This window comes from Anser anser (genome assembly GCF_964211835.1).
Source record: "Anser anser genome assembly, chromosome: 16".
Classification (NCBI taxonomy): Eukaryota; Metazoa; Chordata; class Aves; order Anseriformes; family Anatidae; genus Anser; species Anser anser.
This window is the reverse complement of record NC_139737.1, coordinates 3465294-3526241: the sequence shown is the minus strand read 5'-3', so window position 1 is coordinate 3526241 and position 60948 is coordinate 3465294. Positions and strand designations below refer to the sequence as shown.

General features: G+C 51.1%; 1 protein-coding gene and 1 long non-coding RNA gene across 4 annotated transcripts; one reads left to right on the top strand and one right to left on the bottom strand.

The window, feature by feature from the left end:
- Positions 1-1823: 1823 nt before the first annotated feature.
- Positions 1824-14442, bottom strand: GATA5 (GATA binding protein 5). 3 transcript variants are annotated; one of them, XM_083801581.1, is made up of 7 exons: positions 14117-14442; positions 12754-13404; positions 10549-10715; positions 5007-5132; positions 4045-4132; positions 3403-3527; positions 1824-2643 (listed from the first exon to the last, which is right to left on the bottom strand). In XM_083801581.1, the coding sequence occupies exons 2-7, from the start codon at positions 13319-13321 to the stop codon at positions 2488-2490; spliced, it is 1230 nt and encodes a 409-aa protein (XP_083657707.1). In that variant the 5' UTR covers positions 13322-13404; positions 14117-14442; the 3' UTR covers positions 1824-2487. The 3 variants fall into 3 exon arrangements, with proteins under 3 accessions (XP_083657707.1, XP_083657709.1, XP_083657708.1); XM_083801583.1 differs by having other exon boundaries at positions 12802-13404; positions 14117-14434; XM_083801582.1 differs by lacking the exon at positions 14117-14442 and having other exon boundaries at positions 12754-14029.
- Positions 13044-27296, top strand: LOC310882611. Its single transcript, XR_014573045.1, has 3 exons — positions 13044-13177; positions 26389-27032; positions 27122-27296. It is a non-coding gene; the product is annotated as an uncharacterized lncRNA (long non-coding RNA).
- Positions 27297-60948: the final 33652 nt, after the last annotated feature.

Genomic DNA, 60948 nt, shown 5'->3' with positions numbered 1-60948 from the left:
CACATCCCGATTGTTTCACTTCTTGTCGCTCTGCCTCGTTTTGTCAGCCACCAGGCCCCGGCGTATCCCGACGGCCAGCCAACGGTTACCAACAGGCAATAAATAAAACTGCTGGAGCCACTGGTGTCAACATCTTGGCATTGTTTGGGTCTTCTTGTTTGCCTTTAAAATAACTCTCCCCTTCGGGGTCGTGCAGACGAGAAAGTGAGGACCCCTTGCCATCGTCCACAGAAATCATCTTGTCGTGACTTTGAGCTGCTTTTTTGTGACGGCAAATATGGGATTTGGGAAGGTGCCCGGGAATGCTGCTCACGATGCACAGGGGGCTCCCGCTCCCTCCATCCCATGCCCCGGCACATCAAGCTGGGCACCCAACGTTTCCCGATGCTCGGGGCACAGCACCCATTTCCCTGACTCCCAGGGGCACTGTTAGATTCGGATTTGGGGTCAGTGTCACCCTGTTCACCCCGCAGAGACTCAGCTCCGCAGTGCAAAGCCCAAGGGCTTTCCCTTTTGTGAGGGCACAGCGCTGCCGGGAGCTGGCAAAGCTGGGGAGCTGGGAGAAGGCTGCAGGCTTGTTCACTGCAGGGCTGCACGTGGCTGTGCTGTGGGTATTGGCAACCCAAGGAGTGGAAAAACAAACGGTGGGGACACAGAGCAGCACCAAGAGCCCGCCGTGCAAACACACAGTGCCGCCACCGAGCCTGCCACTGCGGGCAGCGGGTCTGGGTGCTCCTCCGTGACATCCGCAGGCTTGGCGTGGTGCAAGCCGCTAATGAGACTCTGGAGGCACAAGGAAACCCCTCAAAAGTAGTTTCATCCATGGGCTTTGCTGAAAGTATGGGTTGAACCCCCTGTGCCTACACAGAGACACAGTGTGGCCGTGGAGGTCACCACCGAGCTCCAGTGGCGTCAGAGGGGACTGATCCTGCCCGGTGCCTGGAGCTTCTGCTCTCCCCCAGCGAGGGCTGATGGGGGCAAGCACCATCCTCCATCTCGGTTGAGTTGCGACCCGATGCCAGATTTCACTCTCCCCGATCGTCTTTAGCTGTTTATAATAAAAATCAAGCGATCCATCTCTTCTGACAAGAGGAAGAGTTGCTCCAGGAAGCCCTGGACAGGTCAACTTCTATATTAAGGAACTATTACTTGACAGCTTCCTGGCCATAAATAGCTGTCCAGCCAGGCTGGGGTTTTTATTTAGAAATAACAAATAAAGCAGGCCTCAGACGTAACTCCATGACCTCACTCCCCCTTCATTTCCCACCCATCTCCCCTATTGCTGCCGTCCTCTCCTCACCCCGAGCTGCTCAGGGCCCCCAGCAGAGCATTTCTCCCATTGCCCACCTCCCCGGGGCAGCTGAGAGACCCCTGTCCTCTCACCAACCCCAAAACCCTCGCCAAGCCCTCGGCAGCACTGATGTGATCCCAGCAATAAATGCTCAGAAAGAGGGGGCTCGGGGCAGGTGAGACAACCCCCGTGTGCCCAGCACCACTGCAGGCACGTGCCGGTGCCAGCTTTTGGAAGTGTGGAAGTGGGTTTTGCATCACTGATCATGTTCTGCTGTAGGTCAGCTCCAAGAAATTAATTCCTGCTATGCTTTCCTTAAAAAGTGGAAGAGGAATCTGACCTGCACAGCTGAAGTGGAAATTTTTCATTCAAAACATGCCTGAAACTGGATGCAAACAGAAAGTACGTCCAACACAGCGTTTATTTTTCAGTTCCTCAAGCCTTTCTCTTAACTTTTAGAAGACCGATGTTGATGTTCTAATGCTTGGAGTTGGCAATATTGAAAACAATCAGGAAATACAAAAGAAAAACAACATTTCAGTATTCTTTTATTACTGGGAGGTTTTGACCATTTTTGTCATGTGGTTTGCCTAAAATAATAATAAAAAAAATCCTTGTTTGGAACCGGGACGGGAAGAGCGGCGTGTTTATTTCATGTATGACTCATCAGCTCGGTGTTGATACACTAAATGCTTCAGAAGCTAACACTCTATAGAGATGATCATTTTTAATATAAAACAGTAAATGTTCAAAACAACCATTGCTTTTTTTTTTTTTTTTTCTTCTCCCCATTGTGGCCAATAAAACAGAAGGGAGGCCACACAGTTTACATTTTAATAAAATTAAGTTATTTGGTGCCACGTTATTACAGTCTTTATTGGAAAGTGGAATAAATTGCACACAGAGGAGTCATAGGAGGGAGAAATCACTGCGAATAAACATAGATTCTGGGATGCATTTATTTGCTGGTTGCATCTCAAAGGAGGAAGGCTTTCCCGGGTAACACGGAGGCGGCCTCGGGGAGGCCGCTCAGGGTCGCTTCAGCCGAGGAAGAGCTCTCTGGGTGCCTCATCCAGCTGGCGTTTTCCACCCATGTCCTCTGAGAGAAACCTGTCCCGCGGCGGCCGGGGCAGCCGGTGTCCTCCTGGCGGGGCGAGCCACACACGTGGTGCCCGGGCTGGTGGCCCCAAGGGGGTTTAGGCGAGCGCCAGGGCGCACCAGGAGTCCTGCCGCAGTGGCACGCTCAGCCCCGGCTGCGGGGCCATGCTGCTGGGGGAGAAGGGGTAGTCCTCGGGCTCGAATTTGAACTCGCCGTGGCCGCCGGCCAACGCTTCGTCCGACTGGCTCTGCGCCTGCCCCGGGAGGGAAGAGGGAAGCCATTAGAAAGCCTGTTACGAGCTAAGGATAATTCTCCTGCTTATCCTGACACAGTGGTAGGATGGTGACAGGTCATGGACACAGTGCCTTATCCCTGAGGCTCGCCCCGTGCGTCGGAGGCTGGCCAGGAGGAGTGCTCCCTCCCCAGCCCTGCAAGCAGCAGGCAGGGAGAAGGCATCCCGTCTGTTATTTATTGACTGAATGTGTCCGGCTCAGACATCTCTAGGCACATGTCTATTTTTTAAGAGCACGGCGCAAATCATTTACCCGTTTCAGCCAAAAAATCTCTCACATGGCACAGTGCCTGGCGCTCAGGCTCTGGGGCCGAGCTCCCCCTGCACGCCTGTCCAGCTCGAGGGGGCTTAGACCCCGCACGGAGATAACACGGGGCACAAAATGTCCACCTGCGGGATGACTTAGAGCCATTTTTCCCCCCACAAAGCTGAAATACCACCCTGCCCAGCAAATCCTCATGTCACAAGTGTTGGCATGCCCTCAGGGGTCTCTGTGAGTGCTCAGGGCTATAAAGAACAGATAATATATGGCCAGGAGGTCTTTTTTTAGGAACTACAGAGGTTTCCACCCAGGGCTGATCCCACCGACTCCACAGGGTTGCAGCTCACTGGGCAGCCCCTCGGTGCAATTAGGAAGTCGCTCAGCCTCATCAAGGTCCCCAGCAATTACGGAGGCAGGTGGAGCACCCACCCCAGCGGGTGACAACCCCTGTGCCTTACCTGGGACACCGCCACGATGGCTTGTCCGGGATACTGCGAGGTCGTGCTGGGCTCGGACTTTAAAGTGACCGTGCTGTCTGAGTTCGTAATGGAAGAAGGGGAGTTCGTGGCCGAAGTTGTAGATCCTGGAGAACAACGAGCACAGGACGATGAAGAAAAAGAGATGCTGCTCTCTTTCTTCACCTCGTCTCCATCAGGGTAAGGGTTTGTATTTGGCTGCCACGATGCTGATGGAGGAGGAGATCCCATTCCCAGCCTGGCTGTGCGGGTCCTTGCACAGGCCAGAGGGGCAGATGCTGAATGTGTCACAAGCCCTCCCCCTAACTCCTAACCACACCACTCCCAGCCCCTATTTTATCCCATTGCTCACTGAAGCTCAGCCTGCTGGAACCCAGGTGCTGCGGGGCTGGAACTGGGTGCCCACAGTGCACAGGATCCCTTTGGGGACGTTACACCAATGTGGTTTCCCACCCCACATCCTCCTCTCGCTTGAGGGCTGCGCATAAACGAAGGCCCTGTAGCTAAAGCAGTCATCGGGAAAAAAAAAAATGTTTTTCTCCTAATCACAGTTTCTTGCAGAATGAGCACTGGTGAGATGAACTGTGCCCCGAGCCCCCGGGACGGATGGTAGCAGCACTATACCTGTTGAGGTTTTGCCTTTGGTAATGTTTTTAGGCTTCCTTTTCCTTGTCTGGATGCTTTCCTTTTTCATGGCCAGAGGTCGTGGTACCTTGACATTCATAAAGTTTGGAGTCATTAATATTGTATTTTACTCATCTCCTTCCCACACACGTGTTGCCTTCCCATTTTCATGCTGTACTTCATGCAATGCACCTAAAGTCCTTGTCCTTCACTGAGTGCTATTTTTCTCTGCGACAGGCCTTGGCTGGAAGATGTATAAGGCTAACAGCTAAGGCTTTCCCACAAATTTTGTTTTTTCCTTTATTTCCTATTTTCCTTTTCCTGATTTATTGGTGACCTTTATGACAGGGCCCTACTAAATTGCTCCAACAGCCGGGGCCTACAGGACTCGGAGGGAGCAGTCATGGGACAGAGAGACTCGAACCCTTATGGCAGAAGCTTGAAGAGGCCTGCATGGAGGGGTGAAGTCTCCTCTTGGATCATGCGCATGTTACCGCCAGTTCCCATCCTTTATGGCTGAATGTTATCAGCCAACCTCCAGGCAGACTCTTTAGCATCCTCCACACATCGTTTAAGTACCCCACCTAGCAGAGAAATGCCCCTTGTCTCCTGTCTGCGTTTGGGAAGCTTCAGTCTCCAGCTACTGGAATCTGGTGGGCTTTTATTTATTTATTTATTTGTTTATTTATTTGTTTATTTATTTATTTAGAGTAACTCTTGGCAAACAAGCCAACTAAAAGCCACACAGTGCCAGAAATCTCTTCTACAGGCACTTCCTGAAAGCATTCCACTTCCCTCTGAACCTTACTTCGGGTAACTCCAGTAGAATGAGCTTGTCCAAGGGGACAGCACTGGTTTTTGGCTCTTCTGGGTCTGCTCTAGAGGCTGTCCCCTGCAGCCCCGGCGTCCCAGCCCTGCCGGAGGGATCCCAGCACCCCTCGCGCCACGCACGCGCTCCTCACCCCGTGGAGCTTCATGTACAACCCGCAGGCATTGCAGACGGGCTCCCCTTCGGCGTTCCTTCTCCAGAGGGTGGTGTTGGTTGTGTGGCAGTTAGTGCAACATAGCCCAGCACGTCTGGATGAAGACTTAAAGGCAAGCAAACAAACGCATGAGTGCACACACAGAAACGGCAAAATGGGAGGTTTCCTTTCCTACAAAAATAAAATCCCCATTTACAATGCTTTCCTGGAAAATGTGAAGCATGAAAGATAGCCAAATTCAGAAAGAAATTACATTGAAATGCAAACACTCTAATTTGCAAGAGCTTTATTTATTGAGCTCGATAAACCTGGCAAATGTCCTCCTGATCCTTTTCACAAACTCCCAACAAGTGTGATGGACGCAATCAGATCTCAGCACAGAGCACTTCTGTCCAGGAGACTTAGGGAAAGAGAAGGAAAATACCTGCCAGGCCTTCAGCACTCCAATGGCTGCTGCAGAAAGCTGCTGTTGCATTAACTGAACTTTATTTCTGTTCTTCTGCACTCAGAGCTACCACTAATGTTAGCAACGTCCCGATTAATCTCTGCTTTGAGACACTGGAATCAATTGGCTGAGCTGAGCAGAAGCAAGCTGAACTGGCCCGTGATGGGACGAGGAGTTTTCTTCCCTGCACGTCTCCCAGATAATCTGTTCCCTTGCAGGCTGCAGGAACACCGTGCAAACATTAACTAATTACATACTTTGTGAGTGCAGTGATTGCTGGCTCCCAAACGTTAGCATTTCCAAAGGAAGAAGGGAAATATTCTGGCAGAAGCCGCAAGCTAATTTCTGACAACTGTACTCTGAGCCACTGGAAAATTCACAGGTCTCCTTGTCAGCTTAATAGCATTTCATTTTAATGTCTCTAAACTCTTCACATTTGAACTATTTTAATAAGAGGCTTCAGGAAGTACAAAGATACCAGTGACGTAAGTAATATCGCAGGCTCTGCACATTCAGGTATTTGAATACATTCTTCAGCACTGAGAAAAATCGCTTTGGTTCCTCTCAAAGACAGATGATAGGTGATGCAGGCAATAATGAACTCCCTGTTTGTTTATTTTTCCATTACCGCTTGATATCATAACTAATCAATATGATGAATGAAGTGGGGTGCGTAGGGATAAAAATGAAATGTTTTTACAAGGTTAGCAGTCAGAGATCAGCTTTGAGTTTCAAGAGATATGAGTGACGTGCCCAAGCTTTGATTCACTGGTTGCAAAGAGGTCTCAGCAACTATTTGCAAATAATGGTATTGCTTGGAAAATGATTTGCTTTTCAAGAAACAACCAGGCAAAAATAACAACATGCTGAGCTGTGAGCAGACAAGCTTGGCACAGAGGAGGTTTTTACAGCAATTCTTGTCCGTAACATGGGACACGGTGCCACAGCAAGATCCTGGACCAGTTACAGAGCTTTTTCGAAGCTTTTCAGCTACCAGGGCTGAGCCATTCATCCCTGCAACCAGTAGGGACCTCAGCCCAGGGGTGCCACAGGCGCGAGGGGGAATTTGGAGGCGTTCAGCCCTGCGGTATCGGTGCCCGGCAGGGGCTGGTGAGATCTGTCAGCACCTGCGGATGGAGGAAGGCCAATGCAAAGCACTTTGGAAAGCCCCAAAATTTCTGGGCAGCCCCTGGGAGGAAGGGACGCGCTGTCCTGATGTCACAGAACGTTGTGCTGTCCGCTGGGGCATCAGCGCCTGCCTCCGTCTGCATCTTCTGCGCCGTATTTTGTGGGCTGCCTCCTCCCTGCAGAGCCCGGCATGGCAGAGGCCATCCTCCATGGGCAGACATCACAATTTAAAACCCAGAAACCCTGTGAGAACCTGGCCCTACACCACAGCTTGCCAGTCCGGCAAGAAAGAGACAGTCAAGGCTACTTTTGCTCACTGAAGGACGAGGGTACAATACGTTATTGCTGGTTTCCCAGCAGTTCCCTTAAAAGAAAGTGCATTGCTGCCTGCCTCCACCCCTCTGCCTTTGTACCGCTCTGACCTTGTCTAGGAAGTTGTTGACTTCAACATTGTGCTCCAGTGTTTATTTATACAAATGCACCGTACACTCAAACAAAAACTCCTCATGGACCGGGCTTGACAGCCAAGCGCTGCCGATAAGCTCGAGGAATCGGGAGCCGGTGCCTATCGAATCAGCCCCGTGTGGGCGCTGCTTGGGCAGCCTGAAAACTTCAGGGCCAACAGGGCAGGTCCCTCAGAGGGGGAGGCCCGAAGCCATAAGGGACTTTGCTTTGCCTGCTTTTCAGAAGTGGAGAACAAACCACGGGGTTTCACAGGGGAAAAGAAGCCTCTGAACCTCCAGAAGGTTTAACTGATGACTGTCTGTCCCCCTCGTCAGCGGGACGGGGGGGAGCTGATGTCGGTAGGAAAGAGGCTGCAGCAAAGTGTGCTGAGATTCCCCTGCTCAGCTCCTGGAAGCCGGCAGCTCCAAGGTTCAGAGCCACAAGCAGCAGCATTGTCTGAGATACGGCCTTGCCGTTGTGGCTCCGGGCACCTCGGAGGAGAAGTGAACCGCAGGAAATGACGTCCAGGAGAAAGCCAAAGCACGAACCATGAACACTGCACGGCTCTGCGATCCCAGCAGATTGCACCAGGGCTGTGATCAGTGCCGTGCCCACCTTCCCCAAAAGCATCACCAAACCCATGTATTGCGAACTACAAAAAAAGGACAGCCTGGAGAAACAAACAAACAAACAAAACCAAACACCACAAAACAAAACAAAACAAACAAAAAAACCACACAAACACTGAAAATTTAATTTCCAGAATAATCCTCCAACTCAGGACGATGGGAGCTGCTGAGCACAGGACAGCTGCTGCATCTGCCCCCCTGCTGCACCACGAGCTGCAGCTCTGCTCCTAACTTGCTTCTGCATCGGGGGAATTTCACGCGCAAGAGTGGAGCCATCCAGCTCCATCCAGGGGCTGCTCTGGGATGGTAAAGGTGATCCGGCTTCTAGGACTTGGTCTAAGGTATAATTTTGTGAAACATGCTGAGAAACTTTAGCCAGAAAAGAGCCTAAAAGAAAGCACTGCTCTCATCCTCCTCTAAGGTAAATCCTTTCTGCTGAAAGCCACAGTGCTTTGCGTCCAGAGGCAGGCTCTTGCAAAACAGCTGTCCCTGCTGCCTAGAGGATGCTGCCCTTATCACAAACAAACAAAAAAAGAAAAAAGAAAAAATGAACTGGAAACTACATCGCTGTTGCTGGCCCTCTCCCATGCACAAGCAGGCTGAGCGCTACCAGGCCGCAGGACGTCATCCCCGCGGGGTCGCATGTGCCACGTTGCGTTTGCCAGGGCTTTCAGCGGGACTTGCTTTGTGAACACACAAGTCAGAACAACCGCGGCGCAGCGCCTGCCTACAGAACAAAGGTCATAACGTAAGGGCCGAAAGGCACCATTTTTCCTCTCTGCGCCTCTATTTCACGGCGTTGTGAAACAGCCTGGCTCATTGTTCCTGCACCGTGCGCTCCCGCCCTGCCCGCGCGGGTGGGGTTACGCGGGGATGGTGCTCCAAACCCTTCCCGGCAGTGGAAATGTTATGGGGGGCAGAAACATCCCAAGGACAGGTAGATCCCTGGGTGGTGGGTTTGTAGAAAACGCCTGGCACCCTCTTATCCATCAGCAGTGGGCCCTCCTTCCTCTGATGGAGCACAACTTGTTGCAAAACGGCATTTCAAAACCTTGGAAAAATCCGAGATTTTGAAATGTTTCATTTCAAAGTCAGGATGGAAAGTCAAAAATGCAGCCCCTTCTCTTTTCCTTAAAACAAAATCCCATCATGTATTTCAACCTCACCGAAATGTTTCCCCTGGATAAGGATATCAGCCATTTCATGTGGGCCTTATCATTGTATTGATAGACAAAATAATAAAGCAGTTGGAAATGCTTTGATATTTGTTTCATGGGAGTGAGCCAGCAGTCTTAATTCCGTGAACCAGCATTCTCCACCAGAAAACACAGCTGAAATGTTTACTAAAAAAAATGCCTCACGGCTGCTACTGATGGGGCAGAGCCAGCAGTGACAGAGGAGCAGGCAGGGGGCTCGGGGACCCCAAGCGCTGCTACTTGCCGTGGGACTTACACCCAGCCACACGGGGAGGTGCCGGCACCGCTCCGGCCGCAGCCTCGCCACCGTCACAGCAGGCATGCAAAGGGGCCGGCTCCCTTCCCATGCGCTGAAATAAAATACCGAGTAACAGCGAGACCTGTCCCAGAGCTTTGGCGGAAAAGCTGCTCTAAAGAGACCGGGAAATTCAGCCAGAGCTGCATTTTGATGCCAGTCTCCAAAATGCAGAGTTTGATTTAAGCTTTTGCACCCGTCTTTCATTGCACAGCTCATATTTGCGCCAATGAAATCAGCAGCGTAACTCTGAGATTTGCAGCTCAGGGGAGATTTGAGGGTGCAGATTTAATGTAATTACATTAAAAGAGACTACGAATGTTTGGTGAGACGGGCAAATCCTTTAGGATAATGCAAAATGTTTCACAGAAACACATTGATTTTGGTGATGTGTTGTTACAGCACGGAACAAAACAGTGTGATTTTCAGTGGAGCCGCTGCTCATTTCATTTTGCAAACAGAGTCAAATTTCCAGGCTCACAATCAGAATGAACCATTTATTCGGTCCCAAATTTGTTTCTTATGATTTTTTTTTTTACACCAATACTTGCCACTGTTGGGTTACTGCTAACAATTTGTTTTGCAACACACGAAAGAACTGCAGGAATACACCCAGAGTGAAAGCAAAAGGAACTCCCAGCTGTTCCCCAGCACGGCTCAGACAAACATCCTGTTTGTAATGACTGCTGCTGATGACAGGCTCTGAAACCAAAACTGTTACCACCAAATTTAAACATCCCAAAGTGATCGTACAAAAAAAAGGAGGTGCCTGTCCTCTCTCACGACGGGATCCCAGTTAGAGGAAGCCCAATACCACGATGTGGGGGGAATTACTGCTTTAACCTGCAGAGAAACTGGGAACTACCAAACCCCAAATCCTCTGTAAGGAGTGCAGGGTTCCAGGCGTGGTATCTGGGCCCCATCCTGCTCCCATCGCAGCCCTGCCTCCTCTTCAGCTACTCTGCCTAGACCCTGCGTGGCTGCATGGACATGCCAATTATTGTCATAGAAAGAAAGCAAAGTGCCTATGGTGGGAACGGAGCTGGAATAAGCCTGCAGAGCCCCTCACATCCCCAGATAGGAAGCAGGGATGTCTGGCCCCGCTTGGATGCAGCACAGCCCGGGATCCCTCTGGTCCCTGCTCCCCCATCTCCACGCCGGCCATCGGCCGTGCCAGTGCAGCATTTTCCGCAGCTTCACTCATCTCCTCCGTGCTCTGACCCATAACAAGGAGCTCCGGCACTGATGGCATTTAACCCATGGGAGGACCGAGGCTCAAACAGGCCCTAACACAGAGATCCCAACAGCGTGGGCACCAGCACCAGCCCCCTGGATCCTGCCCTCCAGCCACCCCAGGGCACAGCAGGGGATGTCTCCCTCTTACCAGCCTCTTCTGCGGCTTGAGCGGCCGGTTGATGCCGTTCATTTTGTGGTAGAGCCCGCAGGCGTTGCACAGGTAGTGCCCGGTGCCATCCTTCCTCCAGAGCGGCGTGGACATGGCCCCGCAGTTCACGCACTCCCGGCCGTCCCCGGGGAACTCCTCCAGATACTCTGGAAGAGAGACCCAAGGCACGCGGGTCAGGAGCCGTGCCCACCACACCGTGCCACCCGCGGCGTGGGGACCTTGCAAGAAAGGGTCCCTAATCCTCTGTGCCCCACTGCTCCTCTGCAAGGGGCGATCCCTGCACGCCGGGAGCTTGCCTCCACCTTGCATAGCATAGAAGAAAATCCTTTATTCCCCCCCAACACCCTCACCCTTCAATATTTGCTCAAAGGCAGCACATTCCCCCATCCCCACCCCAAAACCCCCGAGCAGAGCTGAGCTGTCCGGGGGTTGGGAAGATGCCGGGAGCCCATCTGCGGCGTTATCCCCGCGCAGGGCGCAGCCAGGGAGGTAAAACTATTTTTAATGAACACTACGGGGATGATAAAGCGGGGAGGGAGGACAAAACGGGGGGCTTTTCCCTATCTCCAGCGAGGCGCGGTGCTCCCCGGCGGGGCACCCGGGGCTCCATCCGCGCACCACCCCCGGCTCCGCACCCGGCTCCGCGCAGCGCCCAGGAGCGCCGGGCAGCCTCCCCCGGCCCCAAGCCCGCTGTAGCCAGGCTCCTCCGGACTTTTCTTCCCCTCTCCGAGGAAATCTCGGAGCCGCCCGGCCCCAGCACGGTGCCCGGGGGCCCCCGGCCCCAGCGCCGCTGCGCTGCGAACGGGCAGCCCGGGGCGCAACCGAGAGCCGCGGGTCGGGCTCTTTCCTCCTGCCGCTTTTCTTTCTCTCTTCGAAATAACTTCCTTCGTCCCGAAAGTTATTTTCTTCCAAAGAAAAATACGCTCTTTTTTTTTTTTTCTCTTCATCTGCGATCGTATTAAAAATGATCCAACGGGGGGGAAAAAAAGGCAAAACAAAAAAATGAAAAAGAAAATGAAAAAATATAATAAAAATAAAATATAAAAAGTTAAAAAAGAAACAGGTCGCAATAATTCATTAAATGAAAGACAAGAACAGTTTACGCTACTTAAGAGCGGTTTACACTATTCAAGAGCAAAAATAAACGGCAGAGAGGACGGCGGTGTCTATTCCAGGTCCCAAAACAGTAAATTCAAAGCGTAGAAGGTTTTTCCGCGCCATCACCTCCCTCGGCAGGACCGGGGCGATCCGTCCCCGCACAACGCAACGGATTTTCCGAGACAAAGAGAAAATCTGGGAAGCCAACCGCTCCCGAGCATCCCCGGCGTGGGAGGAAAAGCCGAGCCGGGGAGGCAGCTCGGCGGGGAGGGGGCCGTCTCCCCGCTTTACTTTGTTCTTGGGGTAAAGATAAGATAATTCGGTTCACCGCAGTAAAGATGATAACGCGGCTGAGATCTTGAAGTGGCTTTTAAAGGGCTTTGCGAAGCACCGCCGGAGGAGGCTGGGGAAATATCCCCGGGGCTGTAAACCGCGCACACGGATGGTCCTTTTACATCGGGACCCGAAAACTTTGTTTGCTCGCCTCTGGGTTTAAAAGGGCTCTCCGGTGTGGATGCAAACGAATTGCGGCGGGGTTTATTGTTCAACGCCTGGCTGCCTTTCCCTGCCTCCCCAAAGGCCGCGGAGCGATGCAGCTGCGGACCTGTTTGGGCGAAGGCGAATTAGGAGACCGAGAGTCTGTCCGAATATAAACTCATTTACCACAATAAATTACTTAAAAGGGAGGGAGCTATAAATCTGCCCCGCTAATTTAAACACAAGGGTAAGTATTGAAGCCCAGGCACAAAGTCGATATTGTGGGAAGGAGATATCGCGGGGGGGGGGGGGGGGTAAGGGGGTGTCGAGCGGCCTCTGCTCCTCTGTCCTCGGGGGGAATTGCTCTCCTTTGAAACGTGCTCTTTGCCCTCCGTGTAACACAAACACACACGCACACAAACAAAACACCTCCGTCTGGGGGCAGCCAGCCGCGCACCCCATGCCCGGACCAGCTTTCCACCCAGCTAAAACCTCTCCCTCTTTTTCCCGTCGGGGCGGCTCACCCCGGAGCTGGGGGGGATGCTCCAAGGACCGGGGCGGGGGGGGGGGGGGGGGCGGGTAGGGGGGGCTCACGGAGCCTTTCCTCACCGGGAAGGGGACGCCCGGAGGCGACGGTGAGGGGCGACGGCGACCTACCGAAGGTGGACCTGCGGCTGGGCAAAGCCGCCTGCCTCGTCTGCAGGCTGTGCAGCACGCTGCTCTCAAAGTGTCCGGCCGTCCAGGAAGGAGGAATGTCGGGGGTCACGTAGGCGGGGTAGGGGCTGGAGTAGGACCCGTTGACGGAGCGCACCAAGGCGTTGCCGTACTGCTCCCGGCCCCCGCCGGCCAGCAGCAGGGGCCCCTGGTAGGCGCCGTCGCGGCCCGGGGGGCTGCTGCCCGGGGGGCTGTGGGGGTAGGAGAAACCCGACGGCGGATGGGGGCTGCCGGCGTTGAAGGAAGGGGCTTCGCCGCTGCTCTGCGCCCAGCCCGGGGGGTTGCCGAGGTGGCTCTGGTGCGGCTCGCAGCCTTGCAGGTAGGGCAGCGTCTGCAGCACGGAGGGCACCCGGGTGGTGGGCACGTAGACGGGCGAGCCGGCCGACGAGTGCAGGAAATTGCTGGAGTCGTGGGAGTAAGCCGGCTGGCCATGGCTGGGGGCGAGGGCCAGCCCCTGATACATGGTCCGTCCTCGGTGGCTGCGGCTGCTGCTCAGGGCCCGGCCGGCTGCGCCCCGACGGTGCCGAGGGGCTCACTCAGAGGCACCTGGAGGGAGAGCCCAGAGCCGCGGCTCAGCGAGGCCGGAGCCCCGGCCCCGTACCCGGTCCCATCCCTGACCCCATCCCCATCCCCGTCCCCATCCCTATCCCTGACCCCATCCCTATCCCCGGCCCGGTGGCCGTGGGGCTGGGACCCCTGGAGCCTCCGGCCCCGCGGTGAAAGTGCCGCTCTCCTGCCTCAAGCTGGGGAAGGGGTGTGTTATTTTTTATTTTTATTTTTCATATTTTTCCCCCTTAAACTTCCCTCTGCTCCCCTCCATCCCGCGGGGGATCCCGCGGCGCCAGGCCGAGAGCAGCGGCCGAGCCCCGGCGTGAATCGGCCTCCGCTCCGCGGCCCACCCGGCCCCGGCATTTCCAAGGGTCCTTAAAAAAATAAAAACAATTTTTTTTTCCTTTTTTTTTTTTCTTTCCTTTTTTTCTCCACTGAAATCTTTCCCTTCCCGTCTTTTTCCGAGCTCCGGGCCTGGAGCGAGCCCCGGGCCCTGGCAGGCAAGGAGCTGCGGGCCGTGCTGCAGCCCCGGTGCCCCCCCCGCCGCCAGCGCTCCCCATTTTTTGGTTGAAAAGCGAAATAAAGCGACCGAACCAAGTCCTCCGCGACGCACGGAGCCGGGGGACCTCGGCCCCCAAAAAGAGCATCCAACCCCCGTAACCCACCCCCCCCCCCATCTCCGGGCCGCTCCTCCGGGACAGGTACTCACATTGCAGCGGGCCGGGAGCGGAGCCGGGCATGGCCGGGTGGGCATGAAGCTGCGCTCAGACCATCCAGGGCAATCCCAGGAAAATAATAAAATAATAATAATAATAATAAAAATTAAAAAAAAAAAAAAAACAACTTTCCGGGGGAGGGGAGAAAAACCACAACCGCGGCCTCTGAGCAGAAAGGGGCCGGTGCTATCCCCCCGCACTCGATCCCTCCCTCTCTGTCTGTCTGTCCGTCCGTCCGTCCGTCCCCCGTGGGTGCGTCCCCGGCTGCGCCCGGCGGGGAAGTGGCGGCCGGGGGCGGCGGCGGCGGCTCTTTACGGCGGGGCCCGGGCCCCACGTGACGGCCGGCGGGGTAACCCCGGTCCCGGCAGGGGTTGGGCTCCTCCCGCCGTGGGGGGGGGGGGGACGGGGGGGGACGGGGTAAGGCCCGGAGGCTCCGCTCCCTCCGGGGGGGGGGGGGGGGGACAGGAGCCCGGCAGCGCGACCCGGTGCGCCCCGGGACCCCCCCCCGGCTGATCCCCCAGTAAGGATGGAGGGGACCGACCCGGTGGGGGAGGCTCCCTGCTTTGCCCTCCCCCAGGTGTTTTTTGGGGGGCCCGGGAGGAGGGGGTGCCGTGTCCGCCCCCCCCCCCCCGCCTCGTCTCACCCCGGTTTCCCGCAGGAACCGGCCGCGGTTGAGGCTGGGGAAGGCTCGGCACGCTTTCCGATATGGGGTTTCGGGTAGCAGGGGACGTGGAGAGGGGGTTTTGTGCCCCCAGCGAGCTCTCCCGCTCCTCCCTTGCACCAAAACCCCATAATCCCGGGGTTGGGGCGGGGGGGGGGGTGTTCTCTCTCACCCCTCCTTGCCCTGCCGAGGCTGGGGCGATGCTCGCAGCCTCCCGGCGGTGCAGAGCCGCCCTGAGCCCCATGAGCAGCTATCCGGCCCCATGAGCAGCTACCCGGCCCCAGGACACCTATCCGGCCCCACACCGCCCCGTCGGGGCCCTGTCAGCCCCGAGCTGCCCCCTCGCAGGGCTGCGGTCGTGCCCCCGGCGGGGCTCGGGGCCTCCTCCTTGCAGCCTCCGGCCGGGAGGCTCCGGCCTTGCGACGGGGACCCGCAGAGGGCCGGGAAACGACAAAAAAAAAAAAAAAAAAAAAAAAAGCACTCTTCCCTAATTTTCCCCGTCGGCGCGACCCCAGGAAGGGGCGGCAGGAGGGGAAAACAAAACACTTACACCCCCGCTGCCCGCATGGCCCGGCTAATCTGGCGGATTTAATTCTGCTCCGGTGCGGTGCCGGGTCGCCTCCCCCGGAGCGAGGAAACCGTTTCAGCCTTATCCCTTTTTTTTTTTTTTTTTTTTTGTTTTTGTGCCCTTGGGACGCGCGGGGCTCCCTGCACGCCGGCTCTTTGCTCCTCGGAGAAACGGGGAGAAGCCGTGCTCGGTCTCCCCCGGGCTCTCGCTCTGCTCTCGGGCCTCCGCCGCCAGGATCAGGCCCTGCTCGGCCCCCGGCTGCGCTCCCGACGCCCGCTTCCAGCCCCGCAGCGGCGGCGGGGTCCCGGCGCCCAGCCCCGGCTCCGCTAGGGACCGGCGCTGCGGGAAGGGTGGGAAATTTCGGCTCCAAAATAAACCGGGGCAGGAATGCCAGCTATTTCCCTCGGAATAATGCGGCGCAACTGGCTGGGGATCTGTATTTATTTGCTCGCTGCGTTCAGGAGAAAGCGGCCGTTTGCAGCTCGCGGGGAGTCCCTGCGTCCTCAGACCGAAAAGAAAAGAAATTAAAAAAAAGAAATGCACTAGAGAAAAAGAAAAATAATAATAACAGCTCGGGGATGCTGCTGGTCAGCGGCAAGGGCAGAAACGTCTCTGCGGGAATCGAGCCCCAAAGCCGCGGGGGCCGTGGCTGAGCCCCCGCCGCAGTTTCCTTCGTTTCGTTTCGGTTGGGAAAAGCGGGGCGAAGCCGTCGGGCTCGCCCGTGCCGCAGCCGCGCTCCTGGCCGTTTCAAGGCTCTATTTAATTGGAATTTCTTCTTAAAAAATAATCAGCTTTAAAAGAAACGCTCGCCGACCGCCCGTTCCGGTCTCTTCGTGGCATTCGAATAAACGTGGAAACGGTGAAAGACCCGAGGCGCTGCCGAAATCCGCGGGGATTTACCCCGGGAGCGCACTGACGCCGGAGGAGCTTCGCCAAAACCTGCCCGTAGACGTGTCGCGCGTGCGAGTGCGTTCAGACACAACCGATTTACCCGTTTTTCGACCCGATTTCTCCCCGCAGAGGCTTTAGGTCAGCTCCCGGCGGTGCCGGGCTCTCGCCCCCCGGGCGGCGGCGGCCCGAGGCCGCGGTGAGGGGCGCTGGGTCCCGCGGGACCCCCCACCCCCCACCCCGGGCAGCAGGGCTGCGGGCAGGTGCTCCCACCCCGGGGCTTTCCAGCAGAACCGGAGGCAGCTTTCCGCAGCCTCCCCGCGGAGGTTGTGGTGGTTAGACCCTGTGTGCGTGTTGCGGGACGAGCAGGGCACCGGGCCGGGCTGCTGCCACCCGTGGGGACACGTTCACGCGTGGGTACAGCTTGGTACGGGTTTGGGGGTGAGCCCGCAGCTGGACGCGGAGCGGGGGAGCCGCTGGGTGCGGGGGTGACACCATGGGGTGAGGCTCCCGGCGTGGGGGTCCGCAGCCGGCTCCTTAAATACATTTCCCTGTGTTTGCGCTTCGGGTGTTTGTAGAAATTTGGGCTGCTCTCGGTGCCCGGGTCTTGCTTTGGGGGGGTGTGGGGGGGGATGCTTTAGGTGAACCGCAGCCCTCGCCCGGCCCCCAGGAAGTCACGTCGGGGTGTGGGACACGGGGAGCCCGGTCTGCGCGGGCACCCCCCGCGGGAAGGGGCAGGGTCTCCCTGGCTCTCCCTGCTCCACCGAGGCCCCCCCGACGTGCCCAGACCGAGGTGAGACCCGGGGGGGGGAAGGCTCGATGTGGCCGCGGAGCCGGGTTCACGGCGAGGCTTAGACGGAGGCAAGAAACCCAAAGAGAAGCACGGGGGCAGGTGCTCCCCGGACCCCTCGGAGAGACCAAACCTTCTTCTTCCATCCTCACCTGGAGCGGGGACGGGCAAAAGGCTCCCAGGGGGGCCCGGGGCCACCCGAAGGCACCCGCCGGGAGTTTGCCCCCGGAGCCCCATCCCTTGCCGTCGGGCAGACCGGTTGGGACCTGGCCCTGCTCTTCCAGGCCACTTTTATGCAGGATTGAGAGGCAGGACCTGGGGTAAGGAAGGGATCCCCGGTCTCCGTGCCCCCCGTCCAGGCAGAGCTTTCCTCCGGCTGGCTCCGAGCAGTGCCGGGCGCTGCGCAGCGGGGCCGGTGCGGCTCGGCACGGCACGGCACGGCTCCCGGGGGAGGCCTGACCCCTCCAGGTGAGGCTCCCCCGCCCCGGGACAGACTGCCCGGCGCCCCGGCCCCTCGGCCCTAATCCCGCTCCGGCTGATTTGTGAGCCCTGCGCAGGGGCGGACGCGTGGGAGCGCGCTGCGCGGTCCCGAGGGGGGCCGGCGGCCCCCTCCAGCAACAACAAAACCACAAGACAAAAAGCAAAACCACAGAACAAACAAAGAAACAAACAAACAAAAACCCAACACACACACAAAAAAATAAAAAAGAAAGGAAAAAAAGAAAAAAGAAAAAGAAAAAGAAAGTGCAGAGGGAAGGGCAGAAACGTACCCGGTCCTGCTCACCAGAGGCGAGGCGCACCCTGAGCGGGGAATCGCGGGTTCACGTCCCTCTCTGTTCATCAGGAGGGTGGCAATTAATTAAATAGCCCCCCTCCCCTGTCCCCCCACCTCTCACGGGCCGCAGCATCCTCCCCCAGGGCTCAGAGGCGGCTCGCAGCCCTCTGCCCCAGGGCACCCTGCTGCAAAGGGAAACCCATCGAGTACTTGGCCCCTGCGGCCCCGGCGGGAGGCACCGGGCCGCTTTTTGATTCTGCCCCCGGTTACCAAACGAAGACCCCAGGGAGGAAGACGAGCTGTCCGGGGCTGCTTCCCCCGGCCCGGGTGGGCTACGAAAGGGGGGGACCGACAGGAGGGGACCGGTGGGGTTTGGGTCCCTTGCTCTGCATCCCCCGGTCCGCAGCCGTGGTCCCGATCCCTTGTTCTGTATCCCAGCCGCCCTCTGCATCCTCCCCCCGGCCCCTTCCTACCCAGTCTCCAAGGCTGGCCCCTTCCCAGAGGGTTTCGGGGACCTTCTGTGGCCAGGCGGATTCGTAGGGCAGCGCTGCGCAGAGAGGGGATGGAGGCAGCCAGGGCTGGGGGAGGCCAGCGAGGGGCTGTGGGCAAGGACTGGGCTGCCCCAGCCCAAGCAGGCAGGGACAGCAGGGTTTTGTGCCTGGAGGAGCGAGGGGATGCCAGAGGGCTCGGGCTCAAAAGGGTTAAACAAACAGCAGGCTCCGCCAAAAAATATTTATCTCCTGCTATATGCATGTGGCAGTGGCTCTCAGGAAGGGGGCTGTGAGAGAGAGGGGGGGAAGTATTGCAAATCTTTCGCCTTCTTGCTCTGAGATCCTGTTTTGTTCCTTAGCCTGTAAGAATTTCACTGGCACGGAAAATCAGAGGTTCCACAGAGCTGACGTTGCCTGCTGTCCTCTAACAGAGCCATTGTACAGGGATGCTTCAGCCTCAGCCGTTCCTCCAGCCACTGACAAGTCCACAACAGCTACAAAAATCACCCCACTTCCTTCAGTATCTACTGGGAACCAAACGCCGCCAATTTGTGCCCCCCAAAGATGGGTAACTTACCACGGGCTTCCTAAAAGTGACCTTCATTTGCATCATTTTTTACCATGCATTGTTAAAAAATCCTAATTGTTTGAATTGCATTTTCCTTCCAGGCTGATTTAACAGAAAGTTTTGGAGCAGGCAGGGAGTCCTCAGGTGGATGAGGGCAGGGGCACTGGGCACAGGCTGCTGGGAGTGCACCAGGAGAGCCAAAACCACCTCTGCAGATGGGCAGACAGAGCTCTGCAGGTTTCTTTGACGCAGGGCACTCGGAGAGCTCCAGCTTTGCCCTGGCCCTGTGGGACAAGGACGTCCAGCCCAGGGACTCAGATTTTTTTTTTGGGGGGGCGGGTGAGGATCCTGGGAAGTCTCCAGGAGTTTCGCTGAGCAGGCAGGAGCCGGGAGTGACTCAGGATCCGGCCATGTGCGCGGGCTGGGGGCCGCCTCTTGTGTCTACAAGTTCCCGTGCGTGTAGGTGCTCGTGGGGCTGAGGCTGGAGGGCACGGCGCGCCACCGGCCACGTTGGCCATGCCGAAACGCCCTGCAGGTATCATTCAACACAAGTGAGAGTGGAAATCTTCCGTGCGCTGAAAATGGGAACTATTGCTTTGAATAAACCGTGGCTCATGTGTTCTGAGCTCCTGGGCCGGTGCTGGCGATGCCAGCCCTGTGCTGGAGGAGAGCAGCGAGCGAAACCTCTGGCCCTACACCACCTTCGGAGCCTTGCCAGCAACGTGGGGTTTGCACCACGCTCCCCACTTCACAGGCAATGAACGGGGAAAGAAAAAATAAAAAAAAAGGGGGCTATTTTGGTATATTAACCTCCTTGTGGCCAGGTGAAAGGTTAAATTCACATGATTCATTGGCGGCTGAGAGACAGCACTTTGTTGCTAGGATTTTGGGGAATGCGGAGGGCTCCAGCGAAGGAGTCTCGCTAATCTTTAAGGGAGGGAGCCAGGCTCCTGTCTGACGGCTGCAGGCCCAGCAGCTCTGTGTTTCATTTCAGACTGTCACTCTCCTATCTCTCAGCTCACTCCCAGCTCCAGCTTGCTGCCAGATCTTGGGAACTGTTAACTCAGACAAATTTATAGATGGAAAAAGAACAGTTAGCCATTGTTCCTGGCGTGGGGGAGGGAGGAAAGCGAGGAGCTTCAGCGACCAAAGTCATGATGTAACCTGTTTGTTACATGGTTGGGAGAAACACGCGAAGGGGCTTGCTCTTCCTGTGCCATGCAGGGAAAGTGGGACTGTTATGTTACTGCGAAATGTTGGGAAATGGGACACTGGTGCCCAAATCCCTTGGAGATCTTTTTAGGGAGTTCCCATAAATAAGTGGAATCTCCCAGCTGGACACCTCTGGGATATGAGCTCATTTTTATTTTTTTTTAATTCAAGTCCCATGACACTGGGTGGTTTTTCCTAAAGCTTCAGATGCTGGAGCTGTGAGATCTAATATTAATAGCAGCGTTCACGTAAACAAAGCACCTGGCTATGTGGGCTACAGAGAAGAAACGAAAATGGGGAGATCTTAAGGATTAAAAAAACAAAAACCCAGATAGCAAAGACAGATTCATTATTCTTTGGGAGTGCCTTGACTTTTAGGAAGCACTACTGAATTTTGGGAACTTCAGTCTCTGTAGGAGTGGAATCTGTTTTTGTCTACCTGGGAGAAAAGAGGAGACCAAGAAGTTGCTGTCTGACGCGGCTCTCTGCCCTGCTTGCCAGCTAGGTACTGCTCCAATCCTCCTTCCTGGGGGAAAGACTTTTGTTTTCAATACGAAATTAAAGGTCATATCTGGAAAATAAGAGAGCATCCACTCACCCTAATATTTGGTTTTAAGCTTTTGGACAGTCTCAGGCTCCTGAACACGGCTCTCTTTTAGAGACATCTCTTCCAAAATTACCCAGAGAACAGAGACGAATCTTCAGGGCCAGTTGCAGCAGCCTCTCTGCTGCAAGGCTGTTCCTGCCTTACCGTCCTCATGGTTTCTGCAGTCCCCTTCTATATCTGGAGATGTTTCTGGTTCTTTGAGCTTGCTTGCTCACAGGGACATGTGGGAAGGGTTTGAAGGACTGTTAGCAGGTCCGTCTGCCTCTTCTACAGACAGCTTCAGGCCAGGAGGAGCCTACGCCTCAGTAGGGTAAGCCACTTGGGCTTTTATATCCACTCTGACTCCAGATCCCCAATTTTCTAACCTTTTATATGTGTACAGAGTGGATAGAGGTGAGGAATATTGGATTTTAAAATAAACAATAGCATGTTAAGTGCTTAGCAAATCCAGCCACTTGAGAATCTGGCCTCATGGAAGGTGCTTTCTTCTTCCAAAGTCTGAGTGGCTGCAGAAGTCTGGATTTTAATCAGGAGACTGGGCAGATTCGATTCTCAAGGACCAGAAAGCATCATGTTCCCAACATGTGACTCCCCCTCCTTTTGCTTATTGGCGTTTTATTTGGCTCTGCAATAACGGGGACAGACTTTCACATATTCTAAAATTTCAGACCAACGTCAGCTGCAGTATTAACCTTCATTTTCTGCTTAATTGTGGTATCTGCAAGTAGAAGCACTTCTTTTTCCCATTGCAGTTCTGGTATGAAATTATTGACTCAAAACACTGGCACTGTACAGATGTGTACTTATAAATACAGGTCTGAATTAATCTCTGGTGGAAGGCTTCCACCGAAGTTAACAAAGATGCCCTAGGGATGAATTTGGGATGCTATCTGCATTATAGGCTAATTTTCATTTTGCACCTCTCTCCATATATTTTATAAGTCTAAAAATAATCTTCCAAGAGGGAAAAATGGCACTGCGACTTCTCATAAGCAAGGTACTGAAGGGATGTGACAAATGAATTGTGCAGCCTTTCCTATCTAGTAGAACTAAATTTAATGTTCCCTGCATTGCTTTGCTACACTTCATTTTAATACCCCTATGTCCAATAATCTTCCTACCTTTGCTCACTGTGTTCACAGGCTGTGCTTCCATCTCACGGCTTCTCTGCCACACCTGAACTGCCTTCGCTTTGGCCAGCAAACCTTCTTCTCCACTTCACCAAACGCCCCTTGCCATTTCTCTCTGTCTCTTCGGCTGCATCTCTGACCTCGCCTAGCCTCATTTTTCACCCTCTCAGCCCTCACTGGCTGCATTTTTCATCTGCTTTGGCATGAAAACATGGCTCCAATTAGTTGGGAAGGTGGTATGGAGAGGGAGAGGTGGCCGTTTCAGCCAGAGCAAGGAGCAAAGCTCCTCTTGCTCTCTCTGGGCGGCCCACCTGCCCTGGAGATGGGGTGGCTTTCATCTTTTAGTGCTCTGGAGTTGGGGAGAAGGAGGGAAGAAAGTTTTTTTCTACTTTTCTGGACTCACAAATACAAAACCAAGGCACAACCTATGCTTTTCACCGCGTGAGTTTTAGGCACAGCCATAGCTGGTCCGCCCCAGCTGTTTTCTCCTTGCGTGGTGGAAGCCCCCTGGTCCTGTGGTGCAAGGGGTGCACGGGGGAGTACGCGGCCAGGGGCCACTTGCAATCTCCTGCTCACTCCTGAGATTTCACAGGAACGAGCTGAGCAAAGCCATGTGTTATGAGGAGCCACTGGAACGATTTTAAGCAAGCTAAGATATGCAGAAGCAGAAGTCCTGGCAAGACTTTATTCAGTTCCCCATGGATAGGAAGAAAATTATGAGTGTTTATATCCCATCTGACTGTACCCGGGCCAATCTCTAGAGTTTAGCCATTGTCCAGTGTTTCCAAACTTTCAGCCCCACATCTGGTCAGCTGGGCCCTTCCCACAGCCAAACTCGGGGTCCTCCTTTCAGGGGGCGTAGGGCAATCTGCATACAATCGGCTCTGCGGGTTGAAGCCGAGGTCACCATTGAAAGCGTTTTTTTTTCCAAGAGCTGTTTGATCAAACACAATTTACTGACTGGGACAGTTATTGACAGGGCTGACAAAAGTGATGCTACAATGATTTACAGTCCAGGTGTGTTGTCAGAGCAAGATATTTACCTGAGATCCCAACAACTGTTAAAATTTAATCCCAAGAGACCTTCTCTGGCTTTAGTGCAATGTCTTGAGGGGTCACAGCTCCTGGACCATTTGAAGTCTCCATGCAAATAACCCATAGTTTAGGAACTTTCAGGGGAAACAATAGCAGATACGGCATTTTAAAATGTTTTTTAATGAATATAAAATCGGGGAGGTGAACTGATATAGGATGCCCTTTCCCTTATCCCAAACGTACAATTCTCCACAATAAACCTCTTTGAATATATACACATTAGTCAGGATTATCTCTGAATGTCTAGCAGGCTAAGAATATGGATCCTGGAGACGTCAGCAGGAGGATTCATTAGAGAAGATGGCAAGTGCTTGGAAATGGGAAATGTATTCTCTTATAAACACAGCCTGCACTGGGGCTGACCTTAGGACTGAGCAGAATTGGCTGGAGGGAGAGGGAAAGCAGAGAAGGAAAACAATGTTCATACGCGACCGTCTCCGCTTCTTGTAACAAAACCCGCTATTGAGGTTTCTGTAACTTTTCTCCCCTCTCAGATGGAGGTAACTCTCGCCTTGAAAACTAAGATCACTGAAAAGGCAACGACAAATCATCCCAAACATCCCCTTTCCCAGTGAGTCAGAATTCACAGTTTGGGGGTACACGATGTGACTCCAGGAGAAATTTCCTTTCCGCTCACGTGCCGAAGCCTCCAGGCGACCAAAGCGTTATCCATTTCTTCTCCCACAAAACCAAATATTCGTTATTGTGCCTTAAATCTTACCACCCACTTAAACTCTGCATTATCAGAGTTCATGTATATGGATGATTTCTTGTATGTGAAGGGAAAAGATGCTGGGAAATTTTAAAGATCCTGCGGGTGTGCATGGGCACACAGGCATGTGGATGTTTCCCCTTTATTATCGCCTCTCGCTGCTCTCTCATTTGCTTACTGGGCAAAATGAAAGTAGCAAGCTCCGGGTATGAAAGGAACTCAGCAAGCCAGCATTGACTCCTACCTCATATCTATTAGCTGTAAATTACTTTAACATGAGTGACATCACACTTGACTCTTGGTAAAACAGTGTTAAGTTAGTGGGTAATAAAACAGCTTGACACTAATGATGGGTTCTGCGTGATAAATTACTGTCAGTGATCAGATAAGGGTTCTTGAGACTAACCTTGAACTAAATCTGTTTTGTTGCTACATCTTGTGTGCAGTGTTCCACTTCTTACCGCGGGGATTAAGGGCTCAGAGCCCAGTCCTGCTCCGTGCTCGGAGGCAAAAGGGCTGCTCGTGGGCAGGGGTGCTTCCAGGAGCGGCTCCCAGGCAGGAGCTGCTCCCACGAGCACAGCACACAGGGCTTGGCCGCGGCCTCGAGCACGGCTGGACGCTTGGGCAGGCTCGGGGCGAGCGGTTCCGCTGCAGGAAGAGTCTCCAGCAGGGCCTGAAGTGTCTGAGCCTCTGCTATTTTTCATTTAGAAAACCAACAACAACAACAAAGCCCACAAAGGCATTGCACAACTGAGGGGTGGACCCTGAAAGGCTCATTTCTTTGTGTGTTTGGTATGACGGATTTCATTAGTGGATAAATATTTTTTGGCCTGTGCTAGACCTGTGCATTAGTCTGTCCTACAAACCATGGACAACTTTGGCACTGGTAAGAAGAGAAGATGCTCAGCAGCCTGCATCAGGCCCTCATTCAAAGAACTTGTTTTACTTGCAAAACACTGAGAGAAAGCTTTATACCCAAGACCTGGGAGCTGGCCAAAGTCAATGTACTGCATGGGTTTTTGAATATTTTTTGCATGTATTTTCTTTGGAATCTAACCAGGGTGCTGCTTAGAAAAGGCTTCACAAATTGTTTTACATTGTTATTATTATTTGAGGCTCCATTTTCATTTATCATTCAGGTAACATTCTTGGGAGATATTATTTCCACTACTTCTTGTATAAACCATTGTTTTAAACATTTACCTTAGTTCAATTCTGTGCCCAATCACTATTGCCCTGGACTGTTACGGCAGATCTAATCCTGGTTACTTGTGCATTATAATGACTTTAACGAAGAGAATTTTTCACCGTGTTGATCCAGGTACCTCATTCTTATGTGATTATAGCAGTCCTCGTATTAAGATGCACTGATTTTAATGAAAACTGTAATGAATGAATCAGTCTGGAAAGGGCCCTTGGGTGGATGGTTTCAGTGCAATAGAAAGAGAGAAATGCAGGGGCAGGAGCTGGGTGTGCCTGGGATGTGCCCAAGGAGCAGGGACTGCTGACCCACGGGCACGGTGTCGGACACGGGGTGAGCGTGCTCCCGCTCTGTTCTTTGCTGAAATGCACACCACTTATTGGCGCTTCCAACTGAGCCGTCAAGTAGCGAATACCCCGTTTACATCGAAATATTTATCCGAGCCCAAGCCTGATGGAAGGTTAAGGAGCTGTTTACAGTGCGCAGCTCTCCGCACAGAGCGATCTCAAGGCTGGAGATGAGGGCTGAGCCCCAGCTGTGCCTGCGCACCCATGCTCAGGACAGGCGGCACAAGAGCCGGGCTGCTGGAAAAGCCACAGGTGTTTCTGCAAAACGTCTCTGATGAAATGAATTTTTTTTTTTCATGCAGTTTTCCCATTAGGTCCCATTTTCTCAGATCTTTCTTATCTGTTCAGTTCCATTTTGAAAGGAGAGGGCTTATTTCTACTCAATTCAAGGCAATTTTTTTTTCTTGGCTTTTTTGTTTGTTTGTTTTCCTTCCTATTCCATCTTTTAATTCCCTAAAAAAAAAAAAAAAAAAGGTAAGGGAAGAGAAGCGGGATAACACTTCTGGTTGGAAAGAAAGGGAGTAGTCTGTGTGGGAGATGTCAAATGGAGCTGAAAATCACTGGACTTTCTCCAGAAACCTGTATCCACTTGAGCTGTGGATATGATCAGTTTATCAAAACACCTCTGATGCATGGCTGGGAGACAGAGCAGCGTCGTGCCTCCACTGGAAGGAGTGTCCCTTCGCATCCCTGCTTGCTCCTCGCCCCAAAACTCACCTGTGCCCAAATCCCGTTGTCCCTTCCTCTCCTTTCCACTGCCATCCGCGTGCGGGCCGCATGCCATGCCGGGGCGAGAAGCCTGGAGCTCTCCCAGCCTGGGATGAATTTGTTCCCATTGGCATCGAGGATTCACTTGCAGCCCTCCCAGGACCGTCACCGGTCCCAGTGCACAGCCCTCACTGGGAGGCTGGGGGCTCACCGGAGACGTGGAGTCCGCAGGGAGCTGGTCTGTAAGGCAGATTTCCCGGCCGCCGGGAGGGGAAGCGGCACGACGGCAACATTTGGGCAAGATCTGCATGCAGAGCCGGAGCTGAGGAATTTCTTCTCTCTTCCACCCTTTGATTTGCTCGGTGCGACTGGGGGCACGGGTTTTACATCCCTGCCTCTGACAAACCAGCCCGTGAATGTGTCACACATGTGCTCACAGACATGTTTAGGCTTATATGCTTTTGTCTTCAATGTGTCCCTTTTTTCTTTTCTTTCTCTCATTCCATCACCAGACGTAACAGAGCCCAACCGAGCAGAGACACCGTGACTGCCATGATGTAGGAAAGAAACAATCCCTGGCTGACGCGGCGGGCTCCAAACAGCTTATCCAACAGATGCATGAACAGGAAATGCAATATCATGTCCAATTTCTCATACCTTATTCATGACTGTTGCAATCACCAAACACATGTAGGCCAGTGAAACGCATTGCATAACCCTTTTGTGAGAGCCTGCTCTCCTCTCTTGCTCCAAAACCGTCCCTTTTGCTGGGAGAGAAGAGGTGCAGATCTGGCAGAGCTGAGAAGTACCCGTGGAACTTATGCAAAACAGCCCAGGCACCAAGAATGGAAATGTGCCCACATTTGCTTTGCTAATTAACCTTAGCTTTGGCTCAGAGGGACTCGTTTAGGAGGGATGAATGAGAGGAGATGGACTGGAGCCCAAACCCCACTCGCTTGCTCTGCAGAGCTGCCTCTGGGGCCCAGTGGGATTTTTCTCTTATCCTTTCAGACCCGGATCTCATCACTCCTTTCACCAGCAGCACCCTGAGTCCATCAGGCAGTGGAAACACTCGGCGTCACCACTTTCCGAGGCACCAGAGGGACATCCTGGCCCCATCCAGCCCATCTCCCCACCGCTGAGAGCTGCAGCCAAGGTACCTGGACCCTAGACGAGGCGCTCCCCTGCTCCCCAGCAGGATCACTTCAAAGAGCAAATAAATAAAAAAAGGTTTTATTTCTTTAGGGACGATAGCGTGGTCTGGGCGCTGGTCTGGGCGGGGCAGGATGAGGCGGTTCCAGAAGGAAGGAGCTGGGGCCAGTTTCCACATTGGTATCACGGGGTCAAGCTCCCTTTGGGCTTGGCCCTATGTCCCTCTGACCTCTCTAACACCCATTTTCAATGAAAGCATTTTTATGAATCTAATCTCTCTCTTTTTTTTTTTTTTTCCCCTCTTATTATAATGTGCCACAGAAAAAGGCAATGAGTATCAGAGTGAATGAAGCTCCTCTGGCACACAGGGCAGCAGAGCGAGGATTGCACCCCTAATCCCTCCCGTGCGAGGTTAAAATAATATTTCCATTGAGAGCTGCAGGAAAGGTGAGTTCAAAGTTTTAGAAAAAAACCTGCATGGGTGTGTTTATGGGGAAACATAGTTCTGCATGGCAGCACCACAAGGAAAACTCAGCCAAGCTCAGCCCTGTCCTCCACTTTCAAAAACTGCTTCGTGCAGTCGAACCCAAGTGGTGAGGTTTCCAAATATCATTCATCGCACTTAAAAAGGTGCCCACGGATTTAATAATAATCATCACAAAGTTTCTACATTCTTGCCCAAATTCCAGGGCTTTCCTCTAAGCTAGCTGGCCATACTGTAAAAGTTCATAATAAATATCTGTCTTTGGTATAATAAAAGCAATGTTTATATTCTTGACAGAATGCATTTGTGAACTTACAGTCATTAGAGATGTAAACTGAAGGCAAGAAGATAACCTCTCTCCCAAATGTTCTATTTATTTCTGTAAAGTAATTTGTATGATTTATCTTATAGACTAAGGTTTATGGTTCACTTTGAACTCCAGGTTCTTAACTCAGCAATTGCCTGTTTGGGCTGAAGCATATAAGTGATGGCATGACCCAAAGTGCTAGATGAAAGGAAAAAGACAAAAACAAGGCAGGCTTCTGGGATTTTAACCATCATTTCTATATTCCATTGACATCTCTGGGTTAAATATTTTCCTTTAGAGGCCAATATGATCATTCCATCTGTATGCCATATCTCTCAGTGACAAGGAAAAGCGCAGAACACGGGCATCTTCAATGAGGCATGCCAGCGTGCATCCAGCGGGGAATTCAAGGAGGTCAAATGCTGGTTTTAGTCATAACTCCCAGTTTACACATTCTCATAAGCAAGACAGCATCTATTGCGTGATTCATAAAAGAAGCATTTGATGTGAATCCACGTATCCTTGCCGTGCTACGCTGGAAAGCCTCTGCATTTTTAAAACAGGCTTATAAGCCCTGTTTGCAGAAGATAATATTTAATACTAAATAGACCCAGCCCTCCTGACTTTGCAAAAAAAGAAAAAAAAAAAAAAAAGGAGAGATGTGACCTGCCCCATTCATCCAACAACAAACAGCAAAAGCTGTTAATGTAGCGGGGAAGCTCCTGTAACACTCTGACTTCGGGCAGATGGACACGGGATGGATGGGGATCGAAAGCGCCAGCAGCACCGCGGCATCTGCAGAGCTCGTCTCAGGGCGCTGCCTCCATTTACTGCCAGATATTTTGGTTCGGTTTTATATTTTTGTCACCTTTTCATAAGAAATGTCCCATCGTGGCATCTTGTGAGAGGGGGATTGAATGTGATTTGCTGAGATATTTAAGGTTGGTGTAACTCTGCTCTTCTGGAGGGAGTTTTAACACTGATTGCTTTTTTTTTTGGGCCACTTTGAAAAATTCAGCTCAACATCTGAGAAGCCAGAGGCAGTCTGCTCTGGTAACTTCTGTGAGAGGAGAAAAGGGGGAAAAAAACAGCTCCTTAGGACAAATTTCTACCTCTTGTAAAACCAGACTGAATAAGAATATGAGAACAGAGTACGAGCCACTTGCTTGTATTTTCCTCAGTTTTAGCAGATTCCTAATGCAAGGGGTAGTTAAATAGGACTCGATTTTCTGCCAGTGCCATCAGAAGGCGTGCACCAATGTCTCCGACTTTTAATCTTAAAGAAAATGCAAGATATTCAAGTGTGTGCCATGACATGTAACAATTTTCTTTAAATAGGCGAGAGAAACTGAGGTAGGAACAAAACTATCCCCTTGCTCCCAGACCTGGCTGGAAGGTGGAATTTATATTCTGTAGGAAAACTTGAAGAACTCAAAACATTTTTTTTTTTAAATTCTAAACCAGTGTCAAAGAGTCACCCACCCCCCCCCTTCAAAAATACTCATAAATTGGATATTTTTAACATTTTCCATTGAGAAACTGCTGAACAGGTCAATAATAGGAAAATACATGAAATCAAAAGTAAAATTAAATGTTCTGAATGCACCAGAATAAAACTGGGAAGGGCAAATTATTAATTTTCTTGCGTTCCTAGTGAGTACCTTCAGAACAGCAAAATATCTGCATTTAAGGGGCCAAAGGACAAGCACAGATGACTTTAGGAAGATTATTTTCCTTTGGGAAAAAAAAAAAAAAAACTTGAATTTTTATTAGTTCAGGGCAGCTACAACAAAAGACAGAGAGACAACTTTGAGAAGTATCAGTAAATTTTGGAGCTGTTGATGCAAGGTGCTGAGCATATGGCCACCAAAGGCCCTGGGCAGTGGCAGTGGCACCCTCTCCATTTCTCCCCATTTCTCCCCATTTCTCGTGGTGCTTGTTCAGCACCAGTCACTGGTTTAGCTGGTGGCACCTCTCTGCTCCCTACCCGGAGCCTAAATCAGGTACCTCTGCTGCCTGGCACAGCTGAATGCTATTTCAAAGGGTGAGGAAGAACTTTGTGCTAAGCGCTAGCTATATTTTGGTGCATTTAGTTATCGATATGTGGAATTCTGTCCAGTCCTGGACGTGAAAAATCCGTATCTTATCTGGCCTCTGCCAGGTCAACATTACTCACAATTCAGACACCATTTACCCTGCAGGGCTGAGACCCATGTGATGCCTGGCTCTGACCAGTACTATTATTCACTTACTCTTGAGAACACTATAATTAATCAGAAAAACATGTTAACACCCTGTCTTCTCTCCCCTGCCTCCATCAAAAATCCCCACCAGCCACCCAGCTTCTGAAAACCACCGGATTAAACCCTTACTGAAGTTAATGGGAAAAAGCTCAGCAGGAATCCATCATGCTTGGGGTCAGCCTTCTGCTTTCACTTCTCTCCTAAGGTAGGTGGAAAGCCTGGAAAATGGGACCGGGGCAAGGACCTTCCAGGTGCCTGGATCCAGCCACCCCTCTCCACGTGGAGGTGAAAGAGAAACTTCCCTGCGTTGGTTTCAGTGGAGATGGAATTTGATACCGAAGCTGCTGTCATGTCAATAAATTATTACACAGTATGATAAAAATCATGGAAGGAGGATGGAAACGTCTTCATGAAGTCCCTTTCTTTGTAAGAGTAAAAATTCCCTTTTTCAGTGCTGCACATAACCCACGGATGCCAATACCATGGATACCATACCAAACCGTACAGCACACTCGAGGCTTTTCAGGCTGTCCTAGCATCAGAGATGCCACCCAGCAATTAACACAGATGAAAAAAAAAAACCCACGCCTGGCTCCAGGAGAGCCCCACTTGCCCCAGGGATCAGTTTTCCCCCAGTTTCTCCAGGACTAGAGGAAAGCCATCCCGGTGAGGTGGCGGAGCTGCCCCCTCCCACGGGACACAAGCTGTCCTGCCCCGACTTCCCCTTACCGCCTGCATTAAAACATGGAAAATCAGAGGCAATAGCTGGCTCCTCCGGAGCCTGTGCCGGAGCAGGCAGGAGCAGTGCTCACAATGGGCCATCTGTTTCCCTCTGTTTTTATTCCCAGATTGGATCAGCCGGGGCAAAGCCAAATGCAGACAGGGGGAGCGGCGGCACTCGGGGCCGGCTCCCCGGGGCACGGTGCTGCGGGGCTTGGGGGGTGCGTGCCCACCCTGCTAGACAGGGGCACGAAGCTCCCCGTTCTGCTCCAAAGATTACTTGGAGCTTGCCTCCAACGTGTTTTTTGCACCAGAAAGCCAGATGAGTGAGAAATCCCCCCAAAGCTGAGTGCTGGCTGGAGTTTTGAGGCAGCTGTTTCGCCCCGGTGCTGAGTTGCCTGTATTTTCCCGCTTGCGGTGGAGTTTGCAGCTCAGGTGGCACTGTGTGGTGGGGTTTTTTCTCCTGAAGTTGGGCCTGTTTCCTCAAAATGTCTTGGAGTTTTGCTTGGGCAGGGCGATGTGGGGTTGTGGTGTACTTAGTGCCCAGCAAGGGAGGATTTGTATCGGTGGCAGGGAGACTACTGGGGGCCTCACTGTTAGGCACGTGAATAAACACTTTGTTATTTTTAAGCCTTAAAAATATAAGTAGGACTGCAAAGTGCATGAGAATAAATACCTGCAGGATCCAGAGCCTTATTTGCAACCAGGGAGCAGAAGCACCCCGGGCATTAGCAAAACATCACCCTGCCCTCGGTCAGGCATGGATACGTGCCTGATTCTGGCAGGACAAGCACCATTTCTGACCGTGCAGGCACTTGCCATTGCACATCACGCATTGGCTTTACATTAAAGCTGTGACAGCACTGGAGGCGGGCACCGAGGGGGATGAATCTGCCTTGAACTCCTGCTCTCCCACCCGCGCAGCTGGAGCCGCCGATAAGCAGGGAGCCGATGGCTGCGGGGAGGCGACGAAGGCTGTTTTCTCTCTTTGGGGCTGACCCGTCGCTGACCCAGCTTTTGACAGGTGACGGTGCCACCACACGCCGCTGGCACCGGGGGACGGCGGCCCCCGAGCACACCGGCACCAACCCTGCCCCTGCCCCGGCCACTGGCTGTCACCTCCGTGCCCAGCCCGGCTCTCCCTGGGTAGAAATCCGGCTGCAAAAAGTGAAGAAAATAGCGAGGTTTCCGAAAAAAAATCCATTTCACCAAGTCCTGTGAGACAATTGCACAATAACTACTCCAGGAGTAGTGGAAAGGAAAAAAAAATAAATAAATAAAAAGAAAACCAACACTTGTTGCACGATGTGGGCTAATACCATGAGAACTGGCAACGTTATCATTAAAAGCAAATATTGCACACGAGAAATATCTCTTTTTATAAGGCCATACAGGGATTTTGCACTAAAAATAACCCGTGCTCCTCTGAGCTGCACTATAGGAGAACCTCTGGTCTCTAGCTGTAAATGTGTTAGGCACCCTCTAAGCAAATAATATCAATATCTCCTCTGTGCTATTTTTCTGCTACATAAATACAACAGGGAAAAGAAGCCTCTGCAAAAGAGGGTAAAGAAGCATGAAGAGATTATAAAGCTGGCAGAAGAAGCCGGTAGGAGAGACAGCGTGAATACAGAATGCTTTCTCATTAAGATCATTTCTCTGACAGACAGGGACTATTCAAATATGTATTTTTAATGTGAACATATTAAATATTTCAATTTCTAATTGAAAATATATAAAAAGTGACAGCGCAATGAAAAAGCCCGTATAAATGAAGGTGCTGCTGGCAGAAACACATTTTGCACAACTTAATGTATATAATAGAAATGCTAACGCTTGTTAATAGCACAGCAAGATTTGCAGGAATACTGTTTTGGGGCCATGAGGTTATTCATTTTGGAGCTTTTTAATGTCAAACTCCTTCAGAAAAATGACACTCTTTTGCTCCAGATCCTTTACCATGCAAGTATTTTTTCAAAAACTAATCTCATTCATATTTTCAGAAATGTTTTTTTCCTCTAAGTGCTTCAAACAAACTTCTACAAATAACACCTCGTTGCAGCTTTTATTGCTCTGATAAATCACTGAAACAACACTTGAAAATATTAGAATCGGTTGACTCAAGGAGTTTAACATTTGGGATTGAGATAAGGACTGAAAAGTCTCTGAAGGCAGCAACGATTCTGAGCACAAGAGAAGAAAAAAAAAAAAAGAAAAAAGAAAGGAAATCTGAAAAGGGAATTTACTGCTAATGGAAACACCATTTGAAATATTTACCTTGTCGCTCTACTGTGTTTTCACTATTCAATTGGTCCCATGCCCATACACATAGCAGCCTCACTTACTAATGAACTTTTCCAATACTTATCTCCTTCAGCAGCCCCACGTCCTTGGAGTAGGCATCCAAGGGCTTGTTGTGGGGCATGTGGGATGGTTCTGTGGGTCCTGGGCTCGCTGCCACCCTGCTGGGGACCCTCGGCGGTGGCATCAGGGTGTGTTGGCCCCAGGAGAAGCCTGTATAGAGGCTGTTTCTGCCAAGCACTGGGCAGATGGAGGCTGTCCCTCGTACAGGACCTTATAGGAAATGCAAGAGATCCCCTTCGCTCCTGCCCTGGACGGGTCCCTAAAACAAATCACTGGAGGCACCCATTGATATCTTACAGCCCAAGGGTGGTGGGTGCCCATCAGACCTTTTACCCGGCTATGGCCCCAGGGAAACCCAGCTTGACACCATTTCCTTGCAGCTGGGAAGCCTGAACCCACCCATTCCTCCTCTCTGCTTTTTATAAATTAGTTCCCAACATGTCAGTGTGTTTTAAAAACTTTCCAAACACTTTATTTATCCTTAGGATCATGCAGGAATAATCAATCCCCCAAGCATCTGGTTCCGTTTGATTTCTTTTCTTTCCTCCTCCCCTAGTCTGGAAACCTGCTGGGGAGCCAGCGGGAGACACGTACGATACCGAGCTTCATTTGTACGGCTTATTTGGTAAAAAACATCTTCCAAACGCATCCTGCTGTGAGAGGCGACCGCCGAGCAGGGAGCGAAAAGGGGGGAGGCTGGGCAAGGAGGAGATGATGGGCTGGGAGGAGGGCGAGAGGTGGAGGAGAAGCTCAGGACAGCGAAAGTACCTGCCCCGAGGGTCTGTCGGGGTGGTTGTGTGTGGGCAGGGGAGCAGAGGAAAGGTAAGCATGGAGGGCAAGGCAGGAACATGCAGGGAGAGGGGGAAGAGGAAGTCTCTGGGTGGTAAGGGGTTTTCCGTTGCAACCCTGGTGCACAAGCTGGGGGTGAAACCTTAATTATAACACTGGAGTTTCAATGAAAGGTGCTGGGTCTGCTTCCATCTGCTATTGCTGGGTGAACTCATGCAACTTTCCCGCAAAAGTTTTAATGACACAGTTATACTGAAATTATAGCACTTTTTAAAATCTAGCTGGTTTTGCCTCAAAAGTGGACTAGGATAAATGAGAAAAAGTTGATCATGAGCATGAAAGAAGCATTCATAGCACGAGTTATTCCAAAGGATGAATTTAAATTAACCCCGGAGTTTATGCTGGAAGGATGTTAGAGAAATAATCCTTGTCGGGACTGCTGGCTGTGGACTTTCCATCTCAGGGAGGTGGAAATAGCTTTGAAAATGTGGGACCAGGTTGAGCCCCTGGGTGTCTGGCCCCGGGCAGGTCGGGTTGTGCCTGTTCTGGGACGGTCCCCGTTGGGCAGGCTGCGCGCACCCAACGCTTCTGAAGGTTAAAAAGCAAAAGTCCCCGTCCACGCCCGCTGGCTTAGGGGCTTTCACCTCGTTTTCTTGGAACGATGACCTCTGCGGAATGGCTCCCATCCACGGCGCAGCAGTAAAATAAATAAATGTGTAAATCGGCAGGGCACGCTTCAGACTTTGAACCACGGAGCTGGGGAGCCCGGGCTGGTGTTTTCACAAGCTCACAATTAAGCTCTAGCCCTTTGTCAACTTTTCCTGTATTGCCAGGGACGTGGCAGAAGCAAACAGTCAGCAATTACAGGCACCCCGGAGGCTGCGGCCGCCCGGGGCCGTGCATGGCACCGCCAGTTACGGGGCCGGTGACTCACGGCCCCGCCGCCCATAAACCAGGGTGCTCGCTCGCACGAACGAAGAACGGCGGCCGGGGCCACCGCCAAGGCTCCGCCAAGGGGACGTGGGGGCGATGCCGTGCTCCGGGGCCGCCTTATTGACCGCTGAAATCCCCCGCAGATCAAAGCGGGTCTGCGAGCGTCTTCCTAATGCCGCATGAACTGCGCTGACCTTTCCCTCTGGAACCTCTGTTAACTCCTGCCCATTACTCATTGTAAACAAAAGGGAGATCCAAAGGGTTCCCAATGGCCAAGACGGATGGGAAATGTTAGGAAGCTGGTGAAGGATGCTCGGGCAGATGACATGATTTAGGGAAAGGCTGGAATTCAGACCCTTGCAGGCTGGCAGCCCCAGTCTGCACTGCAATGCCTTTAACTTCGGCCGCGTCTCTTATAGGAACAGCTCACAAAAAACGGTGAGCCAAAACTCCAGAGCAGCTCAGATATGAACTTTATAACTCAGTCGTGGGTCAGACTGGGAAGCTAAGGCACCCCGGTGAGCACACACCAGTGCTGTGTGTGGTTTGAGGCTGTGTTGGACAACATCGTCCGATCAAGCCGGAGGGACCTTGAACTCCGGTGCAGCTCTGCTGGGGGCTCTGAACTCCACGGCTCGGCTCAGCTCCCAGCACAAACGCCATGCTGCCATATGGATCGTAGGCATCATGGTTTATCCTCTCCTTTCATATCTTATCCCCTGTGGGAAGCCCTCTGGTATACCTCACAGTCTCTCTCCACTGGACAGACCATGTACACAGGCTTGAAACTATGCTCAACCCCAGCATGGTCAATTGCTCTTGTTGTAAAAATGCCTTTTTTTCTTACAATACATCAGATATGCCTGGTTCCCACAGAAGGCCCCATAAATGAGGGTGGGGGGCTGTAAAGCTACAGCCTGAGAGGACAAGGCCCTTCCCCATCAGTCCGGGGCTGAAGTTGCTAACACCGTGCTGCACACACAGTTTCCATCTCAGTTTTCTCTAAATGGCCCTGGAGTAATTCCACACTCTTGTTCGGGGAATGTGCCAGCATAGGAAGAAGCCCAGGGTGGTTTGGATAGGATGGCATGGCACAGTGTGACATACAGTGATGAGAGGAAGGGGAAAAACTCCCTGAGTATCTGGGGGTGGATTTTGTCCCTTATTGTGCCTCTCAACCCCTTCACTGCACGGCAGGCACGCTGGGGCTCAGGGCATCTCCTCCCAGCACTGATTGAAGCCGGGCTCCTCTTCCCGCAGCTTGAAACCCCCACCCACCCTTTATCTCTCCTCGGCTGGAGACAAAGGCACAGGCTGTGGCGTGGCACCGCGGCACGGATTCCTCACCCGATGGCGCACGATAACGCGGAGCTGCTCTCACCCACTGCAGGCGATGCTGCTCTGTGCCTGGGCACGCTGCCTCCCTGCTGGGCAGGCGTGGATCAGGAATTCTCCCTGCACTGCCCATGGAGCCCACTGCAAATCCACAGGGAAGGGCTTGTAAAGCCCTTCTGTTTTGCCTCGTTATTTATTTTATTGGAATGGCAAGAATGGGATGGGGAAGGAGAAGAGAAGAGGAATAACTGTCCCACCCCGCTGCCCTGACACAGCAGGGTTTATGGTCAGTTCAGTGCTTTAACCAGGTCCCACAAGCCTGTTCAGTGATATTTGCAAGGACAGAATAAAATTGCTGCTACGGTTTCACCCAGTCTGGACTGCTATGGATGAAACACATAGGCACGGAAAGCACGAGGCCAGTTTTGCCCTGGGAATCTCGAGTTTTGCAGGGGGCAGGAGAGCCCAGCCATGCCCAGGAGCAGACGTGTGCCGGGCATGCAGTGACCTCTGCCGTCTCCTCCCCAGCACGCCCCAGCCCTGTGAGCGGCCACCCGCGTTTTTGGGCGATGCGAGCCGTGATTCCTGCCCGGGAGATGCTGCATTAATCGCGCTGCAAGTGCAGCCGTGCCGGCACTCGCCGCCCACTCGTCCCAGCCATTCTTTAGTGCCATCTTCAGGCAAAGCTTCAATATTGCTGAGATCAAAGCGGCCAGGCCCGCCGACGGCTTGCCGGAGCCCTTACCGGTGGCTGGTTTGGCCAAAGTCTACGAGGACCAAGGTCTACCAGTGCTGCGGTGATGGGAGCAGCCTCTCCTGCTCCAGATTAGCAGGTGCTGGAAGATTTTCTGGGGTTTGGTAGCACATCACAAGCTGGGAGGTGGGGAAATGTGAGTATTCTGAATAAGGTATTAGCCTGGGAAAGGGTCTTTCTGGGTGATGTTTAGGAAGGGGGCAGCAGAAAGGGCTTTGTGCTGCCTCCCCCATTCTGCTGGACGGGATGCAGGGAGGACAGGGAGGTGAGCAGGGTGCAGCCCTGCGTGGGGCTGGCGCTGCAAGCCCTGGCACCCTGCGCTTCGCTTTGCTCGGGCTGCTCCCAGCACTTTTAACCAGAGGGCATCCGGGGAGAACTCCGCTCTCTCGGGCATCACCGAGGCTCCGGAGCAGCCACGGGTTATCTGGTTATCTGGAGGCAGCCGTGTGTGCAACCTGGCACGCAGATGCTGGGAGCGGCTCCTCTGCTAGGGATAGAAGCAGCAGATGGAGCCCCGGGTCCTGCCTGGACCCGGACCCCCAGCATCTTCCAGGGGGCTCCGCAGAGTAGCCGAGGCTCTGGCATGCTCATGCCCAAAGCTGCCGCTCCCGTGGCCTCCGGCTTTGCCAGCACGGGGATGCGGGATGAGAAAGGCTGCAGCCCTGCCTGCCTCCAGCCCACATCTGGCACAGACATGGATCCGATCCTGCAGACTGTGGCTCATGTTCCTCTTCCGCTCGAGGATTTTTCAAAGACCAGGCTTTCTACAGCTGATTTACAGCGCTTTTTAAAGCAAAGGGGTGATTCCAGAGGAGCCACCAATTATGTTGATGAAGAGCCTGACAGTAAATAGTGTCTTTTCTCCCTCTAAAATAAAAAGACACAGAGAGAATTCAGCATCTTCCCAACATCAAAGCTAATAGCAGAAGTGAAGTGAGACTCTGACCTTTAACAGCCTGCCTGTTAGCGTGGATTATATCATGTCAGCAGCCATCTGCAATATAAACTATACCTGGCTTTGATGAGACCTCTTATAGACCTTTAAATGGGTGGAAATACTGCAAGGCTTTCTGCGGAAAGGAAACCACACAAATACCAAGGCATTAGCCAGGCAGCCATGGGCTGGAAGTGTTTGCCAGAGCCTGCCGGGTCGCAGGCACTGCCGGGACACTCGTTGGGGATGCTCAGTGAAAAGTGGCCCTATAAAAGCACCATTTGGATGTGCTGCATTCAAAGTCAAGAGTGATTTTGGGGACGTGAAAAGGCTTTCCCCAGTGCAGCAACACCTGGGAAGCTAGAGCAAGGTTGTGGCTGTCCCTGCCAGCTCCTAGGCTTCAGACACACTGGGAGATGTGTGCCCGTGTCACCTACAGGGCCTTTCCCCAAAGCAGAAATGGTTCACAATGGTTCACATCCCTGCTCTCGTATTGATGTCTCTCTGTGGGAACGTTAGTAGCTTTGGTTTGTCAACCTGATTGACAAATTCATCCATCCAGGCAGCCTCCATCCCTGCTTTTGCTGGTCTTTTTTTTCTTTTCACCCCAAATTCAGCCCCTCGCATGCCCTGGGGATGGGCAGCCCCCTGCCAGGCAGCACCCACCTTGCTGTAGAGCCCTGTCTGGTTTCAGCGGGCACCGGCACAAACCTCAGGTTCCTGTGGTGGTTAGCCAGGCGAGCAACCTTATAGATTTCCAATTTCCCTGGGTATTGCCTTCATCTGGAGGCCAGGGAACATCAAAATATAACACTGCCATGCTAAATATAGCAGGAGCTACTTCCAGTAACATATTAGTCTAAGTGTCCAATAATTAAAGCTAAACGCCAGCAGAAAGCCAGCGGGAAGCACATGCAATGCCCCTGGGAATACTAAGTGCCACCGTTAGGAGCGGGGCACCGTGCACATGCTGGTGGCCCTGAGTGACAGCAACCTGGTCCCCTGAGCTGGAGCACAGCAGGAGCTGGTCCCACGCAAACGTATACGGGAAGTGTCACGGGCATAGGAAAACGCAGGTGAGATTGAACTGTTTAAATATTCAGGGGCTCCAGAGAAACCATACGTGGCCAACAGCCAAGCAGCTGGCTGGTGCCAGAGGCAATTTAGGGACCCTTTTGTGCCCTCTTGGCTGTGCTGGCCGTAGCACTGAAGGCTCCATACCCAGCCTTTCCCCCACCCTGGGACTCCTGCGTAGTCTGAAGATTAATTTTTGACCCTGACAGCACGGGGCCCAGTGCTGGGGCATCCCAGCACTGTTGTAGCATGGTGAGAAGTGTGGAAAACCTCTTCTTCATTGAAGCATTGAGGGTAGATAAGGGCAGAGCGGGATCAGGGATGCCCTTACGCTGGCAGCAGGAGGTTCTTTTCTGTGTGGACGCAGCTCAGCGTGTTGGTGGGTGATGGCCACGGCTCCCCAAAGAGGATCCAGAAATAACAGGTCTGGTAGAACCAAGGAGCATCACTGGGATGCTCGTCTAACTTTTTAATACGTCAAAACATCTCACCAATTTCTCAGGGGACTTATCCCTAGGATAAGGAAGTTTTCCGTCAGGGAAAAATAAAAACAGAGGAGGGAAAGAAGTCATCATTACGCTGACACCTGGAGATAACTTTTACAGCCCAGCATTGGGTAGGGTAACTCTGCTCCTAAACAACGCTGATTTATTAGGAAAACTCATCTGTTTACAGTCTGTAAGTTAAGGGTTCAGGGCTCTGTGCACAGCGATGCTTCAGCCATCGAGGAGTATGGTAATCATGCTTTATGGAAATGTCTGAGGCTTCCTCTCTGCAGGGCCCTGGCCATTTCTGTTATGAAATACACAATGCTTTTGCTTCTCGAAGTCCTACACATTGAGCCATAAAGACAAACATGAGTGATCTTGTATCTTCTGGGGCTTTATGGTGTTATAAAATATGTTTTATGTTCCAATCAGCAGTGACAATTTATGAACAGACAGGCTCGAAAAGATATAACATCAGACTATGTATTTTAATACAGTTTGAGAGAACTGTAATGCCTTGAATGACATTTGCTCTCAGCGCACATGGAAAATGAATAGTAATGCAGTGGAGATTGATGGTTTATTTCATCAGCAAGGGTCTTCTGTGAGAAGTGTTTTATGAGTGTTATAGACAATAACTAGTTGGCTCAAGGAAGACGATTTATTGGCCATGTGGCTACCTTCTCCTAGAGTGCTAACATTTTCTCAGAGCCTTGTTTGTGAAATTTGTTAGCATCAATTCCAAGAGGTTTCTTTTTTTTTTTTTTTCTCCTGTAAATATTAAAATTAGAGCCAGAGGTAGACACCAGCCATTTTTATTAATGTCTCATTTTATTTACACAATGCATCGGTTATAAGAATGTATTATGAAGTAACGCTGAAATGATCTATTTTATATGCAACTCCTCTGGGGAAGGAGAATAAACCTGCTCACAAGTGGAGTAACACTGGTGTCAGACAAGAGTTAGAGCATGCTCTTTGTTGAGTATTGGTCACGTTTAAGCACCCTGTTCTTAAGATTACACAGTATTTATCACCACTGCCGGGTTTCTGTGAGTTCAGCATGTTTTGGTAAATCATCCTCAAAGCTTCTGTTGTAATTCAGCTTTGGTTAAGCATCGCTGCCAAGCACGAGATGCAAAAGGACGCTCGGGCTGGCAGCAGCACAGGGACTCAGCTCTGCTGACCAGAAGCAGCTGCTGAGCCCGAGACCAGGCTGTGATCCTGCTCCCATCCCCGGGTCCTGGGGTGCATCCAGGTGCTCACAACACGGGCACCTGAAACCTCGCAGGGAGCCCCTGGTCCCCTCGAAACAATGTCGGGGTGAGCATCTCATTCCCTCCCACCCACCTTCCCATATGTCTTGATTTATTTTTACTCCAGGAGTTTTATTAATGCTGTTGACTCTCCTGTGCTTAGTCCATGCCCCTCCACAGTAATTAAGCATTAACTAATATCTGCTGGTTGCAAAGCATAAGAGAGCTTTATTAGCAGGCAGGAAAAGGCTGCATTGATTTAGAAGACGCAGTGCACATGGTAATTTCTGTGCCACCTTAAAAATCACAGCAAAGTGATCTCTGGAAGGTAATAAACAAGATGCAAAATCACCGTGATAACATAAATCACTGTGAACTCACTTGATATTAATAACGACTGTGCCATGGATCCATCCAAGGGAATTGCTTCGTAATGCAGTATCAATGTACCATTATTTTAAAGTGTTACTCAAGTAAAGGGGGAAATGGGATTCTTTATAGCGTGTGTGGGATTTTATTAAGCTCTCCTCTGTGGAGAGGAGTGGGAGTGCCTGGGTGTACCTAGAAGTGATGACATCTGCTAGGGATGAGCAGTTTGTCCTTTCACCTGAGTCCCCCCATGGAACAGCCTGTCCTGAAGACCAGGGCAGGAGAAGCCAAACCTCAGAAAATAAGGACCAGCATCACCCTTCTCATTCCAGAGTCTGGGATAGGCAGTGAAAGGCCGAGGGATGCCTCGGGGCTTGGATGCATCCCCTCCGTTGTCGTCTGACTCGGATGGACCCTGCACATCCCTGGGTGTCGTGAGGAGTTAGGAGCAGAGGAGGTGGACGAGACCCTTCTGGCTGGCGTGCAGTGAGTTATGCGCTAGCTTTACGTACAGCCGTTCATTAGAGATTTACCAGCTGGTTTTTGCCTAAATATTTGCTTAAGACTCTCAGCATATTTCATTCCATAGATTATTTTTTTCCTACCAGTTATGAATCAGGGCTAAAAGAGTTTCGGAAAGAAAACACGCTTTGCTGGAGTTGGATGTGGCATTCAATCAAAATCCCCAAGAAACCTAAGACTGGTTGGAAATATGAAGGGCGTTAGTGTTCAGAGAAGGGCTTCCAGCCCGTTGGCAAACCTGTCCTTCCAAATTTTGGCTGGGACCAGCGGCTAGGACAAAGTCACTCGGGACAGATGCTGACAGAGCAGAGATGAGCTCATTTCTGCAATTTTCTGATTCTGCAAGAATCGGTAAGAAAAATGGTTCTTTTTATTTTCACTGTTTAATTTTCCTTTTCAGTGGTATAAGCCAACTGTTCCACCATTCTTCTAATACACAAGGGTACAATAAATTCTGCTGTCAGCCCAGGAACGTTTCCCGAACAGGCACTGTGGCTCTTACAACTAATGCCCCAGGCAGGGTCTGCTTGGGTAGCTGTCTGCCCGAATGGTGGTGGGAACCATGGCCAGGAGTATGGGAAGACTGCTCCATTTTATTTAAGTGTTGCTTCTAATTTAAAGTCAACATTTCAAACTTGCAACGAAGCTCTGAAATTCCACCCATTAGAGGCAAAAGAGATTCATAAATGGCTGAAAAGGCTGTGCATCTCTCTCAGCTACCCCCAGAGTCTTCCCTGGAGATTCCTGAACACAGGAATTTTGAAGTGACACCTAATTTAATCCAATTTTAAGGTGTTCCAGGAGAATTACATTTTAGGAATCTTCCTTTTTAGCACAGCTTGAATACTGATGCCATCCCGGGGCTGCAGGATGGAACAGACTCTGAGAGAATTTGGATTAATTTTATTCCAAACTCTCACCACAACCTTCCAGAATTTTACCGAATTTGGGACCTGTCTCTAGGCTCAGCGAGGAGCCTCCTCTCATGCAATCAGTGGGACCATCAGCCAGCAGATCTCGCTGAATTAGTGCTCACCGAGCTTCCCTACCTCCGTGCAGTGATGCCAATCCCCCACGGTAAGGGATCTGGTACCAGAGGGCACCAGTGGGCACTGAAGGAGCTTTGCCAGTTCAAACCAGCCACAAATCTGCTCTGAGTGATTTTTGTTTTTACAGGTTTTTAACCCACTGCGTTCAGGATGTGCAGAGAACAGACCGCAGTCCTGCTCCTCAGACTGCAGCTGCTGAAGCCAGTCATCCCTCTCATCTCAGTGCTTTAAATAAATCCTAACGTGGGTATCTTAAAGAGCTGGGCTAACTCCCCAAAGCATTAATGGGTGTTAAGTGGTGTGCCGAGATAAGAATACATCCCATTGTTAAGAATGACTGATAGAGCTCAGGGGTCAAGTGAAATTGTACTTATCTGCTCGCAATTCAACCTTTTTTTTTTCTTCCTGTGCTTGCTGTCTAGAATTTTCTTCTGAAAAAAAAAAAAAGGGAAAAAAAAAAGGAAAAAAAAAAAAAAAAGGAAAGTGTAAACCAGCCCCTATTTTAATCAGGAGTCAACCAAAAGATTCTCCAGGGGCCATCGCCAGATAAAAGACAGACACAGCACTTACGGTGGAAAAGCCAGGGGATACCTTCCCCACATGACGAGACACAAGGGACCACCAAATTATTACAAATTACAGGGAAGTCAGAACTCCCTTCATGAAGGCAGCGGTGCAGGAAAATTCCCTTTCCACTAAATTACAAGCAAGCTGCTGTCTCTTCACTACTTTTGTAATGCGCAGAAGCTCGTACCTGAACGTGCAAACTTTTGCCTGGTGGCTAAAACTTTTGCCCTGGGAAAGAATGGACTTTGCTGGGCTCAGAGTTTGTGTGCAGCTGCAGCAGACCTTTTTGTTTCGGAGTTAACTGGTTGGGGAAGGTCCCCAGCTCTGGAACGGACTCTCTGTTCTTGGCAGGGCACAGTCCACTCTTTCTACCTGGGACGTTCGCCCAGGATTTGATTAAAAGGTTGTCATAACCAGGAGAAATGAGCTTCTTATGTACTGGGATAGGTCCCAGCACGTCCATTTCACGGGGACAGCTTGCAGGGCAAGAAATACTCTCCCTGGTCCCAAAGTGGTGACCAGCACCAGCTGTCCACGGCTGCCCAGCCCAGATGTCCTTGGGGAGCTGGTCCCACCATGACCCCAACACAGGGCAGCAGGACACAAAAAGTGTTCCTGACTTCAACCAAACCACTTTTCCCCAGGTACCTAGTGGCTGAGTTTTGTACCGGCCTGCAATATCAGCGAGGTGTGCTTTCACAGCATAAATATCAGTGCAGGATTTGGTCTTTCTCCAGGTTGGAGAAGCCAGGAGGCAGCAATGGCAGTGGGTCCGTTCAGTGTTAGGGGAACACCTTAACAGTAAGGTGCTAGCAGAAGAAAAGGAGGGATGGGAGAAAGGGGATGGGAGAAACACTTCTGCTTTTGTGGAAAAGGAACAACTTTTTTCAAACTAGAACTTGCAAATGAAAGAAGCAGACACAGGCATGGACGTTTTTTATCGCCATTCTCATGACAAAGCCTAAGGGTTTTGATCTCTTCGTGAAACGTTCAGGCTGCTGGGCTGCACACAAAGTTTCCTAGGCAGTCCTGCCCTGGTGGGCAGGGAGGCTTCTGCAGCTCCGTCAGGTCTGAGCCCAGAAGTACGAGCATGTATCCTCCTTCCTGCTGATTAATAGTTCCAGTCAACATCGGCTAACTTATTCCTATTGACAGATCTATGAAATACTTGCAGAATCAACAGCTATAAAATGTATGGCAATGCACTGGCACCATAAAGCCGTAACGTTCGTGTCTATTGCAATCAAGGCTTTTAAAACCTAATTACTTCTGGGTGACATCAGTCATATATTTTCATGTGAAATTACAGTGGCATGCAAGTGCCCAGCAAAATAAAAGAAAACAAATGATGTCCTATAATAACGGAGAAGTGAACTATCATTTTTAATCTGGCATGAAAGCTCCAACTGATGAAGCTTAATACAACTTGTTAAAACACCTAACAAGCGAGGAAGTGATTAAGTATTGTCCTTTTGCCTCTGGGAAATGGGATCTGCTCTCAGCAAGCACGGAGTGACTGAGATAGCCCTTTGGAGCTGATTGAGCTGCACATAAAGTAACTTCTAATGATCTCAGTCCACTTTGAGCCATAAAGATTTAGAAGGGACAATATTTTAGAAATGATCAAGTTCCACTCTTTTTATTAGTGAGGATAAAACACCTTTGTGGAGGAAATTAAACAGAATAAATTGCTGAAGCTGTCTGCAGCTTCCATCATTTAGTGGTGTCGGAAGAGCGTGGCAGGTGCTAAGTGGGAGCAGGAGCTCGCCCACAGCAGAGGGAAGTGAGGAGACAAAACCTTTTGCTTCCAAACTGAAACAGGAGTTCTCAGTCTGAGCACAATCCTGTGCACAGTCCCAGCCTCCAGCTCTGTTACCTTTTTGGCATGCCTCGGGTATCTCCCCACTGCCCTGGAGGGGAAACTGAGGCACTCAGACACCACAGCTGGTTTGGGCTGCTCAGGGCACACAGTGCCCAGGACACCAGCCTGCCCAGGCTCCTCTGCAGCCAGGGATAAGGTGCAACGTCCTTCAAAGAGCAAGCAGAGGGCTCTAGGGATGCTCCTGCCCTGCCCTCCCGACTGCTGCAGGACTGCCAAGTTGCCTCCAGTGCTACTCCCTCCGCAGGGACAGGCACGCACAAGTTCTTGGTTCCTGCAACGGACCATGGCAGAACTTGCTACAGTTTGCTCTTCTGACTTTTATTAAGGACACGTTTTTCAGGAGATGTTTCTTTTATAGTGCTTAAATTAAGTTTTCAAGGTTAATTGTCCAATTTGATGTCTTTGGCTCAATAAATAATTCAGAGACAGTTTACGTCCTCCCATGTAAAGATGCCTACTGAGGTTACGGTCGCAGCCAGGCACTTCCTCTGATGTGCTATTAGCTAATGTGCTGAAGGTTTTTCCACCTCGTTTTGGAAGCCTTTATGCTCTTCGAGAGGACGTTTGAATGGAGCTGAAGCTCACTGGAAGGGATCGTAGTGAAGACAGCCAAAGCCACCAAACCATCGATGAAGTCAGTGCCAAGTCGCCCAGCGCTTTTCCTGCCCTCCTCCACCGAGCAGTGGCAGCACGGCAATAACTTCAGCTCTTAATAGCAAGCCACCAGACTTCAGTTCAGCAGGTCAAGCCGAGGAGCCTTTTACATGCTCTTTGGGGACTCTTTGTGCAGAGCAGCTAACTCAGGCAGGCCTTTTCCGAGCGCATCTGGATTGTTAGCAGAGCCAATAGAGATGCCATCAGAAATTTCACGTCGCTAAACTGCTGAGTGGGATACGTGAAGTTGCTTCGCTTAGTCACATTTTTATAGCTCTCTTACAAACAATCTGCGAGACTGGTTTTCCTATAGGCTTTCTATAATGGGATCATAACCCTGCTGGGACTCGCAGGTAACAATGCAAAAAAAAAAAAAGCCTTGTAAGTGATAAATATTCCTGTGGTGCCTTCGTGTGAGTTCCAGCCCTGACGTGAAAGCTGGGGGTCCTGGGAGCTCTGCTGGGGATGGGGCTTGCTGCCACCCCCAGGGACCAGGAGCTGGCAGGAGAGGGATGCTGCTTCGCTTGTCAATGCTGGAGGAGTCTTGGGGGACCAATTAGTTAATGTCTGCACTGTGCTACTGATACACAAAGAAAAAAATAAAAAAAAATATTGGCGGTGCTTACTAAATCCTGGTCTTTTCCCTGTTTTAAACTCCAGCATTAGTATTTGCAGTAAATTCACCAGCCCTGATATCTGTAGATGCTTTATAGTGTTAAACCTGCCCTCTGAAGCACTGGTGCAGGTCTGCTGGCAGCCTGCGGTCAGTAGGTCGTGGAGGATGCAGGTGAGAGCTGCAGCTGGATCCGGCCCTGTGCTGACACTGCAATGCAGCTCCGATGCAGAGCTCCCAGCACAGGGACATCGATTCAGCGGCGTGGTGCTGTCCTTTAATTAAAGGTCATGTTGCAAGGCTGGCTCTGCTCCTGTCTGTGTGCGCACCTGGAGGGTCCGGAGCAGAAATTTCGGTAAGAGGGAGCTGCCGTGCCCTGTGCTACTGCCAGAGGTGGGGACGTGGTGGGACAAGAGCCCTTGGCCCATCCAGCTTGTGTTGAGGCTGCACAGCCGTGCCTTGCACACTTTGTAAGCACCTGGGGGCTCAGCAGAGCAAAAATGGGTACTAAGGGGATACCTTAGTATGGTTTGCACAGTGCCCCGATGCCAACCTGGAGTCACCATCTCAACTTTTGGCTCCTCCGCGGACCCCTCGCGTGTGACACAGAAGCATCAGCTGACCCTGTCAAGCCTCATTTTCCAGCCATCCCCATCCCCTTGTCACAGCTAGTGCTTCTTGAAACCCCACGGAGAGGCACACCACGCAGAGGATAAAGCAGATTTTACTCCTGCAGTTCACAAATCAAAATATCTGAATTTTGCCTGCTAGAGCAAATTGTGGCTACAAATATTCCTGCTTAAAATGCAGCTATTGGCAACCTGGCGTTTGGCTGAGCAGGGCTTGCAGAGCAGCGGGTTCTGAGGTTTGCAACCAGCAATGTATTCAGGAGGCATCTGATCAAAGCTGTAAAAGGAAAAAAAATCATCAAGGCAACATAGTAAAAGATGATAGTTGTTAAATCTAATTTCAATACTGTGTGTGCATAACCTCTAACTCGGAGGCATCTAAGCATTCCAGACATGGCCAGTGCATTGTAATTTTTGCATCGTTTCACATTACTCACAAGGTACATTAGATGGACACTGAAGGATGAATTATTCTTTTCAGCAAAACATTTTTGTGGAGTAAGTAAATTTATCTTGCGGGGAGAGTAAAAGGAAGAAATATGGCATTAAAATGTGCAGATCTGAGTTGAACACATCTCTCTTTTACAGGGAAACCATGATTTAAGTGCACTCTATTACTAATGTTTAATAAAAGCCATAATTCAGAATGTCAGGCTGAGGCTGTGTGCATTGAAACTATGATTTGGGGAAAAAATGACACGGACATTTTTCAGTACAGTAGCTCTTCTTTAAGCCATTTGTCTGCAGGCCTAAATTAGCTTTGAAATGTACTTTATCTTTGCTAAAAAGGCATTGATACAGCGATTATGCTTTATCAATTAATCTCACCCAGAGTACCTGAGTGGACAGGGGCTCGCGAGGACCAGCCCCTGCTGACCGTCCCCTCCCTGCGGGATGTTGGGTGCCCAGAACCAGGCAGGTGACCAAAATCCCTGGCTTCTGCCTCACTCTTAGCGTTGAATGATCCTGGGAAAGTGCGTGTGCATGTGCAGGATGAACCTCAGCCTGCTCGCAAGTGATGCTCCCTAAACAGTCGTGGTTCAGGCGCTGCCTCGCCGGCCACGTTCCTGACCTCTTGCAGGGCAGGCGAAGAAGCCCTGCACTACCCGTGCTGCTGCCAGCGGGTTATTTATTGCCCTGTCAATGTCGGCTCCGAGGGGAATGCGGGATTGACTGATTGATTGGGAAGCAAAGAAGCTATCTCACGTCGCGTCCCTTGATGCTTCGCAGACCCAGGCCGGCAGACAGCCCCGAGCAGAGGTGGCTGCGGGTTGGCCTCTGCTTGCTGCGTGTTTGACACCGATTCTTTAGAAAACTGCAAATATCCAAGACTTTGGTGCTTTCTGCTCCAGAGCAAGCACCAGGCAGAGCTTGTGAAATAGCAGAACAGTGGTGTCAGGTTTGGAACAACCCGGATTGGGATAAAAACCAAAACACTGCCCTTCTACCTCATCACTGCTTCTGACAGGGTGATTCCTCCAGTGGTGTCCCTCCTGCAGCTCCGGTAGGTCTGTCATTAAGGCCACATTTAGATGTCATTTAGAGTTATCAGTCCTCAGCCAACTGTCCTGGGAGAGGCTCTTCAGCCCAAGGCTACAAACATAGGCGGCTAATGTACTCAGTCCTGAAGTGCTCATGGACATAGAGTTGTTGGAAGTGCTCCTGACTTGGTTTTGCTTTCACTTCCTCTACTTCCTCTCAATAAAAGCTGAGTTTCTAGATAAAAAGCAATATAAAATGAGGAGCTTGGCTAATCTCTGCTCTCCACCTTCCCACGTGTGCAGTGAGAATTGGTGCTGCTCAGCTCCAGCCTCCGAGTGCTTTAAGAATCTCTCCACGGACCCCGCGGTGACCGAGGCGCACCCCTGCCTGGGCACAGGATGCCATGCACAGGTGGATCTGCATCTCGAGTCACAGGGAAAGAATTTGTAGTGTAAGAAAAACCCTTCCTCCCCTTCCTCTTTCCTTTCATGGGCTCTGTGAAATGCGCTGGAGCTGCCGGGGAGCCTGGCGGGGCTGCAGTTCCTTCCCTGCTGGCTGCAGGTCACCCATGGCTCCCCACAGGTCACCCAGGCCAGGCTTCGAACCCAGCCCTGGAGGATGCTGCTTTACACCAGGTGAGGATCTGGGCCGTTAAATATCACTTTCATTTACCATCTGACCTGCAGCCGGCACATTTATTAGCACAAACCAAACCTCCCGGGGCAAGCAAAGCCCAGCCTGGCCCTCGCTGATCCTCTCCCAGGGAAAAGCTACCTGGGAGAGGCTCTGCTCCCAGGCACCGCAGCGCCCGCAATTAAACTCTCCTTAAACTTTAAAGGCATACTTAAATGTGTTTTTATGGCCCCATTACTTTCTCTTTATAACCTGAGGTGAAGACTGGAATCCTGTCCGAGACATCTTAAAGGTTATACGTACAATTAGCTGGTTCTCATCACGTTCTTTAATATTTCACTGCATAAGCCAAAACAAACCCCCATAAATCACAGAGCGTGGGGGCACACTGGCGGGGCAGGGGACATCCATCCCTCCCCGGTATTAACGGGGGGCTCGGCTGCCAAGAAAATGGTGCTGGACGAGGTGCGGGGCTGTCACTTCGCTCTTCCCTCCACGATCTCGGCCAGGACATGGGCTCCCCTCTCCCACTGCCTAACCTGAATGTGATGCCGAGTCATTAGTGACAGATGTGTAAACTTTTGCGTGGAGGGTTGCCAATATTTTGCATACTTCCACAGCGCTGCCATAAATATTAATGCGGTGCTAATATGGGAAGTTCCACCAGCTGTGTCCATTCTCGAGGGATACTTCAACTATTTATATTCGGGGTAATGAGCAAGCTGTTATTATATAATCAGGCTGTTGGAGAAGCCTTTGGAATAAAAGTCTCGCTGAGAATTAGCCAACAGCCGAAGCGTGTTTGGAGCCACGGGACATTACAGGTTTAATGACGGAGGCTTTGACGGAGCAGAGGCAGGGGACAGGGGGAAAGCAGGAGAGAAGGAGAAAGGTGCTGCGAGTTAAGCTCCCGAGTAATTAATGCTGATTGGGACTTGGAGGTTTTTTCACAGCTGGAAATTCGGCTTCTTCCATAGAGTCCAGCTGCAGTGCTGGGAAAGTATCTGATATTTATCTTTAGCCTTGGAAATGAGTTGTCTGCCAATGCGGGGTGGAGGTGAGGTGCCACGGACAGAGACAGCTCCCGCTGGAAGGAGGCAGCAGCTCGCCCACGCCCAGCACCAGCAGGACTGGGCTCATGCTAAGAAATTTCATCAAACCCCTGCCATACACGCACAAAACAAACGTGCACCAAAATTCCCTGCTTGCAACTGAACAGAGAAATCCAAGATTTCTTGCACAAAATAATAAAATCACAAAGGAGGCGAAAACGAGGACACGTTGGTGTTTGCATAGTGGAATTGCTGCAAAACCGCAAGCCAGAACGAACTTTGTTACGCTCCAGTCTCTCCAAGCACAACCTACTTGCTCTGATCAGAGCTGGAATGATGCTGCTTTCATCTGACTTGAGAATCAGCCCTCTCTTCTAGTGCTAATGCTGGATTTTTGTTGATTTTATTACTGTTTTGGACTCCCACAACACAAATGACTGATGAGCCAAATCTGTGCCGCATCCCTGAGTGTATTACATTCCCATTGTCTCTTTTTGCATCAAATTTGTGCTTTTTACAAGGCAGACTTCTTCCTCTTAAAGAAAAAAAAAATCTGGAGAACAGTTTGGAAGTGATTTAAATCCTCTCTCCCCCTTTTTTGGGGATGATGAATATTTAATTGAGTTGCAGGTGGATAAATGATCATTTTCTTCATCCCATATAGTAGTGAATAGTAAATTACTTTACCGGGAAACCCGGTTATAATTGCAAAATTGATAAAAGAGGTGTGAAAATTTACACCTGTGATAATAAAGACTGGCTTCCCATCATACATTGACATTATACCTTATGAGTTATCTCTTGTGCATGATCTAAATATTTCATATGAGCCGGCAATCAGAGACTTCAGCTCACCAGGTAAGAAATAACCTACTTTTCTATTTCATATGCATATATATATCACAAATAGCAGCGTGTTCTGCATGCACCCACACACCTGCACAGCAGTGCTCCATGGGTGGGTGTTCGCGTGCCTGCAAACTGCGAGTGAGACCCAACGTTGTGCTGCAATGCAGAGCTTAGCAGCAGCACAGGACAAAGGGGAGAACAGAGAGCAATAACCTTGGGAAGACCCAGGTTAAAAACTGTGATTTGGTTAAAAACCGTGATTTGGTTAAAAGCTGTGATTTGGCACCCCTGGTTCCAGGCTGGGCCCCGCTGTGCTGCTGAATGAGAAGGACTTGCCTTGTCTTTCCCTCTCCTTCTCTGGCTTTCCCTCTGGAAACTGCTGAGTAAAGGGAAGCATGAAACTTTGGCAGGAATTTGGCAGTGGCCGCAGCACGGGGGCAGAGGGGCGAAAGGGGAGGCAGGAGCCCTGCCAGCGGCACAGGGGCTCCCTTGTGGGTCAGCACCCCTTGGAGGCTGGCACCATGCTAGCACGTGCTAACGAGGCAGCGCCGGGCTGGTAATTAAGCACGGCAATCAGCAAAGCTCTCAGCAGAGAACGCTGAAATGAGCCCTGTACAGATCGAAATTAATACCGAGCAGCCTGATGGGCAGAAGTGCACTCGCCTGTGTTAATCTAAGAGGAAATCAGACCCTTTGCATGAAGCATTTGGCAGCAGGAATCACCCCTTCCATATCCAGCGAGGGGCTCGGTGCTAATTAGAAATTAATCTGTATTTTGGGAAGATTTCGTCAAGGTCAAGACTTTTTGCTAAATCTGACAGGTTGCACTGGATGCAGAAAGGGCTGGAGATTGCAGGGGCTCCCCTTGGCACCTGGGGTTGGATCAGGCCCTCGTGGAGCAGCGCTGAGGCTGGGGCTGCCGCTGCATAGAGTCATTAAGACACACGGATTAAAGCCTTCAGCCTGAATCTGGGTCTAATCCATTACCCCCTTCACACTGTGTCGCTGGAAAGTGGAGCTAATGCCATCAATTTAGCCTAACAGAGACGGGCTGTTTTAAAGTGTTTGGTCTGGTTAACAGCAGTGTATTCAAGATTTCTATTACAGAGGTGCCAAAGTCATAAAATATGTAAATTGCCTCTTTCTCTTCATTTTAGCATGTCATTTCATGCTCTTATATAGATATATATATTACTATGCACTCTGTTTCTTAAGATATCATTACTTTTATCTTGGCCAGTTTATTAAAGACAATTACATGGAAGTTCCTGTGCTTTCTCCAAGATTGCAATTGGCTGAGCTGGATGAGAGCATTGTGTTAACAAGAACATATTTTGCTGTTCATGAGGCATTTTTCTTTTTTTTTTTTTGGTGGGGGTGAGAAGAAGTGAATCATTTTCCTCCTCTTTTTCTCCCCTCAGATATTTTTCTTCAAGCTCATTTCAGTAGCAAGACATCTTCAGCTTCCCCTTATACTAAAGCAAGAGACAAGATGCAAGAGCCATTGATTCACCTCAGGGAATACTTTGGAGAGATCAAAAAGTGCTCGTGTGCAAGCTGTTTCCTGTGGGAGGAGCGTGGCAGTACAATCAATCCATGAATGCATTGTAAAATCAATGCTCTGTATAATTAGGGCACTCCAAGGGTAAAAAAAAAAAAAAAAGAAAAAAAAAAAGAAAAAAAAAGAAACAAAAAAGAAACAAAAAAGAAAAAAAAGAAACAAAAAAAAAGAGAGAAGCTCTTCAATGCATAACAGGACTCTTGAAGGCTGGAGGACTCGCAAGCCCCTGAACAAACAGATTTTAAATACGTTTCAGAGGCAGCAGGGGAAGATCTTGGGGGATTGACGGAGAAGCCTTTTATCTCGGTGCTGGCTGCAGCACGCCAAGGGCTCCGAGATGCTGCTCACACGTGAGACGACCTCTGCGGTTCTCGGCTGGGATCCCAGCCCTTCCAGACGCCGACTGCCACCGGCTTGTTTGCTTTTGGCTGCCGGTGGAAGCTCATTTTGACGGCAAAGCCCTTTGGTGGGCTGGGAGCGATAGGGAGAGGCAAGTGGATGCAAGACAAAGATGAGTTGGGAGAAATGAATCCCCCTTGGCTGTTTGGGGGTGGCCAGGATCAGGCCTGCCAATGTAAATTCACTTCTCCCTGTACAACATTGCAGGCTGGTGGTGCAGAGCATCCCTGTCCTGCCTGCAGAAAGGCTGCGACCTTGGCACACCACCCCAAAAGGTCAGCTTTGTACCCTGCTGTTCCCAGCATTTCTCAGGGACTGAACAGAGCCGGATCATAATTCCCATCTAAACACAAACGTTAACTATAGATCATGAAAATACGGCAGGGCATAAATAGTTTGCTTTTATATGGCACTAAATTATAAGTGGAGCCAATTAAGTTGGAAAACAAAAATTCCTTCGAATTAGCAGTCACTTCCGCAGGCTCTCGGTGAAAGCAGCAGTCGGGTTTTGCCTGCAAAGGCCACTTTGCAGAGCTTGTTGCTCTGAAGAGGCCTCGCTGCAGCTTGCAAAGGTGTTTATTTATCCACAGGCGTGTGGGCTCCCACCAAACCCTGCTCTCAAGAATGGCCCCGAGGTGGTGGGGCTGAGATGGTGGAATTAACTCACAGCCAGAAACATGGGATTTGGGCAGAGGGCTGGGGGGGCAAAGCCAGAAGCCACCCCCGGCTGTTTAACAAGGCTTGGCTGCCCAGGACTTGACACCTCAGGCTTTAAAAATTAAAGGCTAAGCCACCCTTCAGTGTGATTTTTAATTACGCAACGCTAAAAGGCTCTGAAGATCCAACCCGACCCCAAAGATCCTCTCCAGAAATTAGACTTCCGAGCAGGGGGCTAAAAAACAAACAAATGCACTGTCTCAAATGGCCAACGGGCTGGTTAACGTTCCTCAGATGGGTCATTAGGTCTTTTATGGGTTGTCAGCGTGGAGAACTGCTCCTGGATCCAGGGCACAGAAAACTACTTCATATTAAAATACATGGCTCTTGTGGGACGAGGCACTTCTACAGGGCTGCCTGCGAATTTGGCAAGAGCCCTGAAGTTTAGAAAGACAGATAACTCTGCAAATCAGGAAAGGCAGATTTTCATCAATAGAAAATTACAGATCCCCGGTGAAAACTCCCATCATTATCTATCAGGAAATAAATTGGCCTGAGTTCCTCTTAACTGGTTCATCACGCTGGGATCTCGCGGGGGGAACGACCTTTGCCTTCCAACCAGCCGTCGGCTCGCTGGGTGTTTTAATTGGTTATAAGAAAAACTATTGCTTCTGGGTAATGCTCCTTGTGCCCCAGTTTCAGACAAAAGGGATTTTTAGAAGGATTCATCGGCCTGGAGTGGTGTGATGGTGGCACGGGAGGGAAAGGAGAGGTTCCCGCAGGGAAGAAGCGCAGAGGTTTGTCCCAGTCTGCGTGGAGAAAATCTGCCCCGTGGTTAGGGCGATGTCCATCCACGTGCAACCAGCACCAGGAGCAGCTCTCTGCCTCCGAGCTTGCTTTTCACAGCGGGCTGAGAAACTCTCCGGGGCAGGGCTGCAGGCCAGCCTCGCTGTGACACCTTTCGGTCTTTAAACCCAAATTCTGGAAAATGCAAGGATCTACCCCAAACAAAACACCCGGGAATACAGAAAGTAAATTCCCCCTTTCCTTTAGGACACACGCAGCACGTTAACACAGGGTGTGTGCTAACAGGACAAGTGCCAGCACAGCGCTGGCTGGGCAGGGGATGAAGACAGGACACCACAGGGACGGCCGCTGCCCCAGGGCTACCTCGGGGGGCACGGGGAGCCTCCGGCAGGATTTGGGCCACCGAAACTTCACGGTTGTTCCAGGCGGGTGCTCGGCACCCAGGAAGAGCCCGGGGAGGAGCCCCGAGCCGCTTCCAGGAGAGGGCACTCGCGGGAAGCAGCAGCTCCGGCCGCGCCGGGCCCCGCAGCCCCGAAGCCCCCGCACGGGGCCGGGGGCGCACCGGGACCCCCCGAGGCCATCGGAAGGGGGGGGGTCCGGCTGCTCCTCCTGGGTCCCTCCTGCACCACCAAGCTGCTTGTACGCTTTGCTGACGGTCCTACAACAACAACAATAATAATAATAAATAATAATAATTCCAATAACAATAATAATAATAGCAATAACAATAATAATAATAGCAATAACAATAATGATGGTGATGTTGATGATGATGATGATGATAGCAACAATAATAATGATAATAATCGAAAGGCTTTGTCCAGCAAAACAACCCTCGGGCCACCGGTGCGCTACGTGAGAGGGGAACATCTTGTGTGCTAATTGCCTTTAGGTACTTACAGCAAGATCGAGACTTGTAGCGCTGCCACGGATTGTTGGAAATTCCTCCGATAAGCTGACAGATGAATGTGTCTCTCTCATGGAGAGGTGAGAGAGCAGCAAAATACTTCCAAGAGCACAGGCAGCGAAGCAGAGATATTTCAGGCATGTCAACACGCCGGGGCGGTGAGAACGCTGACCACTCGCTGTGGGGAGAGAGGGAAGAGAAGAGGGGAAAGCAGCGGGCAGGCACGAAACGCTGATCTGCTGGCCACGTCCTGCCACCCTCACACCGGGAAGCAGCTTTTTGTGTGAAGAGCTCCATCAATTTGAATTAGGGCTTGTAAAGCAAGGTGAGAGCGAGCAGGAATAACTCTGCCGGAATCTGGCCCGTGGTGCTTCGTCCGCAGGAGCACAGCCAGGAAAGACACAAGCTGAGATTTATGTCCCGGCAAAGCTTATTGCTGGGGCCTTCTTAAGCCATAAACCATGTTTGCTTATTTGGCTGTTTTGCTTTCCTTTTAGTTTCACAAGTTTGAAAGTGAATCGTGCCTGTTAGCACCCGCGGGCTCGCCTCTGCTGGGCTCCGGGTGCTGCAATCTGGGCTTCTGAGCCCTGCAGGGCCAGGCAGGGCTGCACAGTGACTTCCCCATTGCATAAGTCCTGGTATGCAGACCCTTTGACATAAAGCTTCGCCTTCCCTCTGCACTGTAGAAAATGAGGAGAGAAGCCCTGAGACACAGGGGGGTCTTGTGCTGTGCACTCAGAGCTTTACAGCATGCACAAACCCCACTGCTCTGCCACAGCAATGCCCTGTCCCCAAAAAACACCAGACCCCAGGGGTCGCTGGGCCTATTCCAAATGCTGGGAACAAACCTGGTGCTTCTCATGCTCCAGCTGCACCAGTTTTGGAGGTGAGCTGAGCTCTGTGTTGCTGCAGTCGGTCCATGGGGACAAGGACCTGGCCAGGTGCCTGCATTCCCCTGGCTCCAGCTGCCCCACAGCTCTACATCTTTTGGGCCTCGTCTGCCTGCAAAGCATCCGCGAGTCATTTCTGCTGATTGAGTTGGTGGGTGCTGTTCGAGGCTCTTTGTGTGATGTTTTGGGTCATTCTGAAGCTTTTAGCTTGGTGTCTTCCAGCAGTGGCACACAACAGCAGCAGTGTCCCCATCCACCCATCCCCAATGCTGGTGGCTGCAGGGTCTCCCTCCTCCCCAGCCATACCAGGCCTTCTGCAAGCCCCAGGCATTGTCCAGGCCAAACAATGCTGTTTCTTCTCTCCATCTCCATGAACACCTTTGCACCAGTGATTTCCTGCCTGTTTTAAGAGTGCGAAGAGCAGAAATGGCCCCAAGGCATTTTCCTGAGCCTGCAGGTTCTAGATCTGGGTGCAGCTCCCGATCCTCTGGGAATATTTTGCATTTGACCTTGAGCAAGATCATATTCTCCATTCATGCCTCAGTTCCCCATTGATTAAAAATGGCTTAGTAACATCCCCGTTCTCCAAATTTTACCTTTTCCTTGCTATATCTGGCTTTCTGTCTCTTGCCCACATCTGCAGACTGTAGATTCGATGGGACTCTTAATTTAATGAGCACAAGAGAGCCTATTATTATAACCTTCATGCCACAGCTCTGTCCTTATCTCTGTCTGCTATTTGCTGTGGGAAATATCTCAGCTTTCCCTTTTCAATTTTCATGAGCAATTGCAGCAGCTGTGATACAGGACCCTGGGAGTTTTGGCTGAGTGCAGTTGACAACTGTATGAATCTTTAAGCCAAAGCAAGTAGCTAACACAAATATCAACACTGTAGTAAGAAACACTCAGAAGCACTAAGTGACTGATAGAAAAGTGATTATATGGACTTTATGCTGGAAAGTAAATATTTACTCTCCAGCATTGACAGATGCCTCAAGTATCATAGATCTAAAAAAAGGCATTGATTCACTGTCCTCCAGCCTCTCTTATCTCTTACTTAAGAAAATATCTGGCAAATAGCACATCATCTGCTTCCTCCGTGGCTCAAGTGGCTCTGAGCAGCCGTTCAGGTGGCGTGCTTGGTAGCCGACAGCGCAATAGTTAACAGCAGTTGGTGGCGGTGGTGTCGCTTGTGAGGCTCTGCTGGAGCCTCTGGGGAGGCAGCACCCCAGAGCCTCCTGCTCTGCCAAGACGGGGCTCGGGCTGTGGGCCAGCCTCTGCCCTGCTCCGTGCGTGCATTAAATAGGAAAAAATAAAACGAAACTAACAGAAAAAAAAAAAAAAAGGAAGAAGTCAGAGCGAATCGTCATGTCTTTCATCTGCAAGGAATTTTATCCCGTGAAAAAGAAGCAGGAAAGAAAAGGACGTGGGAAAACGCAGCTGTGCTCTTTAAGAGCCGGCTGCGAGCCCTGCTCCCCGCTCCGCTCCCCTCTCTGCCCTCCTGGTATTGCCTCGAAATAACTGAAATGAAGTTGAGCCGCTCGCAGGCTGTCGGGTTTGCAGGACCTCCTTGGCAGTCAGTTTAACCTCTGGGAACCGTTCGTGCTGCTGCCCGGAGGTGCTGAGTCAGCGTGGGCTGTGGGGGGCTCCCTGTGCTATCGTCCCCGTCCCACCGAGGAGCACCCCGCGACCTGGCTCTCGTGGGTGCCTGTGGGTGAATGAGGCACGCCGTGCCTCCTCCTTGCTGGTTTTGGAAGGGACATTCACAGTGCATTAATCCACGTGTGACCACGCTGTCACCAGCCGGGGGGCTGGGACACCCTGGGTGGCCGCGTACGTGGCGCGTCAAGCAGCTCCAGCTGTCCTCCGCTCCCTTCGGCATCCCGAGGGACCTTCCTGGAGATTGGAGTGGCTGTTTCAGCCTCCTACAGGCTCCAAAAGATCGAAACACCCCATGCTGGCATCTTGCCTCCCTTTGGGACCCTCCTGCATTTAGAAGAGCGGCTCCGGCTGCGGGTGGCATTGGATGACATTGGCAGGGCACGTGCGCGCAGGCAGCCGTGGCAGAGCGTCCCTCCTGCCCGGCTGGAGGCTCGCCACGCTTCGCACTGCAGAAGCTTTCTCCACAGTTGATAATTACTCGCCTCAGGAATAAATAATCAGGAGGTGGAGGCTACGGAGAAGCCGTTCGCAGAGAACGAGAGCGGAGAGCGCTTTGTCAGTGTCTCCTGCAGAGCCTCCACGTCGGGCTGGTGGGAGCCGAGCAGCTCAGGAATGCTGTGCTCAGTAATTACCAACCACACCAACATTGCTCTTTGGTTTTATTCTGCCTGATGGCAGTCCGTTGCGAGAGCCTTGCTCAGCAGCCTCTTGCTCCGTGCTGCTCCTGGTTGCTTTCACACCTGGGACAGGGGATGGGAGCCTCCTCGAAGCGGTGTCACCCAGGCAGATGCCATCCAACATGAACACGGTGCCCTGGGAAATGCAAGCCAGCCCAATAAATCCTCCAGATGAAGCCCAAAAGCCAGCTGCAGTGTAAGGCTGTCTTCCAGAGGCTTCCCCTAGAAGTGAGTTTAAAGGAAGAGGAGTACGAAATGTGTTTGCCAAGGTTATGGCAGTGACCTTGAGGTGGAGGTCACCAAGACCTGGCTGCATTTCGTGGTAGAGCCCTGGTGTGAGGGGTGTGGAAGTGAACCTGGGGTGGAAATGTGAAGTGAACCTGGGATGGGAAAAGTCATTTCAAGGAGAGGCTTGCTGGTAGTGGGGGTTTGGGTGTTCGCAAGTATAGATTCTGCTTCTGCTTTCACCAGAGCATCTAAAGCCAAAGAAGTAAATGAAGCTACAGGAGTTCTGCATCTGTGCCGGTGCCTCTTTGCATCTAAATTTTGCAGTGAGTCAGGGCTGGGTCTCAATACATCCTGCACCCGTGTTATTTGCAGACTGCCTGTCCCTATTGCTCTCCTCCTCCATCAAGTCCTGCTGCCTGCATGCGGGCAAATAGCTCCAGGGACTGGGATAAGATTATTCCCAGGAAGGAGGCAAGCAGACGGGACTCCTCTCTTGCAAAGCCAGCACTTTTTTTCCTCTTTCTTTCACAGGTCCTTCAGTGCCTGCAGTCAGGCTGGAAAAGTGTGGACCAGCACAGACACGTGTGCAAAGTTTGAGTGCCACCAGAGCAGAGGTGTGTGGATGGAGAGTATTTTCTTTGTGTGGCTAAAATTCACATTTCTTTTATTTCTTTTTCTTTTTTTTTTTTTTTCATTCCTCATCTGACGGCAGCAGAGCTGCTGCCTGCAGACTGAGGTGTGCATTAGCCTCCATTTGATTGCTGTACAGCAACTCTTCTTATCTTTGAAAATTAACCATTTCATAAGCAGCAAGGAGGTGTCTCGCAACGTGAGCGTAATGCACCAGGCATTGCACCAAAGACTGCAGAGTGCACCACTCTTTCAGTCAATGCTGAGTCTTTGACACCTACAAGAAAAAGTATATTTCAGCCCTGTCAGATGTACCGAGCAATTATGAAAAATCATCTTTAAGAAGACATTATTTTCAGGATTTCTTTTTCCTTGTGAGAGGCAATATTTCAGAAAAATCCTCACCTTTTGTTATTCGGTGCCAGCTACAGTAAATTATATTTGTGCAGGTTCATTAGCACATCTGTGTAAATTCTGCTGCCCTCCAGTAAAGTATCCTCAGACTTTAAGATGCAAACTGTTGTTAAGATACAGGGTAAGGTAAAACAAAGGGAAAGCAGGCAAGGTGGTTTCTTTCTCTGCATTGACTGCATGGATGTTAATGAGAGTCATCTCCGTGTACAGGTCTAGCAGCTGGGTGCTATATTTATTTTAATTGTAGATTTTTATTTTTATTTTTTTTTCAAGGAGAAATCCAAATCCCATTTGTGCCCTCTTATGACACAAACCCCTGCAAACTTGGAAAAAATCTATAGCTGAAACATCCATGTGCTTTCTAATTGCTCCCTTTCTAACAACAAAATAATGTGGGATGTTTTAGGGTGAGATACGAACTTTCCAGCTTCATCTCTTTTCCACTGCCATATTCTCCTCGCTGCCTGCTGTCGACTCCTTGTAGGTCATTTCAAGCAACATAAGCAAGACAAGCAAACAGCAAAATTGCAAGATGCAAATGCCCTTCATTTTTGGCTTTGAGTCAAAAAATAATAAGTTGACAATAACCCTGCCAGAATATGCAGCAAAGGTGACTGCATATTTCTTCCTGCTAGCGTGACAGTACAGGGGAGTTGGGCACCAGGAAGAGACAAGCCTGTGTTTCCCTGGACGCTGCAGCATGTGCCTCGTCTCAAGTTTTAAAGGCTTTTTCTGGATATAGCAGAAATTATTCCCCTCGGCCAGCAGCTCATTTCCCCCCATTCAGCAGAAAAAGAAAAAAAAAAGAAGAAAAGAAGAAAAAAAGAGGAAGGAAAAAAGCAGGTGATATACAGCTATGTTAAAATAATAGTATATGAAACATAACGTGTTGTTTTAAAAGCTGATGTGGACACAGAGAAGAAATATTTTTGGGGTGATCCCTCCAGTGAGGGTGGGAGGGCAGCTGGGGCCCTTGAACCCGCTCTGCCCCCGCCCCCCGCTGCACCCCAAAGCACCGTGCAGGTGCCTGGCGGGTCCCCAGATACATAACGGGCTCCTCTGTGCGAGCACCCGGGGTTTTGCACCTCCGACATCACCCTCTTCCC

Bases quoted from the DNA above. Each gene is read 5' to 3' on its own strand.
- GATA5 (XM_083801581.1), bottom strand. From the start codon at position 13,321: ATGTATCAGGGGCTGGCCCTCGCCCCCAGCCATGGCCAGCCGGCTTAC. The intron at 5,133-10,548 runs GTAAGAGGGAGA...CTTGCCTTTAAG, and splicing joins TCAAGCCGCAGAAGAGGCTG to TCTTCATCCAGACGTGCTGG. The intron at 3,528-4,044 runs GTATAGTGCTGC...GTTGTTCTCCAG, and splicing joins CAAAGGCAAAACCTCAACAG to GATCTACAACTTCGGCCACG.